This window comes from Lactuca serriola, chromosome 2 (assembly GCF_051521515.1).
Source record: "Lactuca serriola cultivar US96UC23 chromosome 2, Lser_US96UC23_V15, whole genome shotgun sequence".
NCBI lineage: Eukaryota > Viridiplantae > Streptophyta > Magnoliopsida > Asterales > Asteraceae > Lactuca > Lactuca serriola.
The window spans coordinates 126580436-126652524 of NC_136409.1; positions in this window are offsets into that span (position 1 = coordinate 126580436).

A 72089-nucleotide genomic window follows, 5' to 3' on the forward strand; every position below is an offset into this window, starting at 1 on the left:
AAGTTAGAACATACCCTAGAAGTGTTTTAGCCATTTAATCTTGTGTTTAGAGGCTTAAAAGAGAGTTTACGGCCCAAGAATATCCTTAGACCATAAACTCCCTTAAACCATGCAAAATGAGCCTTTAAACTCCTAAATAGCCTTATACCTTTACTTAGAAATTGTTAGGAGTGAACAAATGACCTCAAAATCGAAGTATGGGGGGTGTCCAAGAGTTCACGGCCATAAACCATGGGGTTTACGACCGTAAACTCCCAAGGAGTGGTCCTAGGACCGCAAACTCCAAGGGAGTGCTCCTTTGGAACCTTAAACACCCCTCAAGCCTTGTATATTGCCTTGGAATCCCTTCTAGAGCCACAAGAGTCTTGAAAACACACAATTACACTCCTCCCATGAGTTTACGGCCGTAAACTCATGGGGGAGGTGGTCTCCCAGCCGTAAAATCACCTAAGGTGAGTTTGTGACGAGTAAACTCCATAGTGAGGCCTAAAACTCCTTCCTTGCAACCCAATAACCTTCTAGCACTCAACCATAAAGCTTTTATTCACATTAGGATGTCTATATGTGTTTAATTAGTGTTTAAATCACTAATTACTTGTAAACATATGCCTTCATATGTTACTAGGGTCATAAAGTGTGTTCAAGTATTTACTTGACACCAAATGCTCATCCGATACTTCCACCCGATCTACTCGTTGCAGGTGAGTTCATACCCCTTAATTAACCTTTTAAAATGTTTTTACATGTTTTAGGGGATGATACAAGTAAATGCAACAAGTTCTAGTTCCTAATCATATGTGATTTATAGGTTACAACCAAAAAGGATCTCTCTATGCTTTTATCTATTTGTCAATAAAACTGTTTTAAATATTCATCAAACGCATTTTCTAAATTAAATTGTTGTTTAACTATTTTCAAATTCTATTTAAATTACTTTTATTTTAAACTATATCGACATCCATATATTTATATAAATAAGACTTGAAGGACTTAGGACCGATAGCTCACCTTATTTCCTGTTCTTGTTTCATTGTGGTCTTAGGGTATATTGTTATCCGTCCTACTGTCGTTGATTTCTTACTTATATATCATATATATGGTGTTAGATATGAAAGTCTTCATCTTATATAATACCTTTATAAATCAAAGGCATGTGACTCTACACTCTATATAACTATAATAGGTATAGTTAACACTACTGCTTGACACCTCTATCACTAGGGTACCCGTTATAACTACTACTATCATGAGTTTAGACACGTTTAAGAGAACCCTCTCTATACTATAACTAAAAGTTACTATACTATAATACAAGAGAATACACTAATCCAGAATATAACATACTATTCCTCTATATGACACTCTACTACGTAAATACCATGTAACCGGGGCTTCCCGAAAGGAAAGCAACACTACATGTATAGATCTATACAGGACGGACGCTATTACATCCCGATTGTTAAATTACAGTCCGAGCCGACTAGGCCCAGGGATGGCACTACAACACTACACTGCGGATGACCGGGAAGGTTATCGGAACCTCTATAATAATTCAGTTCGGTTACATAAGAAATCTCAGCTATATTCAAATTAACACACTAAGAATTAATGACTAATCTAATTTCCCGAAGTAAATGAATATATATTGAAGTTTGCAACACTACTACAATCAACCAACAATACTTTTACTCATCTACGCTACTTGTATGAAACTTACTAACTTATTTTTAGCACTGATAGTTTCAATGAAAATACTTTTGCACACTCAAAGGATTTTAACTTACACATATCTAAATCGGGAAAATATAGGATTTTCTAAGGATTTCTACTACTCTCAACATTCGTTTCAACTCATATATTAATTGATTGTAAACACTTTTATGCAAGAAATGACACATAAAATCTTATATACTCATCAGCTTTATGCTGATACTCGTTTTCAAAATAACTTGTATCCTCAGGTCAAAGATAGACAGGTACTGGTGCAGCTTTTGAGAAGATGGAGCATATACAAGACCCATCTTTTATTTTGTTATACTTTTGGTGTCTATCAAAACTATACAAAACACGCTTGTAATTAAACTTACTATATTAATGCAATGGTTGTTGTCGCTTGTTTTTACTATTATGCAATTGTTATGATACTGTACATGACGTCCTCCACCCCAGAACGTATTCCGCCGTTCTCGGTTTTGGGGTGTGACATGGTGTATGTGGAACAACCACCTGGATTCGTGAACAAAAAATATCTGAACCAGTGTTACATTCTTGACAAAGCAGTCTATGGTCTGATGCAAGCTCCACGAGCCTAGTATAAAACTCTTACTAGATTTTTAAAACAGTCTAAATTTAAACAAGGCTCGGTCGACCCAACCTTCTTTTGAAAGAAATATTGTGACCATTTGATGATCGTCCAAATCTATGTTGATGATATCATTTTCGAATCTACTAATCCTAAATTAATTGCTGAGTTCCAAAAGTTGATGGAAACTAAGTTTGAGATGAGCTCAATGGGTCCGATTAACTTTTTCCTTGGTTTGAATATAAGAAAGAGTCATGAAGGAATCTTTATCAACCAGGAGGCTTATACGAAGACCTTACTTGTGATGTTTGGAATGGTGGGAAATTTGAAGGTGAAGGTTCCAATGGCATTCGGAAGAAAGCAAACACCATCTTTGGACACACCAGCTACATATATGACACTCTATCGTCAAATTATAGGTTCATTGATGTATTTAACGGCTAGTCGTCCAGAAATTATGTTCTCTGTTTGCTATTGTGCTAGGTTTCAAGAAAATCCTCGCGAACCACACATGACCGTTGTGAAGAACATCTTCATATATCTAAAATGAACAACCTCGCTCGGAATTTGGTACCCATCTAGTTCGAGGTTCTTTGTGCAAGCATTCTCTGATTCTGATCTCAGAGGTTGCGGTCTTGATCGCAAAAGTATAACTGGAGGATGTCAATTTCTTGACGGAAAACTTGTAAGTTGGCAATCGAAGAAACAGACCTGCGTTTCCCTATCGACTGTCGAAGCTGAATATATTGCAGCTGCATCCTGTACCTCCCAGGTGATATGGATTCAAATTCAATTAAAGGTTTATGACATAAACATGAAAAGAATACCCTTATACTATGACTCCGAAAGTGCCATTTGCATCTGTCACAACCCAGTGCAATACTCCAAGACCAAACACATTGCACTGAGGTATCACTTTATTCAAGATCACATGGAAGATGGAAAAGTCGAGATTCATTTTGTTAGATCCGCTGATCAACTGGTTGACATCTTTACTAAAGCCTTACCATAACAAACCTTTAATCGCATTCTTCAAGGCTTAGGAATGGTTGAAGTTGAATCAGTCCTGAAACCACCTTCGCACTAGGAAAGTATTGATTGAATTGCGAATGGGTGTGAATGCTCGTAGCGATTCGCAGTCAACTTTTCAACTGTGAATGGGTGCGAACACTCGTAGTGATTCGTAATCTACTGTTCATCCGCGAATGCTCGTAGTGGCTCGCAGTCCACTATTCATTCGGAGGTTCAGAGCTTCTTGTATACTTTTGTATATTTTGTGTGTTTCTTCTTATTTAATTTTTGTATTTTTATCTCTTTTTCAAAAAATTCAAAATCCAAAAGTATTTTATTTATTTATGATATTCTCAATTACGAATGATGGGGCGGGTACTGAATTTCTAATCTTTACACTAGTTATGTGTCCTTAGAAGCATGCTACTGCATGTAGTCCAAAGCCTCTGAGACTCTATGTTTGAAGCCTTAATGAATTGGTAATACTAATCATTTCTTCCAAACCAGGCTAATATTCACATAAGTCATTGAGCTACCTTACTCTTCTCACATTGAGTTAAGAGTTGACTGATTGTTCACTTTCGTGTAGCATACATTTCTCTTCGGAACCATCTCCATTACTTCTCCATCACATTCGTTTCCACTCTCGTAACCCTTGAGACTCTCAGAAATTACCACTGAGGTTTACGGTTGCTCAATTTCTGTGTTTATGATCTTAAATTCTTTATCACCACAAATTGAGTGAAACCCAAAATCCAACACTTATTTACGCATTGACGGTGAACAATTTAAATGTTCTAGATTAATCACCATGGAATTGACGAAACTTCACTTTTGTGGTTCGTACCTTGAAATCTTTTTTTTTTGAGATCTTAATGAAATGTTCTAGACCTAAGACTTTTCTTCCCAAAAGATCCATTTTTTATTTTTCTTGAGATTTAAATTATCCAACCACTTAATTTTTTCCAAAGCATACTTGTTCTTATGGCTTCACTGGTCAGACAAGTACTTCATACAAACGTTCGGACTTATATTGAGTTTCATACATAGTTGATGAGGAAGCCACCCCTTTCGCCTTATTTAAAAGAATCCTTTCACTGTTTCTCCACAAAAAAGATGATCGTAATTCAATGGGACACTACACAAGCACTTCAAAGTCTCTCTTGACTGTGAATGAAGAGATTGGTGCCCGGGATCCATCTGCTTTATGTCTTTATTGAAATCAACAGAATCCCTTAGGGAACTTGTTTTATTTCTTTATCTTTGGCATACTCTTGCACGAAGATCCTTGTGATTTTCAAAAATCTAGGTCGTTGTCTTAATCGTTACTTTCCGGTTCGGAGTACAGTAAATAGTGATCAATTACGAAAGTTAGCAACTGAAATGGTGATTTTTAGTAGATAAGATTGTGATCACGACGCGAGGGAATTTCAAACTGACAGTGACATCACGCCGCTTGACACACGCCTTTCACACTTTTCAAGGCTACTTTATCGGGATTTTAAAACGCCAAACGTCAATTTTTCTCTCTTTAATCATATTATATAAAAGGAAATTTGATAGTTCACTTTTATTCACTGTTTCAAAGTTATTACTCCTCAGACGCAAGAAAACCTTTCTCTCTGTCAGTTACTGTTCATCATCTTCTCCAATCTATTAAATGGCAACTTCATCTGAAACTCCTTCTATTGTTGGTCAGACTACATCGTCAAGTTTATCGGGTATCAAGGCCAACCAAAACCTAATTCTTGATCTTGATCCATCAAAGTATGATGCGTTTCTTCAGCCTCTCATCGAATGTCTTCATCATTTACCACTAGCACCGACACTTACCATGTCTGAGGTTGTTCCCTTCGTTCATCTATTCAAGGTGTATTCTACTACTAGCTATCAAAAAGGGGAAGGTATGATCACTTATGATATTATCAACCAGAAGACCAACATTACCAAAACCAGGTTCTGTCACCTGCAAGGGTTTTCTCAAGATAGTGAGTTGGTCGATCCTAAAACCATTCCAAATCTGCTCTTCTGGAGATGTTCTATAATATGTGATATATTGAATGCCTAGCTGTCATCTCCAAATTCAAGAAGCCTAACCTTCCTCCTATATGGAATGATTTATTTACTCTGCTCTTCAAGAGTTTTTCAGAGATAGTAACTGGGTCTGACAGTTCTAGTAAGTTTTTTGTGGAATAGTGTCTAAGGCTGCAACTATATTAGGCAAGTATTTGACCCGATTGTGCATGGTCCTTTTGGGTTGCCTTCACCATAGCAACTTGACAAGATGATTTGTAATGAGAGAAGAAATATTATTAATATATTATGAGAATAATATAAGGAGTAATAATATTATTATTTGATTAATATAAGTCATAAATTAATTAGGAATTAATTTGGTGACTTAAGGAGATTAATTATATAGAAGGGCATAAATTGTCAATTGTATGATAGTTGTACTTTGGGCTATAATCCCTTATAGATAACGGGTGGATGGTTTTGGGGCTTTGGATAGACCTAGAATTAGTCCAAGGCTTATCATTAGGGTATTGGATTGCTTAGGGCCTAAGTTATCCAATTAGGGTTTAAGGGTGAAACCTTAGGAGCCTTCCAAGTATAAATAGACCCAAGGGGTCAAGGAAATCGGCACTCTTGCCTTTGGAAGAACCCTGGCCGGATTCTAGCTCCATCCCCTCTCTCTCCAATCATCCTCTTGCTAAGTTGGTGTTTGTTAGCCATTAGAGGAGTGACACTTGTGACTCTAAGCTCCAAGGACAAGAAGATTCAAGCAGGCAACTTAAGGTACTCTTCAAGATCTGGTTTTCTTATGTTATTATACTAGAATCATCATTAGAAGTCTTGGATACAATGCATGTTCAATTAGAGAAACCTAGATCCAAGCATTAGGGTTTGTATGTGCACATAGGAATGTTCATATGGCTAAAACCCATCAGTGGTATCAGAGCCTTGATTGGTTTCTAATTAATTGATGCATTGGTTTCTTGATTGTTGCTTGCAAAATTCGAATTTTGTCATTCTGCCTGATGAACTCGGCGAGTAGGCTCAACTCGGCGAGTCCATTGTGGTACTCGGCGAGTTCGAGCGTCAGAAAGAGCTAATTTCGGGATTTCTTGCTGTTTATCTTTTGGATACTTACCTTAATCTTAATAGGTCAATATAAATCCGATTTTAAGATATATTTGAGTATATTCTTGACCTAATTGAAGATATTTATCAATTAATTGAATATTAATTTCCTTATGTGATTATTGATTAATTATTTTAATTAAATTGGTAAATTGTTTTGCAAGAAATAATTAAATAAATCAAATAAAGATAATTATGCGATTAAATGGTTAATTTGAATTATTTTTTATTTGATCCCTTATGTTTTGAAAAGTTTAAAACGTGCCCTCAAGTTTTGAAATTTATGTTTTGTGATTAAAAGTTTAATTTAGACAATTTAAATTTCAAACCCTAGAATTTTACAAGTTTAAAATTCAACCCTATACAATATAATATTACAAGTTTAATATATATATATATATATATATATATATATATATATATATATATATGTATGTATGTATGTATATGTATAATTAAAATGCTAGTCTTACCGTTAGTAGGCCTCATTCACGAAGCCGGTCTATAAGGTGGGTATAAGGTTGCGGCCTATAAAATGGCGCTTAATGGGTGTACACTCACACCCACCGCTTGCTTGATTGGTGGAGGATCGTTAGCCGAACGGGTAGGATAGGGCAACCTCATCTCCTCATTAAAAGTATAATATGAAATACAAAGTAACTACATGTTTTTCAAAAAATTCCCAATCCTAGTTACTTTAGGAAAAGTGAATTGATGCAATCCCATGAAATTACACTTTACACCCTTGCTAAGAAGTTAGTGGAGCGTGTGTGGTTTACCGGCACACTAATTGGTTCTAAGAAAAGGTGGCAAAGGGTGATTCATTGTTTAGCATAGTTCGATGGAGCGTGTGTGGTTTACCGGCACTTCGAATAGGTGATTGTTACAATGAAGGCACCGTGTGAATTTGCATGGTAATTCACACCCACTTTGTGATCCTCGGTATCCCAGTCACAAATGAGAGGGGCATATTGAGATTTAAACATGCCATTGAAAAGTTTCAATGAATCTCATCCAAACCTAGGAATTCTCAATACATTTAGAACTTAAAGTTATGTTTTCATGGTGGAGAATTAGTGAATCGTCATTCACTTACCTTCAAATTGTTTGCATGTTAGATTACGGCATCCCTTTTCTAATATGTAAATAATGTTGTTGGATCTTAGCCCTAATTTTTCTTATTGGGTGATAATCAGGGATTCAAATTCTAATCTATCTTTGTCCTTTCTATTTGTAGATGTCGAACGCGAACAATGCTGCTAGCTCGTTCACATTGATGAGCCTTTGCCAAAAGGTGACTTTCGATGGGACAAACTTTAGCGAATGGATAAGATTCATTCGCACGATTGCTCGCTACGAGGACAAGGAGTATGTCCTCGATGAGAAGCTCGAGAAAATCAACCCAGAAATCGCTACTCCGGCTGAAATGACTGCTTTTGAGACTCATGAACATGATGCAATGAAGGTTCATTGCATCATGATAGCCACAATGAACGCCAAATTCCAAAAGTCCTACGAGGACATGTATCCGTATGAAATGCACCAAGACTTATTGGAGAGATACCATCAAAATGCGAGGCAGGAGCTTTACGAGATCTTCACTAACATGATCTCTTCCAAAATGGGTCATGGAGAATCTCTAACCGTGCACCTGCAAAAGATGAAAAGGTATGTCGATCGTCTTCGCAAGTTGAATGTTGACTTTGGGGAAGACTTGGCAATCGACATGGTGCTTCACTCCTTGCCCACGTGTTACAATCAATTTAGGATGACCTACCACACGAACAAGGAGGAGGTCACCCTAAGTAAGCTCCAAGGTCTCCTTAGGGTTGCTGAGAGCAACCTCAAGGACAAGTCTGTTGCACCCACTCCTAATCCACCCGCTGCTCATGTTTTGGTAATTGGGCAAGGAAGAGGCAAGAAGAGGAAGGATCCATCTAAGAGCCACCGCAAGGGAAAGTCCCGAGATGGTTCCTCTTCTAGTGGGACCAAAGTTGATCCCGCTAAGCCTAACCCTAACCCAAAGGAGGCAGAGTGCCACCACTGCCACAAAATAGGGCATTGGAAGAGAAGCTGCCCAGACTACCTGCAAGCCATCAGGGAAGGAAAGATCAAGCCGTCTTTCGCAGGTATATACACAATTAAATCTAATAATTCATCTCATGCTATTTCTTGGGTCCTCGATACCAGGTGTGGTTACCACATTTGTTCTGAATTGCAGGGACTAAGAAGAAATAGGGATGTGGAGCATGGAAGAATAAATCTAATCATGGGGAACAGAAGATCGTTGCCTGTGACCAAGATTGGAGTGTATTCTCTAGTGCTTAGGAATGGTTTATGTTTAGATTTGAACAATTTTTGCTATTTGCTAGAAATGGCAAGAAACATAATTTCATTTCATGGTTTGTTTAGACAAGGATTTAGATTTTCTTTTAATAATGAGAATAGTTCTATTTATGCTTATCTAAATGGTTTCTTATATTTTGAAGCAATACCATGTAATGGAATTTATGAAACTGTTATGATTGTAGGTAACCTAGGAAATGATGTTTTATGCATGGATTCTTCCAATAATATGGATAGAGCATCCTTGTGGCATTTCCGTCTTGGACATGTCAACAAGAAGCGCATAGCCCAACTCCACGAAGGATGGAGTGTTGGAGTCATTCGACCTTAGGGAAGATGACATATGCGAGTCTTGTTTGCTTGGAAAGATGACCAAGTCACCCTTCACTAGTACATGTGAAAGGGGTGAGGGTTTATTGGACCTCATACATACCGATGTATGTGGACCCTTTAGATAACCCACGAAGGATGGAAACCGCTTCTATGTGACTTTTACCGATGACTATAGTAGATATGGGTATATCTACTTAATCAAGCAAAAATCAGAAACGTTTGAAAAATTCAAAGAGTTCAAGAATGAAGTGGAGAATCAATTGGGCAGGAAAATCAAGATGCTTCGATCCGATCGAGGAGGAGAGTATCTAAGTCTTGAATTCCACGACTATCTCAAGGAGTGTGGAATAGTTTCACAATTGACGCCACCTAGGACACCGCAGTTGAATGGTGTGGCAAAAGGCGTAATCGAACCTTGTTAGACATGGTCCGCTCTATGATGAGTTGTGCTTCACTACCTATCTCATTCTGGGGGTATGCCTTAGAGATTGCCGCCCATATCCTTAACCGAGTCCCTACTAAGAAGGTTGCCAAAACACCTCACGAGATGTGGACAGGGAAAGCTCCCTCGTTAGCACATATAAAGGTTTGGGGTTGTGAGGCTTTCGTAAGACGAGATACTCACGACAAGCTCGAACCTCGTAGTGAGCGATGTATTTTCGTCGGCTACCCACATAAATCCTTTGGATATCTCTTCTATAGACCGAAGGACAATCTTGTCTTCGTTGCGAGGAGAGGATTTTTCCGAGAGCGAGAACTCATAAGCCAAGGAGACAGTGGGAGGAAAATCGAGCTTGAAGAGATTCAAGAGTCGATTGATGAAGGAACTCCTACCGCTGGCACTCAACCTGAGGAGCAAACTCCGGTTGAACCGATTGACGAAACATTACCTTTTAGACGTTCCGAAAGAGTTAGAGTTCAACCCCAGTTTTATGGTTTTCATATTACTACCGAAGGGGACACGTATATTAGTGATGGTACACTAATAAATTTAGATGAACCTAATAGCTATAAGGAAGCCATGGCAGGCCCGGAGTCTGCGAAATGGAAAGAGGCAATGGACAGCGAGATCTAGTCCATGTATGACAGTCAAGTTTGGAATTTGGTTGATAATGTGCCCGAACGTAAGACCGTTGGGTGCAAATGGATCTTCAAAAAGAAGACCGACGTGGATGGAAACGTACACACATATAAGGCGCGATTGGTTGCGAAGGGCTTTACTCAAACTCCCGGAGTTGACTATGATGAGACCTTCTCACCAGTTGCGAAGATAAAATCTATTAGAGTGATGCTAGCAATTGCCGCATTTCATGATTATGAGATTTGGCAAATGGATGTCAAGACCGCTTTCCTTAATGGGAAGTTGGCTGAGGATGTTTACATGGATCGGCCAGAGGGTTTTGTTGATCCGAAGTATCCAAATAGAGTGTGTAAGCTTGAGAAGTCCATTTATGGACTTAAGCAAGCGTCTCGCAAATGGAATCTTTGCTTTGATGAGAAAGCCAAAGAGTTTGGATTTGTACGAAGTGAAGATGAATCATGTGTATATGTCAAAGCCAGTGGGAGTATAGTAAGCTTCCTCGTTTTGTATGTCGATGACATACTACTCATAGGAAAAGACGTCCCGACACTACAGGAAGTTAAGTCCTGGCTCGGGAAGTGCTTCGCTATGAAGGACCTCCGAGAGGCTTCCTATATTTTGGGAATAAGGATAATGAGAAAACGAAGTAAAAGACTAATAGGACTTAGTCAGAACACTTACTTAGATAAAGTACTAAAACGTTTTAGTATGGAAAATTCGAAAAAGGGAGAACTACCGATACAAAGTAATGCCAAGTTGAGTAAGACTCAAAGTCCGAGTACCGAAGCCGAAATAGCAGAAATGAGCCGAGTACCATACGCTTCCGCAGTTGGCTCAATCATGTATGCTATGACTTGTACTCGCCCTGATGTAGCCTTTGCTTTGAGCATGGTTAGTAGATATCAAGGGAACCCTGGCATAGCCCATTGGATTGCAGTTAAGAATATCATTAAGTACCTTCGGAGGACCAAATAATGGTTTTTAGTCTTCGGAGGGAGTGATGACTTGAAGGTGCGAGGGTATAGTGACGCCAGCTTTCAGAACGACAGAGACAACTACCGTTCGCAGTCTGGCTGGGTCTTTACCCTGAATGGAGGAGAAGTGACTTGGAAAAGTTCCAAGCAGGAAACCGTAGCTGATTCAACGTGCAAATCAGAGTACATTGCAGCGAGCAAAGCGTCAAAGGAGGCAATATGGTTGAAGAACTTCATCGGTGATCTTGGAGTTGTACCTGCCATAAAGGAGCCCATGGAGATTTTCTGTGATAATGAAGGAGCGGTTGCCTTGACCAAGGAACCAAGGGATCATGGTAGATCTCGTTATATCGACAGAAAGTATCATCAAGTAGAAGAAGGACACCTCGTGATTAGGAGGATATCATCAGAAGATAACCCAGCAGATCCGCTTATGAAGGGACTGAGCAGGGTTAAGCATTTGCATCATGCTAGGAGTATTGGGCTGAAGGATGATATTAGTATAGATTAGATAGTATTATAAACGTGTAATAGATAAATGTAATTAACATTTGATGATTAAATAAAGGAGTATTATTTATGAATAATGTTACTAACTATTGTTTCACTTTGCATGTTTTGACTTCCAGAATAATTGAGTTTATTAAGAATAATCGAATTATTCAAATTGTCCAAAATCGTTCATATGTTGGAAGTAGGTATGAATGAAGATTGTCATGAATTGGTGTGTAGATTGTCTGAATGGTATTAGGCATAGCAAAAGATTTCTACAACATTCATGAGTGCTTATGAACTAGTTTTGAGCATTGGAACAAGCCCGTGCTTGCTGGAATCACCTTATGGAATGTGATAAAAGGGTGATCGCAAGACGTTAATATCATATGGTCTTAAAACCTAGATATATGGTTTGTTATTTGTTAATTGGTTATTCATTGATAATGCGAAACCGCATCAGTAACTTGATGTTATAAAACGCATTGTTGTGTATAGTTGATTAATGAATAAGTAAATGCATATAAGTCAAAGTTTATCTGTTACTTTTGTTCTAAGAGGGTAAAAGCGATATCTCGGCCGCTCGATGATTTGATTTGACTTATGTGTCGGGCCCGGTCAGAACTAAATTGATGTGCTCGATTAAGTTCTATGTCAAATAAATCTGAGATCGAGAAACCAAATGCTAGACAATTGATTCCATCTAAATGCCTGCATGATATCTAAACAGAGGACTGTACGATCCCTTCTCTAAAGGACAAGATTGATAAGATCAGAGTTTGACAGCGTCTTTGAGAGCTACGATTGCTAATCGGATTATACATGTATATATAGTTACTAGACTTATCCAAGTGGGAGACTATTGGAATAGTGTCTATGGCTGCAACTATATTAGGCAAGTATTTGACCCGATTGTGCATGGTCCTTTTGGGTTGCCTTCACCATAGCAACTTGACAGGATGATTTGTAATGAGAGAAGAAATATTATTATTATATTATGAGAATAATATAAGGAGTAATAATATTATTATTTGATTAATATAAGTCATAAATTAATTAGGAATTAATTTGGTGACTTAAGGAGATTAATTATATAGAAGGGCATAAACTGTCAATTGTATGATAGTTGTACTTTGGGCTATAATCCCTTATAGATAAGGGGTGGACGGTTTTGGGGCTTTGGATAGACCTAGAATTAGTCCAAGGCTTATCATTAGGGTATTGGATTGCTTAGGGCCTAAGTTATCCAATTAGGGTTTAAGGGTGAAACCCTAGGAGCCTTACAAGTATAAATAGACCCAAGGGGTCAAGGAAATTGGCACTCTTGCCTTTGGAAGAACCCTGGCCGATTTCTAGCTCCCTCCCCTCTCTCTCCAATCATCCTCTTGCTAAGTTGGTGTTTGTAAGCCATTAGAGGAGTGACACTTGTGACTCTAAGCTCCAAGGCCAAGAAGATTCAAGCAAGCAACTTAAGGTACTCTTCAAGATATGATTTTCTTATGTTATTATACTAGAATCATCATTAGAAGTCTTGGATACAATGCATGTTCAATTAGAGAAACCTAGATCCAAGCATTAGGGTTTGTACGTGCACATAGGAATGTTCATATGGCTAAAACCCATCAGTTTTTTCTTACCATTATGTATGGTGTTTATTCAGGGTTTAATCTAGACGATGGATCAATTCTTTGGACTCAGCTTGTCTAGAGTACACTCTTTTTCACAAGGCACACAGACAATTCTTATGCTCGATTTTGGTCCATTGTTGTTCACAAGGCCATCAATCACCTTCATATTCCGGTGCTCAAAGGTTCAATTGTTTCCGATATTCCCATTTTTCACACCTCAAACTTTATAGTAGCGGATAGTTCTAGATTCTCATTTATTGGTTCAATTCCTGAATCGATGCTTTGGAATGTACTGGCTGACAGAGCAGTCATTAAAGCCTATCGTAGCAAACCGACTTCAGGTCCTCGTCCATTGACTGCTGCAGTGCGACAAGTTCTTGTGGAGGCCGATAAGCCAAAGAAATGAGGAAAAAGAAAAACAAAAGTTGGACCTTCGGAACTTGCACAGACTCCAAAGAAAAAGACGCAAACCACTCGCAGGAAACTCACGCCCACTCCAAGTGTTGAGGGTGATTCGCAGTCCAATACCATCTCGGACATTCGTAATCCAGAGTAAGTCCAACACGGACATGATGATAAAGCTGCGACTTCACATCCTATGGTTTCAGAGCCTATAAGTCTGAATCCTGTGGTAACCTTCTCTATGCCAACTTCTGTTCCACTTACAGATAAACTTTTCCAGGATTTTGCTCCACCTTCTCCTCCTCCTTCATCTACAACTCCTATCGCTCCATGCCCACCTATATCTGTTGGAGTCTCGCAACCACAGATTACCGCTACCAGCACTGCTCCATTGTTCACGGACTCCACAATAACCACAACAATAACCACAAGTTCATCACCAGTCACTGCCAACGTATCTGATATGAGGGTAAGGGCTTCTGGTATTTCTGTTGGTATAGAGTTCACTCCCATTTCACCACTGCGTCAAGATGATCCTGATACTGTCTTTGGTGATGATTAGGAAGCTTTTGAGGATTTTCGTTAGTCCTTTCAATATTCAACTAGAGAGTAACAAAGATGATGCTCCCATGACCTGAAAGTAGTTCAAGGAACTGAATTCGAAACTGGATTCTTTAATTGAGTCTTCCAAAGATTCCTCTTGTGATGAATACTCTAATGCCTCTGTCAAAGCCTTTTTGGAAACGCTTACAAAGGAGCATGCTTCCAACCTTACTCTCACCAACAAAGCAGTTGCTAATTCTACCCAGACTTGCAAGGATACGACCGAAAAGTCGCAAAAATAGTATTTGAGGCTCAAGCCTTTATGGGTACTTTCCAGAAATCCTTTGAGTCCAACACTGCAAAAGTGAATCAGGTGAATTCCAATCTTGGAACTTCTCTTCACACTGAAAACGATGCTATTGAGAAGGTTCGCACAAGCATTCAATCGGACAATATAGAGTTCACACTTCCATCTCTTCCAAAATCGTCAAACTTTAGGTTGATTTGGCTCATGAAAACAAGATTATGGATGAGATTGATGTTAAAACTGAGTGTGTGAAAGTTCTATCTGTCAAGTTAACTCATGCCAATTCCCAGATTGTTGATCTAAATTCTGAGAATGTTGTTATCCGAAGTTGTGTTGCTGATGCGAATGCTGAGTTGCACAATCTGATTGAAAATCCCAATTCTCTTCTAACAGTCTCAGTTCGTCAACATCTTTCAAAAAATTTACAGCCTATATTCTCCATGTTAGATAAAATCCAAGGTGTTTCGGAATCTTCCATTCCAAAACAAGGGGGAGAAGCAACGAAAGAAGCACAAAAAGTGACAATCGAAGGTGTCAAGAAACCAGCTGGTGGGGGTGATAATCAAGAACAACATCCCAAAATAAACGAACCGAAGGTTAATGCAACTTCGAGTTCGAGAGGCAAAGAGAAGCTTATCGATGACAGTAAAGAGGAAGAACCTGATGAAAATGAAAAATTGCGAAGGAAGATTCATCGAGTTGAAATCGCTGAAAATCATCATATAGTCAGAGAAGCTAAAGCGAAAGCAAGGCTTGCTCGTGAAGCAGAGGAAACATTGAAAGCTCAAAAGACTATCTTTCTTCTGTGGACACTTGAGCGAATTCTGAAAGAAGCCGTCAACAATCTGAACGTTTACTGGCTAAGCCCGTTAGATCATTCAACTTGGAGAATTCCTCGGATTTATAGCTTGATATGCCTATTACTTCGAAGGATTTCCTTTTTCATAGTTTTGACTTAATTGAGAATGCTTCTCTGGCTGACAAAGGTGCTGATCAGGCGCTCTGCTCATTTTATCAAAAGCATGTGAGGCCACAATACGAAACATAGAGATCAAAGAAGATCACAGTTGTTAAGGTGTATGGACCACTTGAAACAAAGAGCTTCATCCCATTTGATTGGATTTCTTTGTAACTTCTGCTGATGAAGGATCAACAAAAATTCGAGCCTATCATTGCACATCTAAAATGAATGTTGGTCTGTTACATCCAATAGATTGTGAAGATGGATGTGGAGATTTCCACTATTCTGCACAAGAAACCCACTGTTCTCCCGAAGGACCTCGATACGATGAAGTTGTGGAGGATACGAAAGAAGGATTGGAGTGTAGCTTTTCAGATAAGAGAAAAGCCAGATGCGAAATTTCACAGAGCCTGCTTCTATTTTGTAGACAAGCATCTATACTCCTGATCCTATCTCGATTACTTTGTGGATTTCGTGAGTCAGAATAAAGCGAACATCATTGTGGACAATAAGTGCTTTTCAGACATGATCAATTGGTATGTCCTTGTTCGCAAGACACTACTGGGGATTATGCCGAAGCTGTTTACAGTTCAAAAGTGACAACAATAATGAAGAATCTGCCTTCCTTATTGAGACAAAGGTGGAGATTGTTGGGTTTATTTTGTATTGTGTCAATAATTGTATTGTATTGTTTTCTTTAATCTTTTTTAATGGGTTGGGTTTGTCAACCCGATATTAATGTGCTAGGGTTAGAGTATAAATAGTGCATGCATGCACCGTGTTTTGTCAATCATCTTGTAACCCTACTTAGCCTTTACAATAGCAGTTCTTAATCGAGCTCTTCTAAGGCAATGATTTTAAGCATTCAGCACAACTTTGATATCTATTCTTGGTGTTTGATTCTTCTACTTGTTTTGAATCTATCGATCTTATAAGTTTTAATCTTATCAATACGTCGTGGTGACCTTCCACACCACGCCGTGGCTACCAAATTCCACCGGTTTTTTAAGCATTAAATTCATACTTGAAAACCGGATGTTATAACTCTCCCCCACTTGAATCAGATTTTGTCCTTGAAATCCGCTGCTACAAATAACTCGGGGTAATGCTCTATCATCTCTTCCCTGGGTTCTCAAGTAAATTTGTAACCCTTCTGGTGTTGACATTGCACCTTGACCAAAACTAGCTCCTTCTTGCGCATGACCTTTGTCTTCCTACCAATAATCAAAAATTGGCCGCCCTATATAGTTCAGGCCCTCATCAACCTGAATGTCATATAACAGTACCATTACAGACTCATCAACTAAACATTTCCACAACTGGGAAACATAAAATGTGTTGTGGATCTGACTAAGCTCCTCGGGAAGATCTAACTGTTAAGCAACCATGCCCACCCGGGAAATAACCCTGAAGGGAATGATATATCTGGGGCCCAACTTTCCCCTCTTTCAGAACCAGATGACACCCTTCCATGGTGACAAATTTAGAACCATGAAAACCCCAACATGGAAATCCAAGTTGAAATGATGCCGATCAGCATAACTATTATGTCTACTATGTGCGGTTTGCAATTTACCACATACTTGTTGTATCAACTCCATAGTCTTGAGCACTACTTCGGTGTTCTGCATCAATCAATGACTAACCTCACCCCCAACAAATGGGGGCCGAAATTTCCTTCCATAAAGCAACTCAAAGTGATGCATGTCAATTTTGGCATGATAGTTGTTGTTGTAGGAGAACTCATCTAAAAAATGGTAAGTATGCCTACTCCCACCAAAATTATGATGAGTTTTATAGGTTACAAAAACTATGTGCTTGTAGAAAAACTCTTAAAACTTAAGGACACATGCAACCTAAAGGATCTATTTCATAATACTTTGAAGGTATCCTACACTGAACAACAAAACTAACATGAAACCTAATATAATCTAAAAATACCAAGATAGGGTTACATATATTTGATTTGTTGTAGCAAACAAACCTCTTCAATCCCATGTATCTGTTAGTCGTGGAAAGCTAAGTATTAAAAGGATGATGCCTATAATGGATCACACCCAAACCCTATAACTAAAAGAAAAGATATGAGAGAGGAGGAAAGCAAGGGAAAACATAATTCCCTAGGTACAAGATTCATAGAAAATAGATGACCCAAGGGTCTTATTTATAGCTTTTTAGAAACCCTTAAAACGCAAATTTTGAACATATAATACTAATATTTCAACTCATGTAATTATATAGTTTCCTAATTATCATTTAGAGGCTTTTAGAAACCCTAATAGGGCATCAAAAACCGTCCATATGATGGAGGCTTATGGATCCTTAATTTTGTTCGATTGTTTATCAATTACGGCTCAGTACATGTAGCTTTAATTAATTCCATTTAATCCTGAATTGATTCCAAATAATTCTGATTCATAATTAATCAATTCTTATTTATTTCACAGTAATTTATTAATCATATCATAAATTAACAAATCAACTATCTATTTCTAATTAATATGTTATATATATAACAAATCATTTATTACAACTTATTAATCATATAATAAACTAATAAATTTATCCTCTTTCTATAAATGTCACTCTAACCAAGTTCTAGTTATGAGGGAAACCCAAAAAGGACTTTGTATCTAATTACAAGAATATACCAATTTATTTACGACCTTAGACAACTTAATCTGATAGTTTCCTACTTAGATAAGTCTATAACTACAACTGCAAGTACAACCTCGAATCAAATAGCAAAGTGTGCTTTCCAAAGCCACTTTCAACTCTAATTCAAATCAAACGTTGTCCCTAAAATAAGTGATCAGCTATTCCTTCATTCTACAAGATATCATATGAACAAAATAATGGACTAAATGATAAACCTCATGTTCATTTGTTTCTTTCTCAGGCTCCGGTTTAATGATCAAAATCGAACACCTGAATTTAGTCCGGACTAGGTGCATGGTTTACATAGATCAACTCAAATCACTGAGGGGCCCAAAGATATCGCTTTTCCTATTAATAAAAAGGGAACAAATAAACTTTGACTATATAGTCATACATTTAACTCACCAAATCAAGCATGAAATTACACTTTATAACACCGAGTTACGAGATGTGTTGGAGTAAACCAATGCACAACTAATTTGCAAAAAATGGCTTATATATCTCTATTTGAAGAATAGAAGATATTACCGTCTTAGAATTAATCATGATTAAATCAATGAAGTAATTTCTAAGAGTGAGTTTATCCAATACTTAAAAACCCTATTTCCATGTACTTATGAATATTGTAGCAATCAATAAGTAATGTCCAATCCCTATAGACAATCTACAAACAATTCATGACAGTCTTAATTTGCTACTTACTTCCAAAAGTAAGAATGAATATGGAATTTAAATAATTAAAATTATTCAGTAAGTAAAACATGCAAAGTGAAACACAATAATAAACTAATAAGCTATGATATCGTACCCCTTGAATATAAATAAATCCCTATTATTTAATCATCATAACAATTACGAATTTATTCATTGCATAATGTTTCGAGTAATCAAGTAACCACTTGAATTAACTAACATCAATAATTACATGTTATAAACATGCATACTACGCCTCTCCATGGTCCTTCCTTGGTGAACAGATCGACTGGACACTACTCCAACGATGCTCGTTTCACAATTCCAAATTATTATTACTATCTAAGATGTGGTGGAATTCCTACTTCACATGCATTGACCTCCTATGATGTCGAGGTTCTAAAGTCACAGAGATTGAGCTTTCGATATCATAGAATGTTCCAAAGGAACTTGTTACTTGAAATAATGCATTGGTTATGAAGTTTCAAATTCAAGGTACACTCTTAGAACGCTTATCTTGCATTAAGGCTTCCAACTTACATGCATATTTAACAACCATACCCCACTATGGAAACATTTCCATATTTCCATACGACCATCAATTCTGACCAAGATGATCTCAATCCAAAACATGTCACTATGGTCTATCTTAATAATATCATACTTCCAACTGTCAACAAGCAACCAATATTTGGTAAAACATTAGAATGTTCTTGACATTTGTTTAACCAGCTTAGTCACACAAAATCCTAAACATTTTCACACAATGCTAAAGGCATTTGAAAAATTAGAATAAGTGAATAATGTAGCATATGTAATCGATCCTATATCTGAAGCATATGAGACTCGACTCATTATTCCCTACACAAGGATTTGATATTAGTTCAATTCCTTGCTATAATATTTCTACATATCGAATCTCTTATGCTGAAACATGTCAATATGATATTCATATATGTCTTTGACTAAGTTTTACTAATCTATACAATCGAAAATTTTAGATTCAAATCGAAGTATGAGTGCCCTCTCCCCAGGTTTATCATATAAAAAAAGTTCCCTAGAGATAATGTTTCCTACGAAAAAATATTGTCCTCATGTAATTCTAGCAAAACAATTATGATCCCACTAGCTTTTACATGTACCCAGAAATTAATCGGACTTCGAGAAACCAATACCTTTTGACTTTCTTATAGAAGTGTAGATTCCTATAATGCGACACTTCGTTAGTCTCTGATTAGACCTCTTAAGCTCATAAATCTTAGTTGGATAGTATCTACATATGTTTAAGCCCTTCCAGACTAATAGATATATCTCTTGAAGGTTCAAAAAACTCCTTGCCATTCCTCACAAATCGAAATATGAAGAGGGATACTGTAATCATATTGTGAATTTGAGAATGCATTTTACACAACCAATATCCATATCGATCTGAATAAGATCTTTGAAATCCATTAGCGAAAGTATTTCATCATAATCATTTTCATGAATTAGAGAGAAACGTTTTGCCATCTAGATTTTAAGGTGCGTACTTTCCTATCTACATGGAGATTTCATTCCCAAACTATAGTCATAAGACAAGGTTTAGGACAAACCTAATTCAAACTTAGTTTTCCTTCATGGACTGAATTACACTATTTTAAATTTCTTTCTTTCTTGCAGCTCAAGGCCTACCAATGCTTCTGTATTTGTTAGCAGCTCACCCATACTGATCAATGTACATTCATTGACCAACGTGCTTTGCTTTTGCAACTAAAAACAAAACATTGAACTCATATGCATTGCCAACTTAACCGAAAGACGCACAGAAATAAGAATGTGTCAACTAAAACACAATAGGTTTTCAACCTTACGTTGCGCACTAGTGATAACTAAAATGATCATTATCGGTTGAATCTTTAAACTCTCAATATCAATATGACTCTGACTGCTTCTTGACATATGAGTGTTTATCTCAAGGAACATTCCTCGACGAGGTAAAAAAAATATTCAAGAGTTCATGTGGAATCCCAATAATGAAACACTTTATAGAATTCGGCTCAGTTTTCTATTGTTTCTCGCTCAACAAAAACATCAAAACTTTAATTCTAAATGTGCTAGAGTAAGGGAAGCATTATTACTCCATATATTATAAGGTGTTATCAACCTTCTTAGTTTGAAATGAGTTTTAAGATATGTTCCATAGTTACTAGAATACAACTCTAAAACTTGTTTGGGAATGAACCATGACACATTTATGATCGAAACATTTCCAACAATGTTCGATTCCCCTTTTTATTCATACAATTACATTAAGATGTTCTTTGAGGATTAATTTTGATACAATTCCACAATTAGCAAGATGATCATAAAACAAGATACTAAAGTGCTCTCCTTTCCTTTTAGATTGTAGAATCTTCTATCTTTTAGCCTAAGAGATTATTCTCTTTGTTTTATGTCACACCCCAAAACCAAGAACGGCGGAAACGTTCTGGGGCGGAGGACGTCATGTATAATATCAACAACAATGTAAAGTAGTAAACAAGCAACAACATCATCCATTGCATTAATAAAATAATTATTATACAATTGTATTCTGTCAAATTTTGATAAACACTAAAGCATAAATCAAAATGAAAGGTAAGTCTTGAATAAGCTCTATCTTCCTTTCTCCTTGCATCGGTACCTGTCTATGATGACCTGAGGATACAAGTAATTTTGAAAGCGAGTATCAGCTATAAAGCTGGTGAGATCATAAGTATTAATGTGTCTTAATTTGTAAAACTTATAATTTTTAAGACTTGACATTGTTTTGAAAGAAAGCTCATAAAAGTATGAAAATGTTTGTAGATCAGCTGTAAATGTTTGAAAAACCCTAGAATCCCTATGATTCCTATTAGTAACAAAAGGAGTCTTCTACCAAGACTTAACTGTGCTCTTTATAGTCTTTTACCAAGACCTAATTGTGTTACTATTATTATCATTATAAGAAGTTCTATCCTTTGGTACTAGGATACCTAAATATAATTTTACCTCATTGGTTATGTGAATGAGTCACAATTATGGGTAATAATATAACTAACCTGAATCATACCCTTTGGTACTGTAAACGTTAACTTTAATCCATCCGTAGACGTACTCTTACCTCTGTTGCTAACAGCTGGGTATAGGAATAGTTAATCCCTTAATCGTGGACCTGTAAAGGTACCAACCGTTTGACATCCATAGATGTACTTTTACCTCTGTAGCTAACAGAGATTCTAGGAATGGTCAATCCCCCCAACTCGTATCCTCTGGTACTAGGATAATAATCCATTCTATCTCGTCGATTATGTGATCTTATCACAAGGAAAAGGTAAGAACACGGATTTAATAACGGAGTCGATACATATAAAATGTAATAGGACTCCTACTGATATATCTATGCATAAGTACTCCTATACGTATAATAATGTAAATATTATAGTAGAGTACGGTAAGGTTCTACGTGTGCTAGCTGTAATGTGTGTTCTCTCTATCTGGCAAGTATAGTAATGTAAATGTTCTAGTATAGATGTATATGTTCTCGTCCTAGTATAGTTGTACATGTATAGTAATGTTTTAGAAAGTATTGACTCATGAATGAACTGACTCATTGTATGATATCGCATTCTAGTAATGGTTCTAGTATCTTCCTGAACTACCCACATGGTAGCTTACTAGTAATCTAAGTGGTATGTATGGACGTGGATGTATACCCTTGCTACCCTAGGGCATAGGATGAACTGGAAGGACCTTTTATGACTTTATATGTACACATGATATATAACTAATATTTAAACGACCTTCGGACGAGTATCCAATATCCCACCAGACCACATCTCAAGGCGCGAAATGGAAATAGGGTGGATAGCCTTCCTAAGTCTTTTAAACATTTCTTATATAACTATACATATAGAGGCATGCAATTTATAATATAAAAGCATAAATAAATTTTGTAAGACATTTGAAACATAAATATTATTTTAAGAAAAGATCGACTTGATGTCGATCTATAAAACAAATTGAAGGCATAAGTATGATAAAACAGTTTTGAGTATAAGGAAACATTTGATTGAAACACAGTTGTAAATAAGTTTGAAAGGTAATGTACCGGGTAAAATGTAAAGTGTAATAAGTAGTTTAAAACATATAAAATGTTTATACAAATCATTTGAAGGAAACTATTTAGTAAAATGGCTAATGAGTAGCCAAATCTCTTGAATGCTATATATTAATCACATGTGATTGACGTAATAACTAGCGTAATTCTACTTATTAATCGCATGCGATTGATATAATACTAGCATGGTTCTACTTGTATCCCCCCCCATAAAGCATTTAAAAGTAGTTTAGAACATTAGTTAAGGGGTATGAACTCACATGAAAGCTTGAAGATAGCGAGATGGAAAACCGGGCAGAGTTTCGTCTCGGGAAACGGATTTTTCTCGGGATTCTCGGGAATCTCGGGAGTAAAATCGACCCTCAGGACTTGAGCAAAAAGACCAGAGCTTCGGGTTTGAACGGTCACGGAAAACGAGGCAAGATTGTGAGAGAGAGGAGAGAAATGAGCCCTTTTCTCGGAAGCCCTCGCATCCTATTTATAGGAAGGCTGAACCGCCTCGGTACGCGGGGCGTACGCTCGTACGCAGCGCGTACGCGTACGTCATGCATGACCGAAGCCTCGACTGCCTCGGCTTCGGATGGGACGGGTTGTTGGGGAGACGGGTCGGATGGGACGGCGGGGCGGACGGGACAGCGGGTCGGACGCTTCGGACGGGTCGGATAGGGCGACGTGGACGATCCGAGGCCCTTGATCTCAGTACGCGGGGCGTACGAAGGTACGCAGGGCGTACTTCGGTCCTATCCGATGACTCCCCTTCGGATAATACTGGGAGTTTATAATTAAATTTATATTTATTTTAATTAAACTTCTAAAATTCATATCTCCCTCATACGAACTCCGTTTTTGATGTTCTTTATATCCACGCGAAGGTGAGACCAAGATCTACAACTTTCGTTTAGAATCCGTTGGCAAATTCCAAAATTATTTTTATTATTTATTTAATAAAATGACGCGATTAAGGAATTTCTTCAAAATTTCATAACTTTCACATCCGAAGTCAGATTTGGACGTTCTTTTTATGTACGATCATAGATTGAGGTTGTCTATAACTTTCATTTAGATACTTAAGGCTAAAAACTATTGCATCGAAATTTCGCGTTTTACGTTTAATCGCTGATGCCGGTTTTGCCGAGAATCTTCGGTTGGTCATAACTTCTTCGTTATAACTCGGATTTTAGGGTTCTTTATATGCTTGGAAACCTTGATACGATTCCTACTACTTTATTTGACCCAAATAAGATTTTAGGAAAGTTACATTTTGACCTAAATTTGATTGGTTTTACATTACATTGACTCGAAATATCGGGTTGTCACATCATCCCCCCGTTAGAAGGAATTTCGTCCCGAAATTAGAATTTAAGCAAGGAAGTATGCACGAATGATCGAGTCGTGAGGAGGAAACTTCCTAATTGATTGGTTCTAGTGCATCTAATTGATAACAGGTTCTCGGTTGGCATTCCAACGAACCTTCACTAACTGGCGATGGCGTTTCTTCGTCCGCTTGACCTCTCGGTCGAGGGTCACTACGGTTCTAATACGAAGTTGAGGATCTCAAAGAGTGGACCTGCAAAAGTCCTAACGGAAAGGTATGGTTTCACGATCGAGATGCGAAGAGTAGAAAGTACGTTACTGAGTTCGCGGAGTAGGTCTTGTTTGTGTGAGGCACAGGACCGATTCTGATAAGAATCTCGGAGGTCCTGTCTAACTTGGATTTAGCTTTCCACGCTTTATGAAGCGTATTAAGCCATTCTCAGAGTGAGTTATCCTAAAGAACTTGGTCACTCACTTGGAATCTCAAAGGTTCCTTTTCTTACGTAACTTCCCAGTCAAAGGCCACCCATTGCTGGGTCAAAGTTGTACGAGTTTCTGTAGCTTGCGAGGAGTTCTGAATGAACTAAGGCGGTAGGTCGGTAAGACCTAGAATCTGGCGAAAACTGTCGGCGTCTCTGGTGTCGATAAATGCTCAACGGTTTTGACAAATTGAAAGAGTACTCAAAATTTCTCACATTACTATCAGTGTGTCCTAGAAATTTGACTTTTCAATTTCAAAACTCGAGCCTAGAGAACTTTGCTAAAAGTTCCTCTGTAGAAATGTTACCATGGGCTTTCTTCTTACTACGAGGGTAGATAAGTAAGTCATTACATGGAGAAATGATGACTGATCCCAGTAAGAAAGACGTAACTCTATTTATTTAGCTCATGAGAACTATGGGCGTATTGGTCCTATCCGAAAGGTATTACTACGAACTCGAAGTGTCCACATCGAGTTCAGGAGATAGTCTTCTGGACATCCTCAACTAACACTCGAACTGGTGATATTCGGATTTTAGATCCATTCCTGGAAGTAGTTTCTTTCCTTGCGTTTGCTCGACCATTTTGTCTATGCGAGGCAGAGATAACAATTTCTATGAAAATCTTGACAGAGTCCTCGATATCCGAGGCACATACGTTGCAATCCGTCGATCTCCGCGAGAATATGACCGGGGTTCTCTAGGGTGAGAAGCCTAGTCTTCTAATTCTCTTTCTGTGTAGTTCGTCAAGCAGTTTGTACTGTTCTGGTATCTCCGAGGGTGTTTAAACTATAGGGCGATCTGTTTTCGGGAGTCGTACTGGGTTCTAAGTTTGTTCGCATGATGATGTGATTAATCGTATACTTAGGCAGTTCTCCGTCCTGAAGTCCATTTTAGAATTTATACAGGGCTTCACGATCACCATCTCGTGTATACGAGTCGTATATAATTAATATTGAAAAGGTAGTCGAATAACTGATTCTTCCTTACCCTCACATCCCATCCGGGAAAAGAAGTTAAAGTGGAATCATCAATTCTAAACCTGTAGAACCTTGATTATATATCACTCTTATGCAAACATTTCTCAGTGATAGATCATTCGTATAAATCCTTGGATTGAACTTGACGTACTGCAAGAGTGGTACTTCGGGGATTTCTTCGGAAAGAAAATAACTAAGTGGTACTCTTGGCATGAGTACTACGGTGTTCTGATATGACGGCTTCGCTGGAAAAACGATCTAGAAGAAAGAGATGTACGTATGAAGCTGTTTTGGCGTCGATCAAATTGAATCTGATTGTATGATAATGTCGGAATCATACAGAAACTTTAAAGACATTAGAATTAAACATAGACGATTACAGACAAAACACAACTGTGCAACCATGAACAGAGTTACAGTACTTTAGATTTACCACAAGACTATTGCTGCGAATAGGATATACTACAAAAGACAAGTATACGCAGCACGAGCATTCCTATACAGACAGGATCTCGCAAAAGGTAAGACTCTAGTTGCACTAATTCTAGATAGTTTATAAGTCTGTTACAACGAACGCCCAAATTACATTTAACGTGGTTCCGGAGTAGGCTCTCCTGCAGCTGTGATCCTGAGAATCTTCCCATCTGCGCCAGAATTCTGCGTTATCGGGCAATCCTTCTGGAGGTGTCCAATTTCACCGCATTGGTGACATATATGGACAGCACCCACATTGGTGGTGGTAGTGAAACGTCGAGTAGGAGTTATGGGGACGCGGGTTCTTTCCTTTTTCGGGCAGTCTCTTTTATAGTGACCAAACTCACCACAGTGATGACAAGTCTGGTTTCCCTCGGCGTTGGGTGAGTTATTGGTCGGTCCTGATAAGCTCTTGCGGTATCGTTTGGTGTGCCTCTTTTTGTTGCAGTTTGAGCACTGCTTCCCCCGACACGGTCCAAGGTGGTGATAATTACATTTGATGCAATTAGGGAGATTTCCAGCATATTGTCGGGCTGGGTTTGGGACAACTGGTGTTTCCGAAGGGATGGCAGTAGGAGGTATAGATGTCGTAGTTGTGAAGGTCGTTACTCGTGGTTGTTTCTTGTTCGTCCCTTTACGCGATTTGTCCTTCTTTCTATCCCAAAACTTCCATTTGTTACTCTTCGTCTTGGAACTCGGGGTGTCGTGGTAGTTTGCTGCTCGTTGCGGTATTTGATTGTTACTCGGATTGTAATTGTTGTTAATAATCCCGCTAACATTCGCATTGTTAGCGTTAAGGTGCGTCAGAAAAGCTGACACGACAACCGAGACTGCAGCTTGAACGGTAGCTGCATCAATCTGGAGGGTTGGTGCTTGGTTGATGGGTTGCTCGTCTTTCTTTGGCGACATGATTCTGTAACACGAAAGAGTAAAGATTTGTGAGCGATTCTGGTTGACCCTGATGTACTTAGATTGTTCATGAAAAGAGTAAGAGTATGATCTCGAAAGTTTGACCTACATCCCTATGATGCAGTCCTGGTAAAGAATGAAAGTATGTTCGCTAAGGTTTGACCTACATCCCTATGATGCAGTCCTAGTACGGAATGGGAGTATATTCGTAGAATGGTCTCAAGACGTTTGTCGTTCGAGCTGAGGTGTCGTGGGTTGGTGAATAACAAGATCCAACCACTGAAGAGACTTGGAAATGCCTCTGGAGATAAATCACCATAGTCCAATGACTTGACTAAAGTATGATTTAGATAGACTCCAATGAAAGTAAGATAAAAGTACTTGCATGAAGAATGACACAGAAGTTAGCCGGCTGTCAATATCTTTGATATTCACGATGTAAGGATTCTGGAAAATGACCTTTTAAGGTTTCACATCATATCCACAGAAGATAGTTCCTGACAGCTTAAAGACCTAACTAAAGTACTTACGGTACACGATAATTTCATAGAAAATGCCACATCGGGCATAGACAGAAAACAATTTCTTTTTATAAGGGAAATAAAGTAAAGCGTCTACTACTGGCGACGGTCATTCCTCTGGTGAACTCTTAGCTCAACCAATTGACGTTCCATTGTCAAGTAGGTGTCTTTCGCACACCATCTGGCATACTCGGAGCTCTATGACCTCGGCTCGTGATTCAGCCAGTGCTTGCAACAGGGTTTCATGGTTTCTCACTGATCTCTCGTGAGCATCCTCTAGATGAATGGTGTGGGGGGTATGCATTCTAGCATAGGCGCCTACTTCTGCAATCTGATGTAGGGCTGTCCTGCTTTGAATCTCATTTCGGGCCTCTCAGTGGACCAAGATTGGCAAGACTCTATCTGCTGAGCCCCCATTGCTCAAGTCGTAAAAGCTTCGGTCGCCATCAAATAGTATAAACTGATCTTGTCCTTGGCTCCCTGTTTCCAAGCATTCCACTCACTCAGGGTCGGGCAATGAAAAGCCGGACGAGGGTTAGGAATTGGAAAGGAGTTGCTTGGGGTAGGTTCTCAACCTCTAGTTCGGAATTAGCATCGGCTGAAAGGTTTTCGTCATGGTGATCATCCAAAGGGATAGGATGATCATTCTCTGGTTCTTCTCCAAACCAACCAGCTATGACTTCATTCGGAAGGTACTGGTTGTCAAGGGGATGGAGTCCAACTATGATTTCTATGCGAGAATTTAGGGTAAGTGGATAATTATTAGACGAACTATCTAGATAATTATTTAGAAAACCCTCATTAGTTACATCACTATTTGTGAAGTGCATACCCGCTATGTGTAATCTAAACAGGATAGACCTGCGAATAAGTGACCTTATTTCCAAATTCGCACAGAATAGTGGTAAGGCACAATTATCACAGATTCTGAGTCTATAACATCCTAATTACATGTAGCCTCAGTGTATCCACTTAAACTATTAACTTAGTAATGAAGATCCCATTTTAATTCTCAAGTATAAAGTACTTATAGTAACGCCAAATACTCCTATAGTATTTTAAATTTTTAATGTTATGTTCTATTGTTCTCATTGTGGTAGGGTTGGTAAGATTTTAGCATTGTTGCAACCACCCAATTAAAACTTAGGCACATGCTAGTCAACCCTCGGATAATATAGGTGATCAGGCTATATCTTCCCAGTTTTGACCATATGTCTCTAAGCCCACTTGTGTTGCCCAACAATCGTAATTCTTTTGTACTGTCCTAGTGACACTGATTTTAGTATGAATGCAGCACGTATACTTACTTAAATATCTTATTATTTAAAGTATATACTCTAAATCAGAGTATTTTTAATCCCATTGTATTTATAGTTAGTATATCTTTTATGGGTTGATATACTCAATTCTCTATAAACAATGCTCTGATACCAATCTGTCACACCCCAAAACCAAGAACGGCGGAAACGTTCTGGGGCGGAGGACGTCATGTATAATATCAACAACAATGTAAAGTAGTAAACAAGCAACAACATCATCCATTGCATTAATAAAATAATTATTATACAATTGTATTCTGTCAAATTTTGATAAACACTAAAGCATAAATCAAAATGAAAGGTAAGTCTTGAATAAGCTCTATCTTCCTTTCTCCTTGCATCGGTACCTGTCTATGATGACCTGAGGATACAAGTAATTTTGAAAGCGAGTATCAGCTATAAAGCTGGTGAGATCATAAGTATTAATGTGTCTTAATTTGTAAAACTTATAATTTTTAAGACTTGACATTGTTTTGAAAGAAAGCTCATAAAAGTATGAAAATGTTTGTAGATCAACTGTAAATGTTTGAAAAACCCTAGAATCCCTATGATTCCTATTAGTAACAAAAGGAGTCTTCTACCAAGACTTAACTGTGCTCTTTGTAGTCTTTTACCAAGACCTAATTGTGTTACTATTATTATCATTATAAGAAGTTCTATCCTTTGGTACTAGGATACCTAAATATAATTTTACCTCATTGGTTATGTGAATGAGTCACAATTATGGGTAATAATATAACTAACCTGAATCATACCCTTTGGTACTGTAAACGTTAACTTTAATCCATCCGTAGACGTACTCTTACCTCTGTTGCTAACAGCTGGGTATAGGAATGGTTAATCCCTTAATCGTGCACCTGTAAAGGTACCAACCGTTTGACATCCATAGATGTACTTTTACCTCTGTAGCTAACAGAGATTCTAGGAATGGTCAATCCCCCCAACTCGTATCCTCTGGTACTAGGATAATAATCCATTCTATCTCGTCGATTATGTGATCTTATCACAAGGAAAAGGTAAGAACACGGATTTAATAACGGAGTCGATACATATAAAATGTAATAGGACTCCTACTGATATATCTATGCATAAGTACTCCTATACGTATAATAATGTAAATATTATAGTAGAGTACGGTAAGGTTCTACGTGTGCTAGCTGTAATGTGTGTTCTCTCTATCTGGCAAGTATAGTAATGTAAATGTTCTAGTATAGATGTATATGTTCTCGTCCTAGTATAGTTGTACATGTATAGTAATGTTTTAGAAAGTATTGACTCATGAATGAACTGACTCATTGTATGATATCGCATTCTAGTAATGGTTCTAGTATCTTCCTGAACTACCCACATGGTAGCTTACTAGTAATCTAAGTGGTATGTATGGACGTGGATGTATACCCTTGCTACCCAAGGGCATAGGATGAACTGGAAGGACCTTTTATGACTTTATATGTACACATGATATATAACTAATATTTAAACGACCTTCGGACGAGTATCCAATATCCCACCAGACCACATCTCAAGGCGCGAAAAGGAAATAGGGTGGATAGCCTTCCTAAGTCTTTTAAACATTTCTTATATAACTATACATATAGAGGCATGCAATTTATAATATAAAAGCATAAATAAATTTTGTAAGACATTTGAAACATAAATATTATTTTAAGAAAAGATCGACTTGATGTCGATCTATAAAACAAATTGAAGGCATAAGTATGATAAAACAGTTTTGAGTATAAGGAAACATTTGATTGAAACACAGTTGTAAATAAGTTTGAAAGGTAATGTACCGGGTAAAATGTAAAGTGTAATAAGTAGTTTAAAACATATAAAATGTTTATACAAATCATTTGAAGGAAACTATTTAGTAAAATGGCTAATGAGTAGCCAAATCTCTTGAATGCTATATATTAATCACATGTGATTGACGTAATAACTAGCGTAATTCTACTTATTAATCGCATGCGATTGATATAATACTAGCATGGTTCTACTTGTATCCCCCCCCATAAAGCATTTAAAAGTAGTTTAGAACATTAGTTAAGGGGTATGAACTCACATGAAAGCTTGAAGATAGCGAGATGGAAAACCGGGCAGAGTTTCGTCTCGGGAAATGGATTTTTCTCGGGATTCTCGGGAATCTTGGGAGTAAAATCGACCCTCGGGACTTGAGCAAAAAGACCAGAGCTTCGGGTTTGAACGGGCACGGAAAACGAGGCAAGATTGTGAGAGAGAGGAGAGAAATGAGCCCTTTTCTCGGAAGCCCTCGCATCCTATTTATAGGAAGGCTGAACCGCCTCGGTACGCGGGGCGTACGCTCGTACGCAGCGCGTACGCGTACGTCATGCATGACCGAAGCCTCGACTGCCTCGGCTTCGGATGGGACGGGTTGTTGGGGAGACGGGTCGGATGGGACGGCGGGTCGGACGGGACAGCGGGTCGGACGCTTCGGACGGGTCGGACGGGTCGAATAGGGCGACGTGGACGATCCGAGGCCCTTGATCTCAGTACGCGGGGCGTACGAAGGTACGCAGGGCGTACTTCGGTCCTATCCGATGACTCCCATTCGGATAATACTGGGAGTTGATAATTAAATTTATATTTATTTTAATTAAACTTCTAAAATTCATATCTCCCTCATACGAACTCCGTTTTTGACGTTCTTTATATCCACGCGAAGGTGAGACCAAGATCTACAACTTTCGTTTAGAATCCGTTGGCAAATTCCAAAATTATTTTTATTATTTATTTAATAAAATGACGCGATTAAGGAATTTCTTCAAAAATTCATAACTTTCACATCCGAAGTCAGATTTGGACGTTCTTTTTATGTACGATCATAGATTGAGGTTGTCTATAACTTTCATTTAGATACTTAAGGCTAAAAACTATTGCATCGAAATTTCGCGTTTTACGTTTAATCGCTGATGCCGGTTTTGCCGAGAATCTTCGGTTGGTCATAACTTCTTCGTTATAACTTGGATTTTAGGGTTCTTTATATGCTTGGAAACCTTGATACGATTCCTACTACTTTATTTGACCCAAATAAGATTTTAGGAAAGTTACATTTTGACCTAAATTTGATTGGTTTTACATTACATTGACTCGAAATATCGGGTTGTCACATTTTACTACTCTACGAACCTTTCAAAAGTTAGAATTATGATTAATCTTATAAACACAATCATATCCACTGAAGCATTAGTAAACCATGATGAATAAAATTATTGTCCCTTATGGTGGATCTGAAGAGTCCATATCACCATGTACTAGATCCATTAGTCTTTCACTTGTCTCATATAAACATGTGAAAAATGAATTAGTCATAATTTTCCAATGAACAAGATTCTCATGCATCATGCAATTCAAATTGCATGAATCCAAGTTTCTGTCTAATTGAAACTTGGTGATGATATTTCTTTTTCACTTGGCCAAATGTTACAATACCACAAGAACGATATCTTAAGAATCAAATCCTCATTTAATATTGCTATTATTAGAAACGTGATCAACATATTCATTAATGTCATTGTAGGGAAATATAAAATGAGGCAACTATATATAACAAAACTTCACTTTTATTAATTAAAAAATAGAATTTGTCCTTATAATGCATAAAATGAAAAACAATGCCTCTAATCGTATTTAAAAAATAAAAACAATGTATTAAAATTATCCTAGCTCCTTAGTAGTAGCTCCAATTTCTGACCATCGAACTATGTGACTAAAGTCCATTTCCCATGATCACATTTAGATTGCTTTTCTCAAGCTTCCTCCTTTCTTTTATATCCTGCAATACCATCAAAATGCGATCATCACATTATGTATTAAGAGTCTATCAATAGGAACTTATGGAGTTAAGTAATGGATGTACATGAAGTATAGTAACACAAATTGACTTTACCATCTTGAAGATCCTTCAGGTATTTTGGGCAGCTTCGCTTCCAATTACCCTTTAATTGGAAGTAGAAACAAATGAACTCATTGCGGTCAACATTGGGATGATCTTAGAATGATCCTCTCTCTTTACCATACGATCAAACGGTTTGACCTTGGTCGATCCCTTTTGATTGGGAAGAGAAAACTTTTCTAGTTTACAAACATTACCATAGTCGATGTCCATGCAACTCTTAGGATTAGACCCTATAATCATTTCCACTTTAGTTGTGATCTTAAGCATTTCTGCTTTAGTAACTATCAACCTATGGGTCAGATCAGTTAAGGTCACGTCAAGATTCCAAATCTGCAAGTTCTCAATGAACTAACCATATGAATTTGGAAGCAATAGAGGAACCAAATCATTGTCTTGATCCTTCGGAAATACAACACCTATTCTTCCTATTTTGTCAATGTATTATTTCATTTTCAAAACATGCATACATATAGAATTTACATCTTCGTGTTTACAAGCCAATAGGGCTTGAGTAGTTTCATGTCTTTCAACTTGAAGAAAACATGATCTTGGTAGAGTCACGGGAGGAAGCAATGGAAGGAAGAGTTGAAGAAAGATGATGTTGAGTTCCATAATTTCCTAGGGAATAGAAGACAATTTCACCTTGAATTTAATGTGGAAGACCATCTCCAGAAGATGGAGGAAAAACATATTCAAAAGAATGATGAAGATCATGTCTATCTTGATTAGACATCTAAAAGTAGGAAAACGGAGAATTCAATTTAGTTGTTTTTAATCCATAATTATTAACCCAAAATTTAAATTAAGGTTAGGATCCGTATTTTCCTTTCAAAATATGAAGAAGGATGACGTAGTCATATCACGAATCTATTTTAGGTAGGTAGAAACTTTTCAACAATTTCAATCACATGAAACTACTAGATGTTTTGAGATTTTCAATAAAACATCAATGGCATGTTTATTCTTGGATTATGTACTTACCAATTGTGTCTAGGATGCCAAGGATCACAATTAAGATGTGAATAACCATGCAAACCTGCTCAAAACCCTCGATTGATTTATAATCTCCCATTTATGTGCTAGTTAACCACACACACTCCATCAACCATCAAAAACATGAGTTGTTTCATCATTACATCTTTATAGTCCCACATTTGTGTGTCAGTTAACCATTCACGCTCCACTAATGACTCATAAAGAAATAATGTGTGTTTCCATGGGTTAGCATAAAATTTCATATTTTCCTAAAATAACTAGAGTGGGATTTTAAAAGATTCTTCTATTACTTTATAGAATTATACGTTTAATGTGATTACATCCTATCAAACCCATTCGGCTAATGACCCACCACCATACAAAAGGAACGGTGGGTGAAAAGGACATCCATTCAACGGTCATTTTATAGGTTGTTTCTTTATACCCCTCTTATAGTATGGTTTCCTGAATGAGGCCTACTATTGATTCGACTAACTTTTGTTATACATATAGTATTTAAACATTTTATATATGTATAGGATGTATTTTAAATATTTAAACCACAAGGTTGAAATATTAATTTTCTAAATTAATCATAAAATTAATTAATCAGTCTAAACCTAACATGGATTTTATAATTATCTATTTAATTAATCTTATAATTAGATTTATTATTAAATCCATAAGGATAATTTAGTTTAATTAGTCTTATAACTAAATCCATAAGGATAATCCAATTTAATTCATCTTATAATTAAATATTATCTATTTAATGATTATCTCCTAATTTTAGGGTTTTATATTTAATCATATCAAACATTCAAAATTTGGATATCAGCAGAACCAAAACCAGATAATCACTAAAACTAACCCTACGAATCAGATTTGGCAGAAAATCCTGAAAATCATATATGGACTGGTGTCACGTCATGATAGAGGGTATGTTACATCGTGACTGATAATTTTCGAAAAAAAAGTGTTCAGTTCATTTCATGCACTTTCAATGTTAGACACATCAAGGCGCTGACACTACTATGGGTTTTATAGGTTACAAAAACTATCTGCTTGCGGAAAAACTCTTAACGCTTAAGTGCACATGCAACCTTAAGGATCCATGTCATAACACTTTGAAGGTATCAAACAGTGAACAACAAAACTAAATTGAACCTAATATAATAAAAAAATACCAAGTTAGGGTTACATACCTTTGATTTTTTATAGCAAAAAAATTACTTCAATCCCTTGTAGTTGTTGGTCTTGGAAAGCTTAGGACCAAAAGGATAATGCCTGTAATAGCTCACACCCAAACCCTAGAACTAAAATACAAGAGATGGGAGAGGATGAGAACAAGAGAAATCAGAATTCTATAGGTATAAGAGTCGTTCAAAATAGCTGACAGGAAGTTCCTACATATAGCTGCTTGGAAACCCTAAAAACCCTAAATTTGATCACATAATAATAATATTTCAAATCAAGTAATTATCTAGTTTCCTAATTATCATTTATGGATTCAAGAAACCCTAAAAGGGCATCAAAAACTGTCCATATGATGGAGTCTTCTAGATCCCCAGTTTTGTTCAATTATTAAACAATTACAGCTTACTCCTTGCACCTTTAATTAATTCCAATTAATCCCGAATTAATCAACTCTTATTGATTCCACATTAATTTATTAATCACACATTAAATTAACGAGTCAACTATCTATTTCTAGTTAATATATCATACATTTAACAAATCATTTACTATAACTTATTAATAATATAATAAACAAATAAAATTATCCTATATCTACAAATGTTATTCTAACCAAGTTCTAGTTATGAGGGAAACCTAAAAAGTATTTTTCTTCTAATTACAAGAATATACCAATTTAGCTATGAGCTTAGACACCTCAATCCAACAAATTCAACATTCATGCACGAAGCATATCCTCAAGAGTTGAATGGTCCACTCACTTTGAAGAATAACTCATATCGAATCAACCCTACATGTCGTCTTTGGAAACTTTGTGATGATATCCATAGTAATACTCTCCTATTTCCATATGGGGATGTCTAACAACTGCATCCTGCCATGTGGTCTCTGATGTTTGGCTTTGACTTTCCAACAACTCAAGCACCGATCCACATACCAAGCTCTATCCCTCTTGATATAGGGCCACCAATAGCTTAATATCAACTATATATATATATATATATATATATATATATATATATATATATATATATTTGCAGCGCCAAGATGGATTGAAAACTATGACTTGTGCGCTTCTTTCAACAACGTTTATCGAACCCCACCAGAAATAAGAACACACACTCTGCCACACTGAGTTAACAAACCCTAACTATCTCCAACAAATGTAGCAATCTGATCCTTGATCTTTTCGTTCTTCCATCTCTTCCTTCAACCCCTCTATCTACATCTCTTTGATCAAATCTAATAGTGGTGAAGTGATAATCATCCCCATGCATAGGTCTATGATAGGAGCACTAGGCGCCTTACGAATCAAGGCATCTGCTACTATGTTGACCTTCCCAGGATGATAAAGAATCTCACAATTGTAATCCTTAACCACCTCCAACAACTTACTGATGGGTTTGTGCCAAAAAGAACATCCTACGTGCTCATGCAAACCCTAATGCTTGGATCTAGGTTTCTCTATTGTACATGCAATTGACACAAGACTTAAAAACCCTAATCTAGCATATGCATTTCAAAATCATCACATAAGAGCAGATCTAGATGATTACCTCTTCTTCAATGGTTTGAATCTTCTTTTCTTTAGAGCTTAGAGTCACAAGTGTCACTCCTCTAATGGCTTACAAACACCACAAGCATGAGAATGAATTATGAGAAGGAGAAGGAGCACCAAAAAACGTCCTAGGGTTCTTCAAAGTCAGTTCACCATGTTTTTGGGGCCATAGGGGTCTTTATATAGTGAGGCTATTAGGGTTATCAGCTAGGAAACCCTAATTTGACTGCTTAGGCCCTAAGTAGCCCATGGACTCCCTTTAGAACAGCCCTTGGACGAATTCCTTATGGGCTTCCCATAGAATTCGTCCAACCTATGTTCCAAGGTGATCCATAGCCCAATTGCAACTATCTTATAATTACAATTCCAGTCCCCTAAGTTTAATTATTGTTTTTTAGTTACAAAACTAATTATTAATTAATTCTTGACAAATATTAATTAAACAATATAATTTCTCCTTTAATATATTATTCATATAATATATTACTAAATCATAATTAATCCTCTTTCTCCATAAATCATTCTATCAAGTTGCTTTGGTGAAGGCAACCCAAAAAGGACCGTGCACAACCAGGTCAAGTACATTCCAAATATAGTTACGGGCTTAGACACTAATCCAACAGTCTCCCACTTGGATAAGTCTAGTAAGTATAATGTAAGTACAATCGATTAGCAATCGTAGCTCTCAAAGACGTTGTCGAACTCTGATCTTATCAGCAACCTGTCCTTTAGATAAGGGATCATATATTCATCCATCCTAGATATCGTATAAACTGAGACATGGATTTTAATCATACTCTCTGTTCACTTGTTGTTTCCTGATTTTTGATTTATGACGACTGACAACAGACTACAATTGAACACATCAACTTAGTCCTGGCTTGGCCAAGCGCTTAGGGTGTCATCACTAAATCATTGAGGGGCCCACAGATATCGCTTTTATCCCACTTTGGGTAAAAGGAACGGATAAACTTCGACTCAATGCTCGCATGTACTCACTCACCGAATCACACACAACAATACGTTTTATAACACCAAGTTATTGGTGCGTTTACATATTATTAATGTGTAACCGACTCGCAAGATACAACCCACACATCTCAGTTTCAAGAATATAAGATATTACCGTCTCACCAATCACTCGTGATAAAATCCATGAAGCGATCCAAGTGAGCATGGGTTTAATCTAATACTCTAATCTTGTAGCAGCACTCATGAATTCTGCAAGAAACTTGTGCTATGTCTAAATACTTTAGACAATCTAAAGACGGATCATGACAATCTTCATTCATACCTACCTTTGAGTATAAATAAAACATTTTATTTAATCACCATATTTATTACTCATTATTTGTTGTTTCGGGTAATCAACTTCTTACTTGAATTATAACAACAATTGTCCCATGCTCTTAGCATGCACACTATGTTTACCTATGGTACTTACTTTGTGAAATAGTATAATTGAATAACATTTTCAATAACACTCATTTCATAATTCCCAATCCTTACCACAAGTGTGAGAATACCAAATTCTTTCCACTTATAGAATTTGTTAGATTCTAACATTTTATGCAACGGTCCTTTCGTAATGTCATAGCGCTAAAGTCACCAAGACTTTGCCAATGAAATTACAAAGTGCTCTATTGGAGATTGTTACAAGACAATTCCATAGTCATGAAGTCTCACATTCAAAGTACATTCCTTTGAACATCCTTCTTGCATAGAAGTTTCTAATCTAGACATAGATTCTTAACGTCCAACTCCTAATAAGGAAACATTTCCATATTTGTCATATGACAACTCATTCTAAATATGGTCCATCCATGACTATACTTCCAACTGTCCACAAACGATCATACCTTGGCGAACCTTTGATTGTCCTTGACAATTGTTTAATCATTTTAGTTAAATCCGGTTCTATTCCCTTTTTTCCTTCTAAATGCCCTAGGCATTTGGAAAATTTTAGAACGGTCGAATATTACAGCATATGCAATCGATCCTATACGCGAAGCGTGTGGGATACGATTCATAATGAAAAACATGATACTTTACCAGTTTCTTGCTATAATATTGCCATAATATTTCTATTTGTCGTGTTCTCAAAATTTGAACTATGAAGAGGGATGTCGTAATCATAATCGAACTTTGAGAATGCAAATAATAAATATATCCTTGACTAAATAATAGGTTTACTTCTTGATTTGTTCTTGAAACTTTTCAAGATCTTTAGACTCCCAATGACCTCTTGACATATAAGATTCTCTTATCAAGAAACATTTCTTGATAAACAAATGTTCAAGAGTTAGTGCGGATTCTTATCAAGACAAACACTACACACATTTGGTCTTAGTTGGTCTTTGTCTTGTCCAAGACATCAAAACTTACCAATTTCAAATGTGAAAGAGTAAGAACAAAAATTTATACTTTACATTTGATGAGTGTGTTAGAAATTCTTAAAATGTGTCACTCAATTCACAATCTTGGAGTACGATTCTAAGACTTGATTTTGGAACGAAGTATGACTCATACTTTTTGATTTAATCATTTCAAAAAATTTTGATTCCTCTTCTTAGCCATACTAGTGCACTAAGATGTCCTTAGAGGATCAATTGTGATATGGTTCTTAATCATTAAGACGATCATAAAACTGATACTAAAGTACTCTCCCTTCTTCTTAGATTTGAGAAACCTTTTATCTTTCTGCCTTCATTAATTCTTCTCATTCGTTTTGCTATTCATTTAAACTTTTTGAATGATTCAGAATTACACTTAATCTTGTAAGCATAATCACATTTACTTGACTGTTAGTAAATTATGATGACTAATCTTATTGTTATTTTTGGTGGACTTGACTAGTGCACAACATTGTCCTCTAGTCCTTTAGTCCTTCGCTTGACTCACATACTTGTGTGATCAAGGAATTAGTCTTAATTCCCTAAGTAGCAAGATTTCCATACATCGCATGATTCAAATCATATGATTCCAAGCTTCTGTCCAACTAAAACTTAGACGATTAGAATCTTTCCTTACTTAGAGAAATTTGACACTTCCATAAATAACATAACTAAGAATCACACCCATTTATAGAAATACACAAACATCAATTTTTCACAACGATTTCATTGCAAGGATATATATAAATAAGACAAATCAAAAAATTTATTTTATTCATAAAAGCAGCGGAAAACATGACCTTACAATGCAAAATCAATTGAAAAACTATGTAATCAAATATTCCTAACAAATCTATCATAACTTTCGAAGCTCAAAATCTGATCTTTGAATCCATGCGATCGTGATCCATTTCTTCTTGATCAGACTCATCTTGCTCTTCCATCAAGCTTCCTCTCTTTTCTCTGATCCTGCAAAACATTCAAATGTAATCTTATCACATTATGTATTAAGAATCAATGAATAGGAACTTAATGGAGTTAGATAGTGGATTTTACCTGAAGTAGAGCCAAACGCCTTGACTCTCCCATCTCTTAGATCTCTCAGGTAGACTGGGCAGCTTAGTCTCCAATGCCCCTACTCTTGGCAATAAAAACAAATTGACTCTTTTGGAACAGCACACAGAACTACTTCAAACTTTTCCTTTCTCTTATGATCAAACCTTTCGACCATGGCATGCCTTTCGTTGCCATTGCCTATGTCCATAGAGGTTTGGAAGGCAGATCCACCAGACAAATTTACTTCTCCAGTGCGCCAAATCATTGCTTATTCAGTAGCAACAAGAAAATAAGTGAGATCGATGAGGGTCACGTCGTGGTCTATCATATAGTACTCTCTTACGAACTCACTATATGAGTCAGGAAGTGAATGAAGAACCCAGTTAACAGCCAGCTTCTCATAGACAATGACTCCCAACATTCTTAACCTATCAATGTGTGACTTCATCTCTAAGACATGTGCACACACTGACTTTCCTTCTTCATGTTTACTTGCCAAAATGGCTTGAGTGTGCTTGAACTTTTCAAGCCTTTGAGCTTGTGGGTTGGGGAGAACAATAGGAGGAGGTGGAGGAAGTGAAGCATGATCTCGTGTTCCTCGATCGAAACATGGAATATCATCTTCATGTGGAAAGCTTGTTCCATGGGATTTGGGAAGACCATAACTGTCATACTTTGACATCTACAAAACAGGAGAAAATTCAAGTTAGATGATTGATTGATTGAGTCCTTAATAAAACACCCATACGAGATATTAAGGCTAGGAGCCAACACAATACTCTACAACTTGGGAGAGGGATGTCGTAACCCAAATTCTAGAATATTTGAAGGTAAGTGAATGACAATTCACTAATTTTCCACCATGAAAAACGAAAAGGAGATTAAGTTTTAAATATATTGAAAACTCCTAGATACTTTGAGAGTCATTGAAATTTTCAATGGCATGTTTAAATCTTGATATGCCCCTCGATTTGTGACTAGGATGCCGAGGATCATAAAACAGGGTGTGAATAACCATGCAAACTTACATGGTGCCCCCAATGTTACAATCATCTATTTGATGTGTCGGTTAACCACACACGCTCCACCAAACAATGACAAACATCGAGTCACCCTTTGCTACCTTTACTTGGAAACCATTTAGTGTGCCGGTTAACCATACACGCTCCACTAACGTCTTAGCAAGGGTACAAAGTGTAATTTCATGGAATTACATCAATTCACTTTTGCTAAAGTAACTAAGATTGGGAATTTTTTGTAAAACATTTAGTTACTTTAACATTCATTATACTTTTAATGAGGAGAGGGTTTGCCCTATCATACCCGTTCGGCTAACGTCCCTCCACCAATCAAGGAAGCGGTGGGTGAGAGTGGATATCCATTAAACGGCCATTTTATAAGCCATAACCTTATACCCCCCTTATATATTGGCTTCGTGAATGAGGCCTACTAATGGTAAGACTAGCAGTTTAAGTTATACATATATATATATATATATATATATATATATATATATATATATATATATTGGACTTTTAATGTTATATATAGTATAAGGGTGTATTTTACACTTTTAAAATACTATGTGGTCTAATTTAACAAATTACAATTTTAATTTAGTTATATGTAAACCATATCATTATGGATTTATTAACTCTCTTTTAATTATACATTTAATTAATTTAATAAAACCATAAGGGTGCAATTTGAACATTTTCAAAAATTAGGGTTTTAGAATTTAACATTTTAAAATTAAACTTTTAATTTAAATTTAAATTCCAAAACTTGAGAGCATGTTTTGAAACATTTCAAATCATTAGGGTTTTGAATATAAATATTTCAAAATTAAACTTTTTAATCAAAAATTTAAATTCCAAAAGTTGAGGGCAAGTTTTGAAACTTTTCAAAACTATCTAGATCAAAAAAACAAATAAAGCAATTAAACAATTAATTGGTGATTATCTAGTTTTTGACCTAATCCAACTTCATGCAAGATAATTGACCAAATAATTCAAGCAATCTAACATTTATCAAATAAGGTAACAATTGTCTAATTAAATGACCAAAATCTTTTATTTTGACAAAGATAATCATAAGGAATTAATAAAATTCAAATTTTATTATTTTTAAACAATTACAGCAATTATCCTAAGTCAAAATAGGCAAAAAAATCCAAAAATTTGTCTGTCTAACAGCCAAACTCGCCGAGTCACTTCCTAGAGTCGCCGAGTTGGGCTGACTCACCGAGTCCAGATACTGACTCGCCGAGTCGGGTCGGGCAGAGGCCAGAAACTCGAATTTCATCAGATAAACAAGCATTGCATCACATACAACAGAAACCAATCATGGCTTTGATACCACTGATGGGTTTGTGCCAAAAAGAACATCCTATGTGAGCATGCAAACCCTAATGCTTGGATCTAGGTTTCTCTATTGTACATGGAATTGATCCAAGGCTCAAGAACCCTAATCCAGCATATGCATTTCAAAATCATCACATAAGAGCAGATCTAGATGATTACCTCTTCTTCAATGGTTTGAATCTTCTTGTCTTTAGAGCTTAGAGTCACAAGTGTCACTCCTCTAATGGCTTACAAACACCACAAGCATGATAATGACTAATGAGAAGGAGAAGGAGCACCAAAAAACGTCCTAGGGTTCTTCCAAGTGAGTTAACCATGTTTTTGGGACCATAGGGGTCTTTATATAGTAAGGCTATTAGGGTTATCAGCTAGGAAACCCTAATTTGACTGCTTAGGCCCTAAGCAGCCCTTGGACGAATTCCTTATGGGCTTCCCATAGAATTCGTCCAACCTATGTTCCAACGTGATCCATAGCCCAATTGCAACTATCTTATAATTACAATTCCGCTCCCCTAAGTTTAATTAATGTCTTTTAGTTACAAAACTAATTATCAATTAATTCTTGACTAATATTAACTAAACAATAAGATTTCTCCTTTAATATATTATTCATATAATATATTGATAAATCATAATTAATCCTCTTTCTCCATAGATCATCCTATCAAGTTGCTTTGGTGAAGGTAACCCAAAAGGACAATGTACAACCGGGTCAAGTACATACCAAATATAGTTACGGGCTTAGACACTAATCCAACACTTACTATGTCTAATATTTATGTTCGTCTGATCCATCAAATATCTCAAACTCTTGTGATCTGTGTAAATGGTACAACGGACCCCATAAAAGCAGTACCACCAAATATTGAGGGCGAAAACTATAGCCATCAACTCCAAATCATGGGTAGGATAATTCGCATCATGTGGATTCAACCGCCTCAAAACATATGCGATCACATGAATCTTTGCATAAGTAATGCACCCAAACCTATAATCGATGCATCACAATAAACTGAAAAATCATCCACACCGTCGGTAAGGGTCAGTATTAGAGCCTCACACAACTTCTGCCTAAGAGTCTCAAATGTCGCCTGCTGATCAGCCCCCCATAGAAAAGTGACATTCTTCTTTGTTAACCACGTTAAAAGAACTACGATCTTTGATAAAGATTGTATGAATCTCTTATAATACCTTGCTAAAACTAGGAATCTCCGAATCCCAAATGAAGATCTCGGGATCTCCCACTGAATCATGGACTCGATCTTGGTTAGATCGACCAAAATACCATTCTGGTAGACAAGGTGACCCTAGAAATGCACCTTGCGCAACCAAAACTCACACTTTGAGAACATTGCGTAAAGTTACTCCCTCCTCAATATTTCAAGAACCTCTCTAAAATTCTCCTCATGTTACTCCTTAGTCTTGAAATAGACGAATATATCATCAATAAACACAATCACAGATTGATCTAGCATCGGCATGCATACCAGGTTCATGAGGTCCATGAATGATTATGGTGCGTTGGTAAGCCCAAAATGTATCACCACAAGCTCATAATGCCCATAACGAGCCCTAAAATTTGTATTCTGAACATCCTCATCTATGACACTCATCTACTAATAACCTCAAATCAATCTTGGAAAACCAAGATACACCCTAAAACTGATCAAACAAATCGTCTATCCTTATGAGTGGATAATTATTCTTCACCGTCAGCTTATTCAGCTCCCCATAATCAATACACAACCAATAGGACCCGTCCTTCTTCTTCACAAACAAAATGTGAGATCCCCAAGGAGAGCTAATCGGCCTGATTCCCTTGTCTATCCGATCCTAGAGCTGCATGGACAACTCTTTCATCTCAGGAGGTGCAAGAGGATAAGTTGTTTTGGCTATCAGAGCCGCACGCAGAATTAACCAATCTGAAACTCCACCTGCCTCTCCGGATGTACTCCTGGAAAATCTTGGAAAATTATCAGGTAACACGATAAAAAAATCCTGATATAAGCCAAAAATCATGAACACCCCTACTACAAGTATCTCCTAGCTCTCGCAGTTAAACAAATGGATGGACCGCCTCTTACTCCCTCATGATGAATGATCAGTTCTCTCCCACTTAGGGTTTGAACTCACACTAACTGATTCTCACAGTCGATTATATCCCCAAACCGACTCAACCAATCCATGCCTTTAATGATCCTCTCCCCTTTCATAGAAATAGGAACAACATTAACAGGAAACTAGAACCAAAATATCTCTAATACACAATCCCGATGAATACTCGAAACACTCATGGTACGATCGTCGACGATGTCTATCTCTAACGGAAAATCCAATGTCTCAAGAGTAACATAAAACTTCTTGCTAAGGGGAAGAGACATAAAAGATTGAGTAGCACCCAAATAAAAAAGAAAAAGAGTCGGCATATCATTGGCTAGGAACACTCCTAATCACATCACGAGAAAATATAAGCATAAATAATGAATCTACAACAAATAAACAGGAATACATACTAGTGGCAACATTTAGCATTGCTTTGGGCTCTTCGGCCAAAAAATGAAATGTATGTTCTTCATCACATGAGCCTTTGCCTTGCCCTGGCGGCCATCAGTGATCCTCAAAGTAGTTGGAGCAGGTGTATCTACTGTTCCTCTCGACAATATCAGGAAATCGACATTCTTATCTCCCTTCTGATTGCAATGGAAGCATATCAGTGCCCCGTAAGTGCAATCCCTGATGAAGTGTTCAGTTTGGCTGCATTTAAAGCAACTTCCTCCCTTCTCTCCATAATTCCCATCAATGCGCCCTCCCACACTTGCCAAACCGGCTACGACCATGTTGGCCTCTAGATCAAGATTCAAAAGTCTTCGGATTTTTCGTTGAACCCTCTGTTTTATAAACTTGAGCTTGCTTCCACTTTGACCGAAGCTCTAACTTAATCTCCCGCTCATAGGCGTTGTCAATCATCTGCTCCAAAGTCTGGCAGTTCGAAATACTAACAAACTCTATGATATCATTTATCAACATGTCATAATACCGCTTCTTCTTCATCTCTTCATCTACAACATACTACAGAACCATCAAATCCCTATCTCTGAAGTTGGCGGTGATCTCCGCCATAGTCTTTGTCGTTTGACGAAGGTCCTAAAAAATCATGCCATCTATTGAATATCTATAGCAGGAGCAGACTCTTGTTTTAAATATGGTGACAAATTCCACCCATGTCACAGTCTAAATGTTCACTGATCCTAGAGCATAGCCTACCTTATCCCACCAATCACGAGCCATATCTCTCAAAAGATAAGCGGTAAATCTAACCTTCAACCCCTATGGTCAGAAGCTCATACGATAGACACTCTCCATGTCTACGATCCAATGACTCCTGGTAATAGGGCCCTTCTTCCTAAAGTACTCAGGAGGCCCACAAGCACGAAACTCACGAAAGGTGAGAGTACGGGCCCCAAACTGATCGGCGTCCATCTCTACACGAAATGCCCTAAACACTTTCCCACTAAATCTAGTAACCTCTCCTTGATCAACACAAAATTAACAAGGGTCACCTCAAGAATAGCTCGCGAAATCTCAGTCACCCGAGCTTGAACCAGAACTGCCTCCATGATGAGTCATCACCTTTCTGGAAAACATAAGAAAGGTCAAAGCATACTTAAGGAATCTCTCATACTACAAGCTCCTTATAATCTCTATGACTTCCCTTGATTCGAGTATGGATCCCTATGCTTTTAGAAATATGGGTGCACAATACCTTGCACACTTATTTCTAATTCACTCTGCTATGACTAACCACACATGGATACATAACTAAAGAGCGTACACAAAACACTAAGATACTTCCTAGGATTCTACTCTGCGTGCATTCTAGGAAAGTATCTATTGACACCGTCAATTATACATTGAATGTAGGTTGTACATAATTACAATGAAATAGAAGTTTGAATAAATGTATCTACCGTAAGGCCTTCATAAAAAAATAACAAGAAATAAGGCTGAACCAAGCATTCTAGGGCTATCTAGTCTTAACTATGTACCACCCTAGTGCATTCATGACATAACTTCCAGTATCAACATAAACTCTAAAGCACCTAATCATATAACAACCATATAAAGGCATATCTTCTATTAAGCATTCTACCATGCACCCCTATGCAGATCCTTAGCTTTATACTATCATGCAACTCATATAGTAGCATACTAAAACATAACATTCATGTATAGGTATTTTGGGAATCAATTACTATAGCACGACGAATTTCATGCATTGCACCCCTTTCTTTATAAAAATCCTTCATGAAAATCATTTTCTTTAAAAAGTTTTTATTACTCGTCAATTTTAGTCCAGATATACTATGCAGTGTGCCTAAATCCATTAAACCAAGACTCTGATACCAACTTGTAATGTCCCGAAAATTCAAGGTAAAAGTTTCATTTTTCCATCAACCAAAAGCATTCATTTAACTATTTGAAAGATAATCAGAGTGTAAAGTCTTTTCAAATATCAGAGTAAAATCATAAAGTAGATAATGTGGAAAAATCCAAGGGAAGCAGTACGATCAAGTCGGGCCCTTCCCTTTGGAACCAGAAGTACTTGAACATTCAAACATAAAATTGTAAGCACACATCTTAGTGAGTTCCCCAAAATATCACATAACCATATGGGCCTTGCCCACAAACATAGCATGTATTGCCCCAATGGAATAACGAGCCCTTCCCTACATGTATTACAGTCCCCGCCCAATATACATAACAGGCCACGCCCAACAAACATGCAAGAGTCGAAAAGACAGTCTGACATCCTACAAAGTGTAGTGAGAAGACTCACCTCACAAATGCAGTCAAAAGTACCAAAGTTCTCACAGATGGTAAACTGGTATTACCACCACCTAATGAAACATTCAATGTGTAACCTTAGACCACCATCTAAAGAAACGTTCAAAGTCACCACGTCGTGGCCAACTACTGATCACGTCATGGATATTTGACACAATTGCGACCTACTCTTCTACCAAGTCGTGGAAAACATACCACCACGTCGTGGCAGCAACCCCACAAAACAGTCACGAAACCTTTATTCAACACGTTATAGCAAGAAACCTGCCATGTCATGGTTTCTAGCTGAAGACAACTTAATTTATTAAGCTATAAATACGTAAAGTTCTTTGCTCAAACATTCCATAAGGCATTATTTTTTCATAAAGTATTAATCATTACTTTATGGACATTCATACCCAATGCATATCTCCTTCAAAACTAGGTCAGAAGGTGAGAAAAGTGACCTGATAATCATGATAGCTTCAAAACACTCTCAAGTTCTAAATCTAAAAGGTAGAACACTTAAAGGAAACCCAAGGTTCATAAAGTTGCAAGATTTATCTAGAGTTCATCCTTAAACACCAACCATGATCACAAATGGAACTCAAAATTCCATAAAAGGAAATATCTAAGAAGCTAGAACCATAAAGAATGGAACATGGACACTCACAAGGGTCCAAGAGATGCATAAAAGATTGTGCTGACGCTTGTTTACTTCTCTCTAGCTCTACAACTCCTTCGTTCTTCCTTTAAAGGGGAAAATCATCAAATGGAGCTCAAATATGATGAAGGGTGGATTAGGGTTTGCTTCACGGCTCTTGGAGTTGATGGAGGATGAGGGCAGGTAAACCTTAGCCATCATATCTTTTAAATAAAGCTTTAAGCCTACAAATTTAGGATTTAATCATGGGATGCCACCACATCATGGCTAATGCATTTCCATGTTGTGGCTACCTAAATTATTCGCGGACCAAAAGTGGTTGCCAAGTCATGGTGATCTTCCTTACCACGTCGTGACCACCAAATTCAACAAGATTTTAAGCTTAAAATTCATACTTGAAAATAAGATGTTACAGTTTTGAGCTTCTATTCCCCTTTTGAAGTTTGTTTCTCTTACTTTGATGTAAAACTTGAAGAATAAGGTGTTTGCAAGGTGCCTTGTTGAAGGACCTAAGTGTAGATCCAGCTAGATTGCTTCACTTCTGGATCATTGTAAGTAAAACGATTCCACCTTTCCTTCTAGTTTGATAGATCTAGCTTTTGGTCTATTTAAATGAAGAAAGGAAACTCCCGCTCCTTCTAAGCAAATATGGTTGTATTTTGGACTATTTAAATGTGGAAAGTTGGCATATTAAAGCTTGTTTTCTTAGCTATGTAAAGTATGTGGTTTTTTTGGGTCTTATTGAGGTTCAAAAATTGATCTTGGTTGTTATGGAAGGACTTAATGGATAAAGTTGGAAACTTTATCCATTTAAACTTTATTGGAGTTCATATCTATAAAATTGGGAATTTACTAAATGGATTAAGTCATTTACCCTTTGGAATGAGTCGGAGCGTGGCATGCATCTCCTGAGCATGGGGTGCTTTTAGGATTTTCTTATGTGCACATAATTAAGTACAAGTGGTCAACTGTTTTGTCTTGTAGTGAGCGTGTAGCGCCTTAGATAGGCGGGGGCGCCTTAGATAGGCGGGGGCGCCTATTGACCTAAGTGTTGACTTTGTAGACTTTTTTTGACTTTGACTAAGTTTGACTTTAGATCAAACTTTAGGGTTTTGAGTCATAAACTGAGGTTTGACCTTTTATTCGTGCTTAGATGGTAGTTGAGTCGACCTTTACATTTCTTGCGAGTGTGGTGTTTGTTTGACTGCCTGTGAGGTGAGTTTTCTCATTATACTATATAGGACACTGAGTTTTAGTGTAAGCTTGTCTTTATGACTCATGCTCATATGTTTGTTTTGCATACATGTTATGCGGGGATAATTATCTGGATGGAGTCCAATTATACTAGTCGGGGCCCATTCTTTGGATGGGGTCCAATTATGTTGGGCGTGGCCCATTTTCTAGATAGGGTCCATTATTCGAGGCAGGGCCCTTTATTCTATTGTATGTGGTATCTTCGGGAACTCAGTAAGTTTTGTGCTTACTGTCTAAGTTCAATTTTTTTTGTAGGTTCTTTTGGAAGCAAATGGAAATGCATGATTTGATTGCATCGCATCCATTAGGGATTTCCACATTTAATACTTTTTATATTGTAATATAATTAATGTTTTGAAATAGATGGTTTAAACAAAGATCTTTGAAGTTGGAATAGGAATATATGTTTTCAAATATTGAATGAAAAATTTATTGTGTAATTTGGGACATTACATTGGTACATGACATTTATTTTCTTTTAACCAGTATGTTCTTTTCAAATGGATTTGGTAATTTTTTTACTTACCAAAATGCTTTGTTGGAATTTGTCATTGAAATTGTCATTAAAGCGCTTCATGATTCTTTACGTGGGTTCAATTTTTTTGTTTCTCAAAGTGCTAAACGAGGAATGTAGACTAACATTTCGACTTCAGTAACAATATATGCAATAAAGGTACATTTTTAAGTTATTTCCTAAAACGGAAAGTCAAGATAAGAAATGCTACGAGTTTTTGGAATGCTATTTGGTGTTGGGTTGTTATTTACAAAATTCGTTTTCATAGAATCTATTCTCTTAAACTGGATAAAGGTTATCTTGTTAGAGATCGAGTGAAAGATGAAACTTAATGTTGGAGATATTATTCGTTGGGAGGACCTGTTGGGTATAAATGACAGTCATTCTTTTTTTAGTGGTGTGATTCTTGTAAATGAGGAAGAAATATGATTTTCTTGTTGATATGAGAAGTATAAATATTATTACAAAAGCTACAACTTAGGAGTAATTACAACTACATAAACAGAAAAACATATATGATTTATTTCCTAACTTAAGAGATATGTAGCTCTAGCTAAAACAAATTACATATATGATTATTATAATTTTGATCTTGATTGACAAATGGTCGACCAACATTGAGGGTAAGTGGAGTGGCTCAACTCATTGGTGTACTTACGGGATTAGAAGTTTAGAACCCAACATATGGGATCTTGTAAGGATGTATGTGATGTATTTGGTTGGATTAAGAGATACACCATTAGGTGTGGGATTACCTCAACTCCATGAAAGTATGAGAGTGAGCCAAGATCTTTAAGGGAAAACAAAGCAAATTCTTTGGTAATTGCCAATGGTGTTATACCAAGGATTATTATGGGTGCGTTTGGTTGTGGAAAACTGTTTTCATTTTTCTAAAAAAATGTTTTTAGAAAATATAGTTTTCGCTTTCAGTTTTTAATGAAAATTTTCGAAAACACGTTTGGTTGAAACTGGGGGAGTTTTCATTTTTTATATTAGAAATTTGGAAAACTTTTGAAAAATATAAAAATCACTTTTCTAATTTACATACAATTTGAAAAACTGAAAATTTTCATTTTCTTGGAAATTTTTGAAAAACTGAACGAACCAAACGCGTTTTCAAAATTTCCGTTTTTTTTGTAAAATTTTCCTAAAAAACTGGAATATTTTGCACAACCAAACCAAATGAATCCTATGCTTCTCAATGCCTTGTTTTCAAAACATATCCAATTTCCTTCTACCGAATACACTAGGATTAAATATTGTCACAACAACTACAATTGATGAGTAATTACAGCTACATAGCAGGCAAAGGATAACATGTATGATTTGTTTCATAACTTAAGAGATATATACATCTAGCTATAACAAATTACATATATGATTAATATAATTTCTGATCCTGATTCAGAGATGGATCATTATCATTAATAATTCTTATGGTAATTTGGGTGTAATAGAATTTCAAGAATAAAATGTTGTTTGGGGCGAAGCATCCTAGGAAAGACGGTATTATCGATAGGATTGAATTGTTTCGTCTTCTTATTATGGATTAATCTTAGGAAGCGAAAACTTAGACTAAATTGGTGTGGTTTGTTAAAAAACTACATCTTTGATATAGCTTTTAGTTTCTTTTATAAAACTTTATTTTTTTTTTAAATCATTAGTTTTTAGAAATAAAACAAACACCTATGGTTATGGAAATATCTCAATTATAATTGACAAACTCAATAATATTAGTCATGACTGGGAAAATTCAAAGTCCTTCGTAGTAAATGATCATGCCTTCCTTTTCTTTTGTGGTGTGTTGTCCCATTTATTCTAGGACCAAAGAATACGATACGACTTTTTGAGGATTTGACTTGTATTTGTGGTATGTAAAGTAGGCATGAATATTCCCAGTAGTTAGACCACCTAACGCAACAAGTGTTGATGATTAAATTAAAAAAGAATATATGGGCACATTTTTGACAACGTTTACTTTTCGAAGGCGCAGAGCGTGTTTGGGAAAGGTTTTTGATTGAGTATTTTGGAATTAAGGTTTTTAGTTTAACAATAACTCGAATTAAAAATTCAATGTGTTTTGCTAGTTTGAATTAAAAGTTTTTATTTTAAAACCCAAACACAAAAAAAACAATTCAAAAGTTGTTTCAAATAATATTTAAAGGAAAACAGATGTATCTTGTAACAAAACAATTGCCTCAAGAGAAGTCTTTTATACAAGTTTATTATTCAAAAATCTATAATTATTTCGTCAAATAAAAATATATAAATAAAAGTTACAATTTTAAACTCTAAATAAACGGATCTCTGGCCCAACAACATAGAATATTGCCTAGAATAATTCCTCTATAATTTTTATTAAAAGAGATTCTTATGACATTTTATATAACATGGTGATATATCTATGATCATATAAATTATCTAAAGAAATATCTGAGATAGATACGATTCGAAAATTATTTTCCACACACTATTTGTTCAATTAAATTACAAATAATCAAAAGAAAGAATTTGAAAGAATTAAAAATGAAAAAGACTATATAATTAGTAGGGATTTTTATTTGAAAGATGAGTTTGATTTAATCCCATCAAAAAATCCAAATTGATTTATGTACCGAAAACATATATTTGTATTTTCCATTAAATTCAAATTTAATATGAACCAACCAAATTACAACTTGAGCAGATCATGTTTTATTATTAGATTGTGAAGATCTAAGATATTGTAAAAAATATAAATAACTTGAAAATTAACCAACTTTATAAGAAAACAAAAGAAACGTATTGTTTAGTTATTAATTTAAAATTTATAAACAACTAATATAACATTATACTATAATCTAATATTTTATAGATAAAAAATGTTTGAGACATGCATATTAAAGTTTTTATTGGGTGATAGTTTGTAATTTATTTTAAAAATCTAATAATTAACAAACAATTAAGATATATATTAATAATAAATAATATAATTAATAAATGTTATTTAGTTTTTTTGGACTATTTAATTTTTATTTTATTAATTTAAATTAATCAAAGATATAAAATAATAATTTAGTTTTATTTGTTTTAAAAATCCGAATATCCAACCGAATAAACTAATTCAAGTTATACAATTAAATAATTCAGTTTTATCTAAACAACAAACAAAATTGGGTGAAAAAAACTTTTTAATTATCCTATTGATTGTTGGAAAAAGAGTTAATGGGATTTTGAAAAAAATACATTTTGTAAAACAATCTTGTTAGAATATAATTTTTAAAGATATTTTTAGTATTTTCTTGTGAACTCAAGTTCTCAACTATTGTATTTAGGAAAGAAATAGTAAAAATAAAATTGATTTTAGTTTCAAAAAATTTTAGTTCAAACTTTCTTTTAGTTTCACTCTTTATATGCTATTTTAATATAAACTAGTAAAAACGTCTACATTCGCTTCGTCCTCCGCCTCTAGTGTGTAAAGATTTTGATCCCCCGTTTAGTGAGTAGGTGTTGAATGTTTCGTCACCACTTTCGACTCTTTTGTCACTTGGCATTTGGCCATCCAGCTGGACACAAAGAAGAGAGAAGATAATAACATCAATATTGTATCAAATCCGTCGTAAATTATTGGTCTCTCTTCTTCTTATCAGGTATAGAAAGCTCTTGCATTAGCCTATGCCACACCTTTGTAGAAAGAACTCAAAATCTTAAGGAATCTCTTTACAACTGAAGAAGGGAACAAATATTGTTGATGTCTTTGGTTGGAAATTCAAGGGCATTTGTGACCAACTTGCTGCTATCGGTCGATCTCTAGATGAATCAGACAAAACCCATTGGCTTCTGTATGGTCTTGGTTCATATTTTGAAACCTTCTCAATAGCTCGTAGAGCTATTTTTTCCCAGCCAACGTTTCGTGATCTTCTCTCTCAAGCAGAGAGTCACGAATTATTTATGCAGTCACTTCATGGCACTTCTCCACAGGCTGTTTTTTCATGCCAATAACATGCCTACTTCTCAGTAACGCAATCATCAGGCTACTCCCAATTGTGGAAGGGGCTCCTCTGGTGGTCGTGGTTGTGGTTAGTCCAATCGATGCCCCCCCTCCAAATTTTTTTTGTCAATTATGCAGAACTAATGGACACTATGCAACTGAATGTCCTAAACTGGTAACTTTCGCTCAACAAAGTTTTACTTCTGATGCTAATCTTGCTCAATCTTTTCAAGCATAGTGTCATGTCAACAATGGCATGCCTGACTGGTACATGGATTCTGGTGCCACTTCTCACATGACTAAGTCCTCGGGAAACCTGAATACTGCTACCCCTATCCTGGAAAAGAAGATGTTGCTTTTGGTAATGATATGATTTTACCTGTTTCTCATATTGGTTCTTCCTCCATTACTAAAGATATTCAATTATGCAATATGTTAGTTGTTCCTCATCTAACAAAGAACTTGTTATCTATTAGTAAATTAATTGTCGATCATCGTGTTGATGTTTGTTTCTCTTGAACACTTTTATTATTCAAGACACTCAAATGAAGGCAACTCTTTCATGAGGAAGATGTGAGAATGGGTTATACATTTTGAATCATGCTCCTCAAGCCCTTATGGAACATGTCAAATCTATCAAGTCTGCTTCCTTTGAACTATGGCATACCCGTTTAGGGCATGTTAATTTTGGTGTAATTTCTTTATTAAATAAATTGGGGCATTTTTCTATTACATCTATATTGCCAAAACCTTATGTTTGTTTTACATGCCAACTTTCTAAAGGTCGTAAATTATCTTTTGCATTAGATTCTAAACATGCAACTTATGTCCTTAGTCTTGTGCACTGCAGCCTATGGGGACCATCTCCTGTAATATCTAAAGATGGTTATTGCTTTTATGTAATTTTTGTGGATGAGTTTTCTAGATTTCTCTAATTTTACCTTATGAATGCTAAATCAGAACTTCCTATTGTGCTGAATGTCTTCTTACAGTTTGTTCAAACAGAATTTTCATCAAAGTTGAAGGAATTCCAAAGTGATGGTGGCACTGAGTTCTTAAACTCTTGTGTCAAACAAATATTTGACACTAATGGTACCCACCATCGCAATTCATTCCCCTATACTCCACAACAAAATGGATGTGTTGAGTGAAAACACTGACAAGTTACTGAAACAGGCCTAGCAATGCTATTTAACTCACATGTTCCTACATCGTTCTAGTTTGACGCCTTTAGAATTGTTGTTCATATTATTAACATATCACCTTCTCCAATTATTTAAGGAAAGTCATTGTTTGAGCTATTATTTCATCATCTATTGGCTTATACAAATCTTCAGGTTTTTGGGTGTCTAGTCTACCCATATTTACGAGATTATGAAGCTAAAAAGCTCTCTCCAAGAAGTTTATTCTGTATCTTTATAGGGTACAACAGTCAATACAAGGGGTTCAACTGTTTTGAACCATCTACCTCCAAAATATACATTACTAGACATGCACAATTTAATGAAATATCATTTCCATATAAGACAAAAACTCCATCTTCTGACCATTTTTCTTTGGAGTTTACTAGTTATTTTTTAGCATCATACGTTTGTCCCATCTTCCCCACCGATTGTGAAACCGGTTAATCAACCACAAGTTATCAAATATTAAGGCAGTCGAACGCATAACTTAAACAGTAACCTCTGAACAGAACACAACCAGTCGAAAGTGAATAAAACACACCAAAGTTATACTTACTAATCAAAAGTAATAAAAACAATTGAATGTAAGGTAAAACACGAGTTCAAGTTAGATTTAAGAAGAATAGGGAAAATAGCTTGCTTCTATCATTCCCAGTTCATTTAGAATCCTTAAGAATAAATTTTCATCTAAATGTTTTGTTAAAATATCAGCAATTTGATCTGTTGTTTTGACAAAATGGACTTCAATTTTTCCATCTTCAACGTGGTCTCTGATAAAATGATAACTAAGAGCAATATGTTTTGTTTTTGAATGTTGGACCAGATTGTGACCGCATAGTCACACAATTGGATTTAAATCCAAATCACTTGTGATGTGCACGCAGAAGCAGTAATGTATTCTGCCTCAACGGTCGAAATATGAACACAAGTTTGCTTTTTTGATTGCCAACTCACAAGTTTCCCGTCTAGAAATTGACACCCTCTAGTTGTGCTCTTTCGATCCAATTGACATCCACCCAAGTTCGCATCAGAAAATGCTTGGATAAAATATTTTTTCTTTGAAGGATGTCATAATCCGAACGAAACTGTACCTTTGAGGTATCAAAAGATATTCTTGACTGCGGCAAGATGGGGTTCTCTGGGATGCGATAGGTTCCTGGAAAAATTACATACAACAAACATGATATCAAACCGACTTGCAGTTAAATACAAAAGCGAACAGATCATCCTCCTATACATCGTTAGATGCACAATAGTATTATCCAACGAAGGACTTAAGCACGTGCCAACAGCCATAGCTCCTTTGACTTTCATGCTCTTTGTCATGCCAAACCTTTCAATCATGTTTCGAGTATATTTATCTTGTTTGATAAAGATTCCTTCCATGCTTTGACGAATATTTAATCCCAAAAGGTTATTAAATTTACTCATCATTCTCATTTCGAATTTACTTTTCATTAATTTCTCAAATTCTTTAGACATTGAAGGATTAGTTGAACCAAATATAATATCATCATCATAAATTTGAACGCGCATAAGATGATCCCTACTTTCTTTCAAAATAAAGTAAGATCAACAGATCCTTGTTTAAATTTAGTAATTTTTAAAAAAATTTGTCAGAGTTGCATACCAGTCACGAGGTGCTTGTTTCGACCCATAGACTTCCTTCTCTAAAATATAACAGTGATCAGGATACTTATCGTTAACGAAACCTAGTGGTTGTTCTACATACACTGTTTCTTCCTAAACACCATTTAGGAATGCACATTTGATGTCCATTTGGTAGATGTCAAAATCCTTGTGAGTTGCATAGGCAAGAAAAATTTGTACTGCCTCAAGTCTTGCAACAGAAGCACAATTACATACAGAAACATAATATCAGGTCGACTTGCAGTTAAATACAAAAGTGAACCGATCATGTTCCTGCACGTCGTTAGATCCACAACATGCGTATCTAATGAACGACTTAAGCACGTTCCAACAACCATAGGTACTTTGACTTACGTGCAATTCATCATGTCAAACCTTTCAAGCAAGTTTTTAGTATATTTCTCTTGATTGATAAAGATTCCTTCCTTGACTTGACGAATATTTAATCCTAAAAAGTTATTAATTTTACCCCTCATGCTCATTTATAATTTACTTTTCATTAATTCCTCAAATTCTTTAGATATTGAAGTATCAGTCAAACCAAATATAATGTCATCGACATAAATTTGAATGAGCATCAGATGATCCCCTACTTTCTTTTCAAATAAAGTAGTATAAATGGATCCTTGTTTAAATTTAATGATTTTCAAAAAAAAAAAATTCAGAGTTGCATACTAGGCACGAGGTGCTTGTTTCAACCCATAAACTACCTTATCTAAAATATAACAGTGATCAAGATACTTATCATTAAAAAGACATGGTGGTTATTCTAGATACACTTTTTCTTCCAGAACACCATTTAGGAATGCACATTGTACGTCCATCTGGTAGATGTTGAAAACCTTGTGAGCATCATAGGCAAGAAAAATTTGTACCATCTTGAGTCTTGGAAGAGGAGCAAACGTTTCCTCATAATAAATACCTTCTTCTTGAGAATAACCTTTTACAACTATTGTCGCTTTGTTTCTGATAATATTTCCTTCTTTGTCAGTTTTATTCTTAAGAATCATTACAACAACCCAATCAGAATGTTCGAATGCAATTTTTACTATTTTTGGTTCTAATTTCGAAATAAAAACATTAAACATACCAAATTCTTGATGAACATTCAACACCTTATTTTTTGCTCGAATATGGGCTCATGTCAATACACTAAAGTTTGGATCGCCAAGAATTTGTTCTTTCGGATGATTTCTTATCCATTTGTCCATCGGTGGATATGCAAGATCAAAGTCTAAAGGTGCATCTTCAAATATGTCTTCAGCATCTGAAACTTCTCCTGCGATAGAGATATTATAAGTTACTTCATGAAGATAATTATTTTGATCATTACCATCATCATGATTCGACCCACTTGGACCCCCTTCGACCATTGGATTTATGGTGTGATGCCCCCCCTTGACATCAGCATGATTAGGCAAATGCTCCTCTTGACATATGATTCTTGTCTTTCAGTTTGAGTTGAAGATATCAAGTGATTCATCTCCACTTGATCACTAGTCAAAATATGTACTGTTTCGACATTTAGTCTTGAAGTCGATGAATAATGTGCTTCGTTTTCTTCATTTGTGATTGTCGAGTCATCTTAGTGTTTCAATGTCTCATGAATTTGATTATCATCAACATTAATCTCTGAATCAATTTCCCTATAAAGAATACCAAAAAATAAATCAAGATCAATATCAAAAGTACACATTTTGTCAGATTCAACATTTGACTAAACAATAATAGGTTTTTGAATGAATGATTTTTCAAATCTTTTGACATAATGATCATTAAATGTGAGATTCCAAGTTTCTTCTAGTTTCCTTGTTTGCTTGTTAACATCCTATAGGCTATAGAATTTTGAGAATATCCAATGAAAATTCCCTCAACAACTTTCTACTAAAATTTGGAAAGATTATCCTTAAGATTAATGATGAAACATCTGCATCCAAAAACATGGAAGAATTTGACATTAGATTTCCTTTTGTTTATAATTTCATAAGGTGTTATATTAAAATGACGATAATGAAAGAAAGATTTTGTGTAAAGCAAACATTGAAAACTACCTTTGCCCAAAAGTATTGTGGCAAATTCGCATAAGTGAGCATCGTTCTCGCCGCTTCACTCAAGGAACGATTCCTTATTTTGACAACACCATTTTATTGCGGTGTGTACGGGGATGAAAAATTATGAGATATATCCAATTCAGTCAAAAATGAATCTAGAACTCGATTTTTGAACTCCATTCCATTATCACTCTATATCTTTTGAACTTTCCTATTTAAACTCAATTCTATGTTCTTGATAAATATCAATCATACTTGAGCAGTTTCAGACTTCTGTCAAAGATAGAAAACCCAAGTAAAGCTTGAAAAATCATCAACAATAACTAGCATGTACTTCTTATTATTGAGAGTCTCAACAGTCAACGGTCCACACAAGTCAATGTGAAGATATTGCAAAGGTGCAATGATTTTTGAATTAATATGATCGGATGACCCTAGCGATGTTGTTTTCCCTATTCACATGCAACACATAACGAATCATTGTCAAATTTCAAAACAGGTAAACCATGAATAAGATCATTACGAACAAGTTCGTTTTGATTTTTGAAGTTGAGATGAGAAAGACGTCTATGCCATTACCAGCTGAGATCTGAAGATGCTTTCGATAGAAAACACACTGAGGGAATGCCCACAATTGGTTTCATGTCAAGATTGAACATGTCTCCCTTTCATTTCAACTTTAACATAATCTCCTTCGTTTCCATGTTGGAGATAATAATTCCTTTCCCATAAAAAAAGAACTTGATTACCTGTTCCAACAACTAGTTGCGAAAAACTAATCAGATTGTTCTTTAAAGCTTTAACATAAGTGACTCGATTCATGGTGAATTTCCATTTGTCATTTTTCCATATCCTTTGACTTTACATTTTTGTTTGTTCCAAAATTGAGAACTCAACCATTTTCTAACATTTGAAAATCTCTCAAATTTTCCTTCCTCCCAGTCCTGTGACGCGAGTATCCACTATCGATATACCAATTTTCATCATATTACTCATCACATAGTACCTGTGATCAGTTAGAAGAATTTAGGTCCCCAATAGCTTTTTGGGTCCTTGGACATTAGCTTGTAACACATTTTGCAATGAAGAACCTAAGATCCACTTACAAACTTTCAATTTGAAACTGTCAATTAAGTCGATTTCATTTGCTTTAGGCATCAAAATATAATCAAGCAATAGGGAATGTTCAACTTTTATTTTTAATTTTCATCCTTTTCTAAGAAACATCAATTTTCGTCATTGGAATTTCTTTCCATTTTCGAACTGTTGGTGTAGACCACTTGAGATGAAGTACGTCTATTCATTGAATCATTCAAGTACTTCTCGTAAGCATTTTGTACTTGCTCTTGAAAATACTTTTGTGATTAATATTGTTTTCCTTTCCTTCAAGCCAATGATTGATGTTCATAACATCACTTCTACCTTTTGCGAATGAAGCTTTCATCTTCTGTTTTGAATCAGGATTTGGAAAATTTGGGTTTTTAGGTTTAAGAGGTTCACTCTTCCTTCCTTTAAATTCTAATTTCTCAAATTGTGTTTTAGGAAATGATCTTTCTGAATGATTTGGAAAACTATTTTGATACCAGTTATGATAACCAACATCATTTTGTTGAAAAAAATTTCGATTTTGATCAATACTTCTTTATCCATGACTTTGACCAAAACTCCTTTCTTCAAGATTTTGATCAAAACTCATTTGTTCATGATTTTGAGCAAAACTCCTTTGTCTATGATTTTGAGCATTTCTTAAAATTTCCTTGTAAACCACTCTGTCAAAAGTTATTTTGGACAAAGTTTTGACTCCTTTGAAAATCATTTTGTTTTTTAGTTTGAAAATTCTTTGCATTTTGTGAAAATATCTTTGCTGTTTCAGGAGATTTTTGTTTAAAAACCTTTTGGTTGTGAAAAGGTTTTTCATATTTCCAATAGGCTTTATTTTGTGCTTTTGATTTCGAAATTCGTTCAATAGAAGCCAATTTTTCTACCCCTCTTTTGAAAGTTTGTGTTTTCACCTTTTGAAGTTCTGGATCATTAGGTAAAGAATCAACACATTTTTCTTTGTTTTTGTTATCAACAACAAATTTTTCTATTTTCACAGCCCACACACGTTTTGTTTTAGTTTGTTGTTGAAAATTTTCAAGTTTTTGTTCAAACCATTTTCAACAGTGTTTTGATTCAAATAAGATCCTTCTTTCGTCACACTCACATTATCTTCATTTACCAATTTGTTCAATTCAGGAACCACATTATCACCATTTCTTATGGTAACATAGACTTGATTTGGAAACACAACATCTTCTGAATCCTTGAACCTTGGATAACACACTACATTTGATTCAAGATAATGTTTACCTTTGTCTTTCAACACTTTCGAGTACTCCTTTGAATCTTCAAAGACTTGATCTATCACAACTCTTAGAATTGGTTTCTCATTTGAAACTTCATCCTCATCACTCTCTTAATCCTCAACCACAACATAATCATGAGAACCACAGGTTTTAGATATTGAAGGTTGATCATTGTTTACTTTCGACAATGAATCATTACATTTTTTGCCTTTAGTCATTGAATTGACATTAATGACATACAATCGTGAGTAATCGTCACATTCCTCTTCCTCAATTTCACTAATATTGTAAGAATTATCTTTGATATCATCAAAATTTTGTTAAGAACCAAGTGTCGACTTCTTAGTCATGTTTAAAATCTTGACCTGTTCATTTTTCCTTAAGGTCTTATTCATAATTTTTACAAGATCATCAGCATTTAAACATTCATTAACATTTACAATACCATATGCATAAGAATCATTTGGAATTTTAACATAATCTGTTATCTTGCTTTCATAGTCATATGTGATTTTGTCTATATGTTTTCTTTTAAAAGCAAGATAAAGAAGTAGCTTTTGATGTTGTTCACTACAAATCTCAACAGAACGATGAAGTTTAGTTAATTTTGCATACAACCTTCTAGTAGTATTACAATATATTTTTCGCTATTTTACTAGAATTATATTTTCCATGCGAATAAACTCTATATCTATCAAAAGATTAGTAATACTTAAATCTAGAGACTCTCCTAAACCCTTCTTTTCTTCTAGTTTTTTCTTAGCTTCATAATAGAGGGTTTTGGACTTTTCTGCTTCACTACTTATGGAGATTAACATGTCATTAAGATAAAAAAAACGTATTATAAAACTTAGATAAAACATCATTAAAAGAAGATGAAGGAATTTTAAATGAGATTAGAGGTTCACATACCTTTGTAGATAATTGGTATGTACTTGACCCGAGAGTAGCATGGTCCATTTGAGTTGCATATCACCATGCCAATTTGATAGGATGGGCTTTTGAGAAGAGGTTATTTATTTATTAATATATTATAAGTTCTAATACATTAATATGAAATCATATGATTTAATTAGTATTGATCAAGAATTAATTTGGAATTAATTCAATGGTCAAAAGAGACTAATTAAATTAATGAGGACTAATTGTGTAAATTAGTTATATATATGTTTTGGGCTTATGTGACATCCTCATTTTCATGGCCAGAAACGGCCGATTTTTGTTTACGCTTTGTTTAAAAATCAAAGTAACATTTTAAATCAAAGTGTTGCGGAATTTGTACCCAAAATAAAATACGATAAAGATTTATTAAAGCATTTCCGAAGAAATGTATTTCATTAAAAACCTCGAGATGTCATGTTCAATACAGATCAAAAGAATAAACAGTACAATATAAGCCTTACTATATTATTTCATATTAATAGGCCTGTAATCCATAATCCCTCATCCCAACATCATATATATGCTCGTGTGCCACTACCTGTAATACATGAAATTTAGTGGGTCAGGCTTTGGAGCCTGGTGAGCACATAGGGTTTTCAACCCACAATGAAAGGGCATTATTTTGTGGTTTGAGCTAGGAAATCATTGTTACAAGTCATGTTAGGTTTTTGGTCAAGTTTAATGTGTTTTGTTGGTGTTTATGGCCAGCAGTATGTGTACGGCCATAAACAGGTTTACGGTCGTAAACCTGTTTACGGCCAACTGTTCCCTATATAGAGGGTGTGTTAGTATTGTGTCAAGGTTTTTGGCGAATTAGAGAGTCCATAGAGTGTATGGTTCCCAAGGTGTATCAGACATTTATTTGATTAATAAAACGTGTGCATGCTTGGATTGTTTCTGTTCTTCTACTACTTTCTTACTTGATTGATTGGTTTTTGTTTGATAACTGTTGGATTCACTGTTTTGGGACATACAATTGGTATCAGAGCCATCTGGTGTACAAAAAAACCTCAATCGTGCGTATGGTTAATCGATTTCCTAAACACTCAAGGCGTGGTTATAAGTTTCCATTGCAAAAGGGAGTTCAATTTGCTGAAAATATTGCGTTTTGGAAGCATGCGGTATCATCGTTGACCGTGAACTGCTTAAACTGTAAATTAAGTATCCGACCATAAACCGAGTGTACGGCCGTAAACCCAATGTCCGGCTGTAAACCTTGTGTCCGACTGTTAACCACGTGTCCGGTCGTAATCTTTGTGTCCGGCCATAATCTGTGTACGACCGCAAACTCCCAACCGTAATCAGTCTTTAAATTTCAATATTTAATTTAATTAATCGAAAAAATAAAAAAATGGATTTGAAAAACTCTCATCATGAGCTTGACTCTGTCATGGGCACTACCACTCGTATACCCCGTTTGCTGTCTGCTGAGGGGTTTCCTGAATGGAAATATTGTATGGAGAAATACATCAAAATGAAAGACTTTAAAATTTGGAGTTGTATTTTAAAAGGCCCCATCAGGATCACCACCACACTTCCAGACAAAACAATTGTGGATAAAGCTATTGAAGAATACACAGATGAAGAGTTTGACAAAATTGAACAGCAGGAAAGAGCACTGGCTACCCTTACTATGGCTCTTTCTCTTGAAATTGCCCAAGGTTTTCGAGAGTACAAGTATGAAAAAGCTATGTGGGAGGCCTTGATAGAGGTGTATGAGGGAAATGAGGATATGAAACAAAGCCGTCAAGACTCCTTGAGGAAAAAGTTAAACATGTTTAATCACATATTGCGAGAAACTCTGGAAGCTCAGCTTCAACGTTTCATCACTCTTACCACTGAAATGAGCTCAGCTGGTGTGTTTGTGTCAAAATCGGAGGTGAACAAGAAGCTGCTCAACTCTTTGCCAACAACTTGGGATATGAATGTAGCCATCATCAAGAAAACTAAGGATCTAAATAGACTTATCTTGGCTGAAATTATGGCCATCATTAAAGCCTGTGATCTTGATGACAAACAGAGAGAGATCAATCACATAAACTCTTACTCTACCACAAATCTTGAGATTCAATCAAACAATGCTTTTTCATCATTTTCAAACCCTCAAGTGCCACCCTTTACTGTTCCTCAATCATCTTATACTCACTCTCAATCATCCCTCGCTGTTCAACCTTCGTTTGTTGCTCCACAACCATACCTCCAAACTGCTTCTCCAAAGACGAATGTTCTATCTCCTATTTATGTTCCAGTCTTTAAAGAAAATGAAGAGAACTTGGCCCTAGCAACTGGGTTGGTTAATTGTTATAATGCTTCTGTGGCAGGTGAACTACCACCTCTGCTATTTTTTTGCTGATTTGGATCATATTTATCCTGAACACGTGGAGGAAATGGATATCACCTGGCAAATTGCTATGGCGGTATTCTGTGCTAAACAATTCTCCAAGAAGATGAGAAATAATAACTGGGGTATGAATGCAGAAAAGAAAGTGGGATTCAGCAAGTCTAAGCTCCGTTGTTACAACTGTCATGAACCAGGTCAATTTACAAGAGACTACCCAAAGCCAGATCGAAGAGAAAATCATGAAAGAACAATACTGTCAGCCGGCAACAACAAGGGAGCTTCCACCAACAATCAAACTGCAAATCTTGCTATGGTGGCCCAGTCATTTGATTGGGATGATCAAATACAAGCCCTAAACATCTCAGAACCCGATAATGTGAATTTTACTCAAATCAATGATTGTGTCCAAGGAGAAGCTGAGATAGATCCTGAGGAGGAGATGATGAACCTTTAGTTTGCATTCATGGTTTAGAATTCTCCAGAATCTGAAAAACCTGAGGTTAGTGAAGTTTCTTGTTCTCCTGAGTGCATTAAAACTATAAATTTTTTACGTGAACAGGTTGAACTAATGCAAAGAGAAATTGAGGAACTTAAATATGAGGGATATTAGTTAAGAAAAGGCCAAAAACCTTTAAAAGACCTATTAGAGGCCAAAACAAATGACTATAAGAAATTGCAGTCTAATTATAGCGACAAGTGTATTCATTATAGATATCTTAAAATGGACTTTGATGCGGTGACCGCTGAACTCGAGACATTGAAAACATGTTTTGTAAATGATGATTTTCATTTTAAAAAGTATGATGTCTCGAGTGAAAGGGTTGCATCTATAATTGAACACCAAATGAGATGGAAGGACCAGAAACATGTAGGATTAGGTTATGAGAGTGTCACTCCCCCTTTCAATCACAATTATACTGTTTCTCCATTGACTCAATATGAGATTGATCGTGAACCTTTTATGGTTTATGGTAAATCCACTACTGAGAAGGCAACAGACTTTAGTGCTAGGAATTTAGATACTAATGTTTCTACTTCCGATGCAGATTCTTCAGTAAGCCAGGAAAAGCAGGGAAATGGAAGAACTGAATCTGATAATAATTGTATATTGAATTTTGGAGTTCCCTTTTCAGAAGATTATGAAACTGTTTTAGATATTAAGACTGATATTTTGATTGATGATAATGTGGTGTCAAATTTTAAAACTTCTGATAATTGTGGTGTTATTTCTATGAACTTTATTGAATCTAAATCTGTCTCTAGCACCTCTACTTCATCCACATCTGCTTCACAACCTGAATTATGCACATGTTCTTTTGGAAATAATCGGAAGATCAATAAGAGCATGAAAAATACTACAGGCAGTACCAAATATTCTGAAAATAATCAAATTTGTTTTAATTGTGGTACTGCCGGTCATATAGCTCAAAATTGTTCCAATCGAATGTTTATGCATTTTTCAACAAAGAGGAGAGAAAATGAGTCTCAAGGAAGGTCTTTAACTAGAAAGTCCTCAAGATATCGTTCTCGTAAAGATGATTGGAACATTGGCAATTCTCGAAAAAGGGTAAACCCTAAACCCAATAAACATGTTGGTTATAAAGTAGTTACAGGTGCTTTGCCAAAATTGACCATGGGTAAGCTGAGGTCAGTTTCATCAAAGAGTGAGTCTGGATCTTCGACTACCTCAAGCCAAAAATCTAAACGCTCAAAGCAGAAGAGAAATATTTGTAATTCACCTATAAACATTTTAAGACCTAACTATAAATGGGTGCCCAAATCTGTAATTGTCCATTCATTGTCCTCCTCTGCAAATGTATCTGATGTAAAGTTACAAAAGGATATATCTATGAATATTAAGGATAGACCTAGGACTGTAGTGACCTGGGTTCCCAAATCTAAATAAATCTCGCTCATTGTGCAGGAACAACTGCGGAGGAATGTCGCCAGACCCTGGTATGTCGACAACGGTTGTTCCAGGCACATGAAAGGAGACATCTCCCAACTGCACAACATTCAGAATTTTAAGGGGGTTTATGTTTCCTTTGCGGGAGGAGAAGGCGGGAAATCACTCAAAAAGGAACTGTATCTAACGGAGTGCTGAGTTTCAAAAATGTCAATTATGCACCAGAATTAAAGCACAGCTTGTTAAGTGTGTCGCAGATATGTGACAAGGGCTATTCAACACATTTCACAGATAAAGAATGTCTGATTCTATAGCTTGGAATTGTCACTCCTGATGAATGGATCCTTGTCAAATCAAAACGAGATGGAAATGCATACATTATTGACATGAATAATAATCTTCCTGAACAAGTCACTTGCCTCTTCTCAAAGATTGCAGAGCAAAATGCTATATTGTGGCATCGTAGACTCGGACATGCCAATACAAAGAACTTGAATCGTCTTGCAAAGAATGAAATAGTGTGTGGACTTCTTGTCAAAGATTTCATCACACTCGAAAAATGTGTGGCTTGCACTCAAGGAAAACATCACAGAAAGCCACATCTACCCAAACAGGTTAATTCAATCAGCCAGGTGCTCCAATTGTTACACATGGACTTATTTGGTCCGATCAATGTTCTCAGCATCAATAGAAATTCTTATTGTCTGGTTGTGATCGATGAATTCTCACGATTCATGTGGGTTTTCTCTCTATCCAACAAAATTGGGGTCGCTGATTTGATTAAGAAGTTTATTGTAATGATAGAGAACCAAACCAACCAACGGGTGAAGGCGCTCAGGACTGACAACGGGATAGAGTTCAAAAATGTTGTCCTTGATCATTTTTGTGCAGGCAAAAGGATTGTGCGTCAATTTAGTGCCGCTCACACACCGCAACAAAATGGTGTTGCTGAACGGAGAAATCGAACGTTAAAAGACGCTGCAAGGACCATGTTATGTGACTCCAAACTTCCAATTTTCTTTTGGACTGAGGTGATCAATACAACATGTTATGTCCAAAATCGGGTACTAATCAACAAAGCTCAGATGAAGACGCCGTACGAAATTCTTTACATTCACAAACCATCCGTTAGTCATTTTCGGGTATTTGGTTGTCCTTACACCCTTCTTCATCTAGATTCCAACCCAAAATTCAATGCCAAAGCTGATGACTGTTATTTCGTGGGGTATGCTGCTCATACTGCGTATAGGGTCTACAACAAGCAGACAAAGAAAATTGTGGAATCCTACAACGTGCGCTGGTTAGAAGAGAATGAGACAGATGCTAGAGTAGGTCCAGACTGGCTGTTTGATTATATATCTTTGTTCAAATGACTCAATGTGTCTTCAGATAATCTATCCGGTTCATGCTCTGGCTCAAAGACTTTGATTGAAGATGATGAAGAAGAAGTTATTTACAGACCACCGGTGGTGTCCTCTAAGACTCCTTCAGTGGATTCTCCTGTTCCTACTAATTCGTCCGACTCACTGAATAAAGAAAATCATCCAGATGCTGAGTCTACTCCCCTTACTCATGATGAAAGAGAGGTTATGTCCAGAGATGCTTCCGCTGATACTTAAACGTTTATGAAACTTCTCTTTCCATATCCAATTGCTAACGAGTTCGTGGCATGTTCCTCTCATGATTCTAGATCTTTAGAGGTGGATCAATCAGAAAATGATGGAGTCATCAATATTCGCAATCTTCCTGTCTCAATTAATGACATCAGCCAGGAGTTAACTTCAAGAATTCAACGAGATCATCCCATTGAAAATGTCATTGGCTAGCTGGGTGATGGTGTTAGAACGCGAATTCGGAGTGGAGATGTGAATACATGTCTTTACTCCTACTTCGTATCTCAAATAGAGCCGAAGAACATTCAAATGAATTTGAAAGAGCCCAGCTGGGTGGATGCGATGAATGAGGAATTAAATCAATTTGAGAAGCTTGGGGTTTGGAAGTTGGTTGAATTACCTAAGGTCAAGAAGTCCCTTGACACGCGCTGGGTATATCGTAACAAGCAAGATGATTCAGGGGTTACTGTACGGAATAAGGCCCGATTAGTTGTTTGTGGATTCCGTCAGATTGAGGGTCTTGACTACACCGAAGTGTTTGCTCCGGTAGCTCGCTTGGAAGCTATTCATATCTTCCTTGCATATGCTTCCTACAAGAACTTTACTGTTTACTAGATGGATGTTAAGACTGCCTTCTTGTATGGTGCAGTGAATGAAGAGATCTACGTTGATCAACCTCATGGGTTTGTTAATTCAAAAATTCCGAATCACGTCTACAAGTTGGACAAAGCTTTATATGGGTTACACCAACCTCCTAAGGCGTGGTATGCTACTCTTACAAAGCATTTGCTCGAGCATGACTATTTGCGGGGGACAATTGATCAAACCTTATTCATTAAGCATGTTGTTTCTGATCAAATTGTTGTTCAAATCTATGTCGATGACATCATCTTCGAGTCGATGAGTTCAAAATTGTGCAAAGAGTTCGAAAACGTTATGAAGAAGAGGTTTGAGATGAGTTCCTTGGGGGAAATGACCATGTTTTTGGGGCTTCAGGTTAAACAAGAATTAACCTGGATCCTGCTACATCTGGAAAAGAATGTTGAATATATGCTTGAGAAGTTCGGGTTTCGTGACACAAAACCTGCACTGACACCAATGGCTGAGAGACCTCTGCTGAATCCAGATATTGAAGGTGAATCCATAGATCAAACCGACTGCAGATCTATGATCGGATCACTGATGTATTTAACCGCAAGCAGGTCAGACATCATGTTTGCGGTTTGTCAATGCGCACGATATCAGGCTAATCCAAAACTTTCTCATTTTATTGCTGTCAAAAGAATCTTTCGATACCTCAAAGGCACCCCAAAATTGGGTCTTTGGTATCCGAAAAATATTGAATTTGATTTATATGCTTTTGCTGACAATAATTATGGAGGCTATGAGCTTGACAGGAAATCAACTTCTGGAGGATGTCAGTTTCTCGGTGATAGACTGGTATCATGGCAGTGCAAGAAACAACATACCGTCTCAACCTCAACAATAGAGGCGGAATACATAGCTGCTTCAGCCTGTTGTTCTTAAGTTATCTGGATACAACATCAGCTTCTCGATTATGGTTTGAATTTTCTAAAAGCACCTATCTTTTGTGACAATGAGGTTGCTATTCAAATCGCTAAAAATCTTGTCCAACACTAAAAAACTAAGCACATTGACATCAAAGTGCATTTTATCCAAGATTGTTATTAGCGCTTTCTCATCCGGTTAGAAAAAGTTTTGATTGCTAATAATGTGGCAGATTTGTTCACAAAACCTTTTAACAAAGCTCGGTTCGATGTGCTTGTTGGATTTTTGAAGATGATACATTTTGAGGACTAATTTTTGTCTTTAGGTCATTTTAAAATTGCACATTTAGTTTTTGTTCTCTCCCATGCACAAATTTAGGGGGAGAAATAATTAAAAATCAAACAAAAATCATTAAATTATGAAAAATCCAAAAAATATTTTCTTGTGTTTTAATTTTTTAAAATCTAAAAGCCAAAAATATTATGTGTCTTCCTTGCTCTTTGATGTTGTGTTGGGAAGTGATATAACTTCTGTGATAACAGATAGTCTGAATATATGTAAGCTATCGAGGTTGAATTGTCTAGGCTCTGTGTTCGATGTGTTGGTAGGCACGAGAGTTTTAATTTGGACTTGACTAGGTATATATGAAATTAAGATAAAAATGACTTGTCAGATCTTTACATAGACATATCCATTTAACCTGACAATATGACGCTTGGATAGGTTAAGTAGGGAGATATACATGGAAATCTACGAATTAAAATTAAATAATATGTATCTAGAATCGTGGCTTAACTTTTCCTGGATGTATGGACTCTGTCCTTAAATTCCAATTTTGATGGGATGCCCAGGGAAATTCCGATAAAATAGGTCTGCATAAGATTATTTTCTTGCTTTCTTTTTGTTCGAGATATGTTGCCTCCTTTGCGTGATCGGAAGATTCGACATGGACTACAACATATGCAACTTTGCTTCTATGCATATCTCTTTATGCTCTTCTTTCTATCTGTTAGCCATATGTTGTCTCCTCTACGAGACTGATAATCCGACCTGGTACACATCATATGCACCATTCTACTTCTCAATTCCTCTGACCCTGGTTAGACATATGTTTCATCCTCCGCGTGATCGGAAGATCCGACCTGGATGTACAACATATGCACTCTAAATCTATCTTCTCCCATAATAATAGTCTGCTCACCTAATGTAAGGAGTGCCTTGGAAGTTCCTGATTTTTGAGGTATATCAGGAAGCAGTAAACATGTTCTAATACAACTAAAATCAATCAATAAATGGGTTGTCTGTAGATCTCGTTGCTTAACTTAGGTGGACAATAATATCCCTGGTCATCGTCAGATGAATGGTCATTAGTAATTTAGTTAGAACTGCAAAGTCACAATGCACTGTCACTTGCAGAATGTCCTAATTTTGTTACAAAATTTTCGTGTTTAAGTGGACCACAATATCAGTGATCGACCAGATCTATTTATGAAATAGAAGGTACTAATAAACGGATTCAGTCTGTCTAAGAACTTTGATCCCAAAATTCAACGTATTATGAGTGTTGGTAAAGGAAATCAGTGTTAATTCATTGTTTATTTTATTTTTTATTTTTATTTTTATTTCGCTAAAAAATAAAATAAATAAATAAATAAATAAATAAATAATTAAATTTAAAATTGATTTTATTTTTATTTTAGTTTAAAATTTTTAGATTTATTTTATTTTATTTTATTTTATTTTTATTGTTAGTTTTTAATCCTCAAAATGTATTATTTTTAAACATTTTTGTGGTATTGTACTTAATATTGAAGAAGGAAGCCCATGAGCATTAGGTCCATGTATAAATACCCACGTATACAGCTGTAAACAGTTTCTGCTTGTGTTTTTTTTTCGGCCGTACACATCTATTTGCTCTCGATTTCACTGTTCATCATAAAAAAAAAATTTGTGATAATTCTTGAAATTGATTGTTCGAAACTATAGGTATGTGTATTCCGACTCTCACAGAAGTAATCCTTCAAGAAAACGACGTTTGATCGAAACAGAAATCAAAAATTGGTGTTTTCGGTGTTTACGGCCCATGAAGGGTTTACGGCCGTGAACCCCTTTTTCAGCCAAAAATAATTTTTTTTGTATTTAAAATTTAAATTAAAGTCAAAATCATTTTGTTGCACAAATATCCGTATCATTGATTTTTACTTGATTCCATTCATGCACACTGAAATGGCCTAACTAAAATTTGCGGAATGTCACAATCTGGCAATTCTGTTGCCTGATCCTCCTATTGTTCATAGTGAATTTAAGTCCATGATTCATGGCATAAAGGAGTGATGCTTGGCTACAGCCCTGATCCTAAATCCAGAAATCTATCAAGCTCTAATTAAAGAATTTTGGAAATCTGCAACAGTCAAGAGAGGAGAAAATGCTTCTGTATTCCTTGAAGCTATCGTAAAAGGATGCAAGATGATCGTCACAGAACAGATAATCAGAGATGCTCTGAAGATTGACGATCAGTCCAGTTTTCCCACTGAAATAGAAATAGAGCAAACTCAAGAGCTTCCGAGGAGAATGGGATATGAAGGCGTATTTCCTCCTACCTTGAAGAAACTTTTACCGCCTTATTGGAGTTTTTAGGTCATGTTTTTGTGAGTTGTATCTCAGGGAGAAGATCAGGGGCTGATGAGATTTCACTACGAAATACAGGAGCTATTGCTGCCCTTGCCACTGGAATTGATTTTAATTTCTCAAAGTTCATTCTAGATGAGCTGGTTGTGAATCTCAAGGAAAAGACGAGAGATAAATTTCTGATGTATCCAAGGTTTCTTCAAATAATCATCAACGAGCAATTCCCGGAGATTCCTAAAGAAGGT